The 72089-nt window shown below is 37.5% G+C and overlaps 1 protein-coding gene across 4 annotated transcripts; it reads left to right on the plus strand.

Moving 5' to 3' along the window:
• The first annotated feature begins 1777 nt into the window (after positions 1–1777).
• On the plus strand, positions 1778–36126 carry VRK1 (VRK serine/threonine kinase 1). 4 transcript variants are annotated; one of them, XM_023927605.2, is made up of 13 exons: positions 1778–1940; positions 9048–9206; positions 10676–10731; positions 14928–14997; positions 15395–15482; positions 16903–17011; positions 17153–17245; positions 18274–18406; positions 19602–19722; positions 20603–20661; positions 21545–21723; positions 25632–25719; positions 35835–36126. In XM_023927605.2, exons 1-13 carry the CDS (start codon positions 1823–1825, stop codon positions 35915–35917), a joined length of 1356 nt encoding a protein of 451 aa, XP_023783373.2. In that variant the 5' UTR covers positions 1778–1822; the 3' UTR covers positions 35918–36126. The 4 variants fall into 4 exon arrangements, with proteins under 4 accessions (XP_023783373.2, XP_086749999.1, XP_086749998.1 ...); XM_086893873.1 differs by lacking the exon at positions 1778–1940 and adding an exon at positions 1966–2386; XM_086893872.1 differs by lacking the exon at positions 1778–1940 and adding an exon at positions 2087–2245.
• Positions 36127–72089: the final 35963 nt, after the last annotated feature.

Consider the following 72089-nt stretch of genomic DNA (forward strand, 5'->3'; position numbering starts at 1 on the left):
AACAAGTGGATAATATTATATATATTATATATATTATATATTTATATTATATTATATATTTTTATTTTTATTTTTATTTATATATATATATATGGATAATTATATATATGCATATATAAACAAGTATAATTCCTTGCACACCAGAGTAGGTGCAAAGTGGGTGAGTGGGTGCATGGCAACAAAAGGTACTGAATCAAAAGCTTGCTCCTTGGAAAGTGATTATACCACTGTTCTTTTACAGACTGTTTATGGACTCTAACCACAAGGTTCTTAGCAAAACCTTTTGTGGTCTAACCATTCATGAGGTCTGCAATTTGAACAAATAATGTGATGATTTTTTGGTACAATAACCTTAATCTCCCATCTGTAGTTCTCAACCTCTAGTTAGGACAGCTGATTGTAGTCCATGTGTATTCTTTTATCAAGGATCTGTAGTGGCACAGTGTCTCCATTCATTTTGTAATTGTCTGCTATTTTTTTTTTTATTATTTTTTGTGGTTTTAGTGCACTGTTGGTAGTATGACATGGTGTTTGGGCAATGTATATGCATTTTTCTTCTCATTTTGCAAAGTAGAAAAATAAAGAAGATTGCAGAGAACAGATCCTGGAATTATAAGACATTCTATAATTTTTGGAAGAATGGAAATTTGAAGAACATAATTTACTTTACTACTTTACTACTACATTCTATTAAAATTAAACTGTGATGCATAAGTAGAATTAGAATATTTATTAAGTTTCTCGTTTAATTTTCTCCATCAGCATCTTAAAATGGTTTCATGATCCCAGTAATGCAATACTAAAGAAGATGGTACAGCAAGTGAAATGCTATCATGTCTGGTAGTGTTCTTCACTTAGCTCAAACAAGTTTTTGGTCTTTCTGAACATTCAGAACCGTTCATATTCTTTTACATCTCCAGTAGCACCTAGTATTTAAGAAATACATTTCTATCATTCTTAATGTAGCCCAGATGGTGAAGGAGATCTGTGTAAGTACTGTCATGATGAACATACTACAGAAAGCTAGTTCTTTGTTTGAAACCATTTAGGACCTCTAAAACTGCACCATATGAAGATGGCAACCATGAAATCATAATGCCTGTTAAAATGGTTTGAAACACCCAGTAAATTAACAAAATAAAATAATTGTCCTTTTATTTTCCTGCCTCATCCCCTAAATTCCCTGGTTTTCCATGTCTTTCATCTTCTGCACCTCTCTCTCTCTCTCTTCACAGCTTGGCAGAATCAAGTGCGGATGTGTGGACATTTGCACCTGACAATGAAAGGAGGAGGAATCACTGTCCCTGGAGGTGTTTAAGGAAAAGCTGGACATGGCATTTAATGTCCTGGTCTAGTTCACCTGGTGGTGTTTGGTCACAGCCTGGATTCGATGATCTTTTCTAACCTAATTGATTCTGTGGTATCAGCTCGACAAAGGCCTTCCCAAACTTACTACAGCATAAGAAACCAAGTTTTGTTGGTTTCCCAAACTTTTTCACTGAAAAGAGCTGTGAAGCACTAGAACAGGCTACCTAGGGCAGTGGTAGAGTCACCACCCCTGGCAATGTTCTACAAATGTGTGGATGTGGCACTTGGCCATGATTTTGCGGTGAACGTGGGTCTTAAAAGCCTTCTTCAACCCAACCGATCCTACGACTGTAAAAGACTTCACCTCTTGGCCCATCTCTGGCCGCGGTGCCTGTTGGGACGTGTAGTCCGTGTTGGACTCGCCTGCGGCCATTTTTTGAGGCTACAGACTACAAATCCCAGCAGGCACCACGACCGGAGGGGACGGAGAAGGAGGGCCGCAGTCGGCGGACCAATGGTTGCGGGCGATACTGGGAGGTGGCGCCGGGGCGGGCGGGCCGCCTGGGGCCGCGGGCAGTGCGGGAATTTCGGACCGGGAGGAAGGAGCGGCGCGCGGCCCGCTCGCACAGGAGGTACTTGGAGCCAGCGGCTGCCTCTGGGGTGCAGTCGTTTGTTTTTTTTTGATTTTTTAGGAGGCGAGTTTTGGGGCACTGTTTCTCATCCGCTTCGCCGTGCCGGGCGTCTCCGGCCCTTCTGGCGGATTGCGGGCGGTTTTCCCCGCTTCCCTCGCGGAGGAGGCCGGTGGTACCGCCGGGGCCTGCCCGAGCCTTGTTCCTCCCCAAGAGTAGGGAAGGCGCCTTTCCTTCCCTCTCCCGGCCCAACCTGTGGCGCCGGAGGCATCTCCCTGGGCTGTCAGGGAGGGAGAGAACGGGGGCAGGTGGGCCAGAGCTCCCTCAGCTTCACCCTAGAGGTCTGGGAGCCTACCTTCCTCGCCCTCGCGGCCTGTGGGCTCTAAAGCTGCCTAAGTTGTTTTCGTCCCTGTGTTTTTCCCTTTGGCTATGCTCTCTGCCATTTAGAGGTTCGTCACATTCAGGATTGTCTCGGTGTGGCATCACCTTGGTTTGGAGGCGTTCCTGAGTTTTGCTTTAAAGTAAAGTTTTTGTTTTTAAAATACAGGCCTACAAATCACAAAAATCTGTGATTTTAGGATCATGAAAGGCTGAAAAAATTGGGCTAAGATGCTTTCTGTCATTGGTTGTTACTCTTCACTTCCTATTTCTTGCTATTTGACTTCCTTGTTTAAGAGTTCAGCAGTTGCAGACAGTGTGAACTCTCTTGTTCTCTTTGGTTTTCAATTTGTGCTTAAGCACTCCTTAAGAAGTATAGGCTTTTATTAATTTATTTAAATTTAATTTAATTTATGGGCCCTATTTATGGCTAAGTAAATACAAAAGCTGTTGTGAAGCTTCCTGTAACTATTACTGTGTCAAAGGGCTTTCATTTGTAGGAATAAGCTGTCCACGAAATTCTTGGGGATAATCCCCAAGTGAAGTAGGATTCCTGATGAACTTCAAAACTGATGATTTTTATACAGTGTGCTAAATTATCAGAAAAGCTTTAAGTGTCTCCCTCACATGTATTAGGTATTTGCATTTGGTATAGAGGTGAGGTGATTTGGTTTGATGTGATTTGGTACCTTATAATGCTCACTGTTTCTTATTGAAATAACTGAATGATGATTAAGATTTTCAGGAGAACCTTAAATAACATTAAAAGAAACTTCAAAAAGGTAATATATTCTTGAGAAAGCAATTTAAAATTAGTAACACAGTAATTCCTCTTGTAATGGTTGTTTCCTACCCCTGAACTTTGAAATATTGAGTCATCTTGGTTTGTTTAGCAAAAAAAGGCAAAAAGGCATTTCCTTAGTCCACTGTGGTGCTGTTGTGATTACATATTTCTCAGGAGTTGGGGTCCACCAATAGCATTTGTTCATTTTGTTTAAAAAAGAAATTTGTTTTTTATTTCTTGGGAGAGAACCTTAGGGCCTCTTCTTCCGTAAGTGCTGTTAGCTGTCCGGTATCTTAATCAGGAACTTAGATTGGAGAGGTTTTCACAGACAATGATCAACCAGTCCAATTTATGTCTGATTTATGCAAGAAAGTCTTTGTTCACCACCTAACTCACTTGTGACAAGTCACTGACAATCAGGTTTTTTTTTGTGTGGTCCCTCCCATGAAACAACTCTACAGTTTTCAGAAGCCTTTAAGTGTCATGTTCTTTCTTCCCCATTCCTTCAGCAAAAATTTTGTTTTGTTTTCTCCTTCTCTTAATTTTTTTTTTTTCAGGCAGTTGTGGATTTCTTGCTTTGACTAATGAACAGTTTTAATTATATACAGATTTCAGGTCTTGCTGGAATTACCTGCTCAGCTAGGAGCACAGGTCACCAGCATGTCTTCTCTGGGTTGACAATGGAAATATGTCCTACTAAGATAAACAACTGTAAAAATTACAATTTCCAGAGAATAAAAGAGGAAGATCAGGAAGCAACCAGTTCAGCTTGACACACAGCAGAAATTCCTGAAAAATAAATTTGTTTTGTATTCATTTCAGGGTTTTGTTGATAATGAATGGCAACAAGAATTGAGAAGTGGCTATTCATATTTATTCCAAGAGTTCAAGTATTGCTTAAGTAGCAACGATAGCTGACAACATTTGTAAAGATAACACCACTGATATGCAGACAATTTTGCATCAATAGTGCTATCTCAAGTGCAGTGTATTGTGTTTCTTCCAAGATGTTTTATTAGGTAGAAGCCTTTGTAGTACTAAGAGGCTTCTGGAGAGAGTTTAGACAAATAGACTTCTGTTATTCATACTTCTTGGTAGGAAAATCTTTGTTTTGAGCACATTGTAGTGACATAAAATGCTGCTGTTTACAATCATGCACCTTGAAAATTGTTCTTATCGGGCACCTTAGCTAAGTAGGGTCAGGTCTGACACTTGAATGATAGTACAGTACTTGACATCCATGGGACTGTTTCCAAGGACTTTAGCATGATTGCAGGAACTAATGAATTAAACTTCACAATACCTGTGGATAGAAAATATTTCCTTTTGTTGATGGGAAAAAGTATTGAGAGGAAAGTTTGAGCTTTTTTTTTTTTTTTTGGAGGGATGGTGGTGGTGAATTTTTGAAGGTGATTTTAGGGAGAAGTAGATAGCTTTATTCCAGTTGTGCAATATACAGTAGACAGCTCTATGTCGTATTTGTTGTTGCTTAAGTTTCCTGACAAGCCACTTGTATTTACTGTATTATGAGTTGAAAAGCACATGAATGATAGAATTTGCACTAAATTTTGTCTTTTTAAATTTTTTTATCGTGTTTTTTTTTTCTAGTTCTGTATTTTCATGTAGAAAATTTCTGCTATGTCCAGGTGTCTTTGGTTTTAATCAACAGAATATATTTGAATGGATTTATCCAAATAAATGTGAAAGCATGTGCAGCCATTGCTTAAATATTTCCTTGGGTAACAGCTTTTTTGTAAGAGAGTGAGTGCTCAGTATTGTGCATGCTGCCCATTGCAAGCGATCAGTGTTTGGCACCTATGGCCTACTGATAGTTTGACCAACTTGTAAGTAGGCACAGTGCCATGTTAACAGATGGGTATGAATACAGACAGCCAAGAAACCATGTATGTGTATCTAGTGTATTTGTTAAGGGCAGGGTTCCCAGCTGGGGACGTTCAAACTTATGTCCATTTCGAATTTTTGCTTTTATGGATAAAGGGAAGTTGTCATTAACAATTTTTTTTAAAAAAATAAATACCTTCAGGCATACAATTATTGACCATGTTAAGCAAAATAAGCGGGGGTGTGGAAGAAGAGGGAAACACCAGCTCTTCCTTTGATACTCTTGAGGAGCTATTTTAAGTGAATTTAATTCCTTTTTGAGCAAGGCTGCTATCAAGAGTCTCACTGTGAATGCCAAAGATGTGGAGTATATCAATAGGTTTGTTTCACAGGCTTGCTAGCCTTATTGTAGGAGAGGCTACAAATTTTTCTTTTATAGGCAGCAATCTGTCCAGCACTCAAGCACCTAAATGCGTCTGTCCAGGTCTTTCCCAAATTATTTGTAATAACTCAGAAATCAAGGGGGTGCAGTCCTTCAAGCCCGCTGCATGGTTCTTATATCGGCAATAAGTTGTTTCTTAGCTTGAGGACAAATATGCTCTTTTTGGATACGTTTTGATATCCTTTAGGTGATGGTGTGTGTGATCTTGTCCCGCATCTGAGTCACTGGGCAATGCTGCTGATTTTTGCACTTTCTTGCCTTATCTGAGTCAGCTTTGGGGCTCCAGACTTTGGGTTTATTCCATTAGCACTTCTAATAATTTCAATCTGCCCTTTGTTTTAATCCATTTCCTGACTTAGATGTCCTGTGAAGCTGCTTAAAGGTCTGCAGTGATCTTTCTGGCCTGCTCTTGTAAGTGATATCAACATGTAGCCTTTTTTACCACTCCGTTCCTTCTGACACTTTGACACCATTGCTTTCTCATTGGCATGGTCTTATCTGAGCTGGCTGGAATTGTCTTTGGTGCTTGAAAGTCTCATTTTTCTCCTGCAGAAAATCTGGAGGAACAATCTTTCTCCAAGACAGTAAACTATGTATCACCTTGAAGATTAAAAAAAAAAAGAGAAAGGGATGTAGAGAGGAGTTTCTTGAAGACACTGTGGATAATGATGTGGATAAAGCTAGTCTTAAAATTTATGTGTAAGATGTGTCTTGATAATAGGGAAGAATGTTACTATATGGAAGTGGAAATATGGAAAAGTAATGCAGAGTTAAAACATTGTGTTTTATGATAATGAGGAAGCTTGTGCGGTGTAAGTATTGATAAATACCAGTATCTTCCTGTGATGTGTTTTATAAAAGTGTTTTGTTGAAGTTACTCATTTAGATATAAATAATATATTGAATAGGTATTCAGATGTGGTTCCATGACACAAAGATACTTCTCAAGTTAACAAGGACCCTAAAGGAAAAAGAACTTTGGCCTGGAATGGTACACTTTCTTTTCTGTATTTATGTATATATTGAGTGACTGTGGTGTTAGGAGACTGGTTGCTGCCAGAGTCTATTACTCTCTGATTAAGTTCTTTTAGATGTTCCATGGATAAAGGATGTAATATTTAATATCAAATTTATTTCTTTGAAGATAGCTGATGCTATGTAAGGTTTCTGATTTAGGAAAGTGATATAAAATATGCTGAAAACAATACACATGTAAGTTACACTTGGCAAAATACAGCAATTGCAATGCACAGATCAGTCATGGTACTGATGTGATTCTCATTACTGGTCTCTGTAGTATGTTGACTGTCATGATGCTGGTGTCCCCAGCCACTGAGAAGGAATATCTGGATTGCAACCAGCCCAAGCCCATTGTTCTCTTCAAAGTTATTTTGCTAGTTATTTAGTTTTTGCATGCTTGTGTTTGACTCACTACCTCCAAGCTGGCCTGGCTAATTTGGGGAGACGTTTACATCTCCATTTGATCCAGTTAGCAGTTCTGAGCTCCACTCAACTGTCATTTAGCTGTTTTCCTAAAACAAAGGCTGCCCACTGGCACCATTTGTGTTGAGCTCCTGTGAGTTCCTTTGCGTTATTGCCAGAGCTCCTTGGGCTCATCACCATTCTCCATCTCCACGAGTCTTTTATCCTCTATTGGGCTTTATTCTGTCACATTCCGCTTTGAGGGGTCTGGTCAATCACAGCTATATACTTGAGCATTCATGGACAGAACAACATTTTCAGGCAACTTAACAATTATTCTTGCCTTTAGTAAGTAGACAAGTGGCTTCTCTCTTCGGATGCTGGTTGGGTGACAGGCATCAATTGAGGAAGAAAATTTACTGCAGCTACCCAGTGAGAAAAGTTTTGTAGGAGGGGGAGTGCTTTGGGAACAATTGTCGCAGTTATGCAATTTTCTCTTTGTGAAATTAAAAGAAAACCTAGAGGAACATTAGAAATGAAAGAGGAAAACTGATGCTAAACAACCGAGTTTGGCTTAGGGTTATTGTATTGAGTAGCTAGGAAAAAGTTATTTTGCTATCCAGAAACTTCCCCAGTTGTCTATTAATATTGCTTCCTGCTTCCAGCAAAATAATAAAATCCCACCAGTGAGAATGGTATCTTTTAGAAAATAAATGTGACTTGTTTATATGACATTTATCTTCATGAGGGAGAGGGAAAAATCAGTTTTTTTGTAAAACAGTTTATGAAGGCCTTTCATGTAAAGAGACCTAGTGCACTCTTTGCTGTGTCATGGCTGCATATTCAGTAATTTCTTGTAGTGTAGCAAAGTCTGATTCTACTAAAACCTCAAAAAATTTTCTTGTTCAAAAAGGAGGCCTTCTTCCAAGAGAGACTTGGAAGGTGGAGGAAAAGCTGTACATGAGTCATCAAGCAGCTCAGAAAACCAGTTGTGTCCTGGGTTGCATCCAAAGCGGCGTGGGCAGCAGGGCAAGGGAGGGGATGGTGCCTGTCCGCTCTGCTCTGGTGAGACCCACTTGGAGCACTGCATCCAGCTCTGGGGCTCAGCACAGGAAGGATAGGAACCTGTTGGAGTGAGTACACAGGAGGAACACAGAGATGATTAGAGGGATTGAACACCTCTGTTATGAGAGGCTGAGAGAGTTGGGATTATTCACCCAGAGAAGGGAAGTCTCCATGAAGACGTTTTTGCAGTCTTTCAGTACTTGCAAGGGGGCCTGTAAGAAAGATGGAGACAAACTTTGTAGCAGGGCTTGTTGTGATGGGTCAAGGGGTAATTGTTCTCAGCTGAAAAAGGGTAGGTTTAGAATATACAGAAGTTAGACATTTTTACAATGAGGCTGGTGAAACAGTAGAACAGTTGCCCAGGGAGGTGGTGGATGCGCCATATATGGAAACCGTGTTCAGATTGGAGGAGGCTCTGAGGAACTTGATCTTGATTGAAGGTGCCCCTGCTCATTGCAGGACTAGATGACATTTAAAATATCCTTTGCAATTCACACCATTCTATGATTCTATTCTGCAGAAAGAGGCATATTCCAGTGGGCTGTTATGTTATTTCTGGGAATGTTGCTTATCTAAAACCTGTGGTTGTGAGAAGGCAAGAGTAATACTTTCACACTTGAGATCTCAATGTAGGTAGTTATATACTAGTTTTTTTGATGTCCTACTCAGTGCTGCCCTGCAAACAATAACTAGACTTGTATTTTTTTGCAGGTACATAGTAGAAAAAAGAATTAACTGTTAGACTTTTTTTTTTACAGCTAAGAGAAATTCCTCATATTACGACTGAAAACTTGCAGTTTTTCAATATGCAAGTTTAACTCTAGGAAAACTGATGAGCTTTATTTCATAAATTTACTTTTTTCTAAGTTTAGACCTGTGATTGGTTGTGATTGATCGAATGTGATAGATTCCAAGATTTTTTTAGCATCTATTGTACGAGATCTTGTAATAGGTTTCTCTTCTGAAGATTTTTGCTGTCAAATTTTTTTGTGATATCTGGAAAAATTAGTTGTTTCTCACTTTTAATTCATGCCAATGAAACTGCTCACTGCATTTCTTTTCAAGTATCTTTGTAGTAACAAATTATGACTTAAATGACCCATTCTTTTTTGTGTTTTTAACAATAAATTGGATCAACATGTAACATTATTATTATTTTTTACTTCCCTTTCTCTAGGAAAAATGCCAAATAAGAAAACAGCTGCAAAAAGAGCCCCTGCAAAAAGGAAACTTGCTGAAATGTTTGGTCTGGGGGAGGTTCTAGCAGATACATCAAGAAAAGAATGGAAATTAGGTGGCCCTGTAGGGCAGGGAGGCTTTGGACGCCTATATCTTGGTAAGTGTAGCTATCTTTGATAATTCTTTAAAATGGAGAGTAGATGTTTATCCCCATTCAAAACAAGGAAAAGTTGTCTCCAAGTCAGAAATGTGGAATGTCTTACTGTGATCTTAGCTTAGGTCATGGTGTTGGAAAAAAATGACAGAAATAGACAAATGGTTGTTTTAAGCACTAGTTTTAGGAGTTTCCAGTGGTAGTTCATTCTTTTTAAAAAACAAAAACTTTATTGCTTTATAGCCATGGAAAGGATAGTTTAGTATTTATTTCAATTCAAATTTTGGTCTGGCTGAAAGACTGGATTTTTGTATGAGTGTATTTATTATGATGAATTATGAACTGACGCTATCGATGCATATTATCTGGAGGCTACTGGTCAGCCAGTACTTGGACTGGTTTTAACTTCAGTATTGCTTTTGTTTTTCCATTGCCTTGTGAACCTTTGGCATGCCATATACTTTTTCTGAGGTAACCAATGCTTAAAACAAATCAAAGTGTATGACTTTACAGTTTAAAGCCTCAGTTCAAGTCTTGTTTTGCAATTCTGTTACAAGGAAAACTTCTTAAAGCGAAATAGTGTTCCATACTTAGTATCTCTTTCATTTGGACAGATGAACAGATAAGAGAGGTCTTGAGACTTTTCTGCTTCATTGCCCCTAGTCATTTTTCAAACAATTATGAAAAGATGAAAGTTAATATAATCATTATAATATAGTCTTCCTTATCTTGGGGAAAAGGTTGTGTAGGATTCATACTAAGTTGGAAAAAAGGAAAAAAAGATCTGTCCTGCTTTTGATATGAACAGACTGCAGCATAAGTAGGTTAAGGAGAAAAACAGAAAACCAGTGGGTGGCTTTTTGCCAAAGAAGCTTTCAACTTCTTACTCAGCTTCATTCAATGAGCTACTAAATTTACTGGAGTTCCAACTCACTCAAATTCCTCCTTTGTTCAAGCCAGAGCTTGTTCTCTCCTTCCCCATCATTTGCACAAAGCTGTGACCCTGACCCTGTACTTTGTACTTGCCTAACTTGATGTTCTTCATAACTGTATCTTCTGTCACAAATACCAACAACTTAGTAGCAACAGAAGGTCAATTTTGGATGCATGACATGGCAACATGGAATTAATTTTTTTTCTTTATGTCCACAAATGTGGATGTTTATAATAGTCCTAGAAAGCAAAAGAAACACTATTAAATAAGAAAACGTTACTGGATAAAAAAAAGAAAAAAAAGGCCTACATTTAGTAAACTGCCTGTACTCCTCAAACAGAAGGGAGAATGCAAGAATACAATATCTGTATACAGTAGCCTTCATGTACAGTCTCTTACCAAAGGCTAAGGTACAGGTCTCTGTTCTTGTCAGCACTTAGTTACTTTGTTGTATGCTTGTCCATCCGACATAACAAGTAAGTGTATGTTGTGTTACATTTTCCTCTCCTACTACTAATAAAAGCTTCCTTTTTAACAGCTGATGTTAATTCTTCAAAGTCGGTTGGCAGTGATGCCCCTTATGTTGCAAAAGTGGTAAGAGAGCATTTGAATCTTCACTTCACAACTTGAAAATATTTGTTCTATAATAGAATGTGTAATTTAAAACATTATCTTAAAATAGTGCAATTGCAAAGTGCTGTTTATGAGTGTGGGGATACAGAGTAACGCTGATGAGAATTGGGACCCCTGTATATGAGGAACATCATAATGGAACATCAGTTGAGTTGAAAAAGATCCATGAAATGGATCAGATTCTGTTTCATTTGCTTCCTAAAACAGCACAGCTACCCCCAGATTAATGAAATCTGTCTAGCTTTTGGAGAATTTCTGTGATACAGCAGTGAGTCTCTGAACTGTTGCTCACCACTGGATGTTGATAAATGACAGATGGCTTGTGACTAGAAACAGCAAAACTTTAATTCCTGAGGTCTCCACAAAGTTCTTTAAATGTTTTTTCATAAACTACATATATGTTCTAATTTCTATTGAACTAAAATAACATTGACATAATTTTTAGCCTAATGATGAGAGAGAAGAAAAAACATTGTTGATAGCTCCTTTTTAGCCCATTGTTGCAAATCAGCAAATTCTTTTTATTAATTGAAATTTTCTAATGGTTTTAGTCTTAAAAAAAAATATTTACTTGTAAATGGCTGCTTCTCTTCCTAAGGTATAAATTATTTTTTCTTAAATTTTGCCTGAGTATTTTGTATAGATCTGGTAAGATCTTGTAAAGTCTTTGTAAAAAAACAGGGAATATGGGAATAGTCGTAGTAGATCCAGACCCTTCATTTTCTTGGTGGTGCTTCTGTTCCTGCAATAAAAGTAAATACCAGAAAACTGTACAAGAACTTCACAGTGTAAAAGATTAGTTTTTTCAGCGCAGTTCAGAAATGTATTGTTGTAACATTTTATTTATTAAACTATGATGACACTGAAATACCTTGCTGCAGTAGCCAACCACTTTGTGTATATGTAAGTGCTTTTAACATTTTTTCCTGAAATTAGAGTAAAATACATTTTGGTTAGTATATGCCTTTAATCTTGGTATTTGCATCAGCTGACCAAAGTAAAATTCTAGAATACTGGTTTTGATACTGTTTCAGATACTTGGGGTTTCAGACACCCCAAGGTACAGTTTGTGATGACCCTCCCTCCAAAATGTTGTCCCTTGCTGAAAAAAGCAGTGCTTGCTAAGCAAGTGTCAGACTGCCACACTTTGAACATCAACCTGCTGCTGCTGCCTTAGGTGTTTGTGGGCAGGAATTCCAGACAGACCAGGAACCCAAACTGCCGGTGTGTGGTGGCAACCTATGTAATTATGTTCAGCCTGTCCTCTTGAGGGTGGGGTGTCCATGGTGTATCGGTTTCAGAGACAGATAACAGCAGTGGCTTGCCTGGGAGAGGCAGTGGCTTCTAATTACTTGTTCCTGCTGAGTTTGGACTGATCAGGAAGCAGAGCACCATTTAACTTTCATGGAACAATCTGGTTTGACTTGCTGGGAAAACCATCAGATAGGCCTTACTTTATGCTGTGTGTAATTGCTGTCACCGTCTTTTCCTGAGTTTGAAACACATCCATCCTCTCCGCTTTGGGCTCTTAATTTAAGAGTTGCCCAAACTTTTGAATTGCTCCTATGCTAGATTTGCTTTGTTGCAGCATTTTGGAAATACCTCCATTGCTAATATCCCAGATGACTACTCACTTTTAATTTGACTTTCATGATTTTGTCTTTATGGCAATAAAGAGTAGCCCCAGTCTTTGTGCTAGCCTCACAAATGACCCATAACATATTATGCCTCTACAGTCTGGTATAACACAGCTATGGATAAGAGCCCATTTTCTGATGCCTGGGTGGATTCTAGATTTTCCATCAGCTGAAGCAAAGTGGTTAACAGCCTTGAACAATTATTAGTGTTTAACAAAATATGCACTTCTATAGTAATGTTCTTCAAATTAAGCTATTAAAGCAGGATGGAAATTGGCTTAGTCTTTGACATATCCTCATAGTATTGATGTCTGAGCAGTATGAAATGAATCACAGCTTTTATTAAAAAAAGAAATGCTTTTCAACATGTGGACCTTTCAGGTGTCATTGTTCAGGAGTGGATGCAGGGTTTAATTACACTTCATTACATTGCTGACTGAAAAAGATCAGAATTCTTAAAACACTACTTGAACTTCGTTGGGTTTTGCCATGTACTCTATAATCTTCATTATGTTATCTTTTAGAATAAGACTAATTTCAGTTTTATAGGTCATGTATTTAGAATGACCCTGGGCATAAATCTGTAGAAATTTGTGTTTGCACTCCTTCTGGACTATTATGACAAATATTGGATGCTGTGTAAGCTCTTTTAGCATCATATATGGATTTATTTATCTGTAGGTAGAATTAATGGTATTGTGGGAAAACACCTTCACAGACAACATAAAGATCTGGTTTATGGTTAAATCATTTATCCATCCTTCAAGTATGAAAAGATAGCAGATTTTTGTTTCTGAGCAGAGAAAGGTACATATTTTCAGCACTGAGACATAAATTTTTGTGGAATAATTTATTTATGGATAAATACTGTAAGAATTTTTAACACCTACTTCTTTTTTGTGAATTTTAGTAGGAAAACAACATTGTTCAAATCTATATAGATTAAATGAAAATTATATATGAGATTTCATATTCTAATAAGTTAGTGAATTAATAGAAAATGCTACACAGCATCAAGTGACTAGGTCAAGTAATGTAAGTAATGCATGTTTGAGGTAACTGCAGTAGCAGAATCTATTTAACCCTTCTCATCTGCATATATAATCTTTGTATTGCTAATTTGTTGTCCATTGTGGATGAATAAACTAACTGTGAGAGTAAATGTGCAGGTACCAAAGTTTGTGTGTGTTGATCATTTGGTCTGTCTTTGGTTTTGTTTTTTTTTTTTTCTGGTTCCTACTCACGAGGAGAGGCCAGAAAGCTGTCTTGGCTCCATTGTTTATCAGGGCAGTGCTGCTGGAGAAAGTGAGGTGGAGACGGGCAGTAGCTTTGTAATCAAGTGTGCAGGCCTAGGAGTGGTGCCCAGGCTGGGGGTATCTGCTCCCAGCGTGTCCCGTGTTCCAGCCCAGCCCCCGAGCCCGCACATCAGAGCAAGCAAAGCCGGCGGTCAGGGGCGCTTTCAGCTCTGCTTTGTCCAATGAGGTTGGACAGCAGTGAGTCTTTCTTAGATAGTGTTGCACTCTGGCCTGTGGCAATTTGCTGGATCACTACATCTGCATTTGAAAGTTAAAATTAAACCCATTTAAGATAGATGTGTAGCTGATCTTATGTGATGGTATTATTCTTGAGTTTCTTTGCCAGTAATTGCATATGTTTTGTTATTTAAGTGTAGGATATTCCAAAACAGGTATTTTCACTGAGATAGAATGAATTTGGATATATATGAGTAAGTAGACAAAAATATAGTACTTAAGCTCATCTCAAAATCAATTACTCAAAAATTACAAGAATTGAGGTATTTTTTTTTTTTCTTTACCAAATTCTGGAAATGTAGAATCAAGATACTTGCCCATATGCTGTTCTTGCAGTATTTCAAATCTTTGGTGTTTTCATAGGAATTTATTTCTTGAGCTTTACATGTAATACATGGTTCCCATAGATTTGTCCATTGAAAATGGAACTGAAATGTATTAAATAAAAGGTAGACTCTGAATTTGAAATAGGTGTAGTTCTTAAAATTTAGAGAAATTTTTAAATCCTCTGTTATTCTTACCTTGGTCAAGTAATGTATGAAGGGAACAAAATGCCTTATGTTCAATAAGAATTTAACTTTTGTTAAGATTTTCATTAAATCATTTGAGGTGTTATTTTAAAATCACTAAAAGCTTTACAACTGATGCAATCCAGCTGTAATCTAGAGAATAAGATATTGTTTAATGTTCTCTGCTAAAATTTTGCCAATAATTATTAATGTTTCTATATATTTCAGTTAATTTCTTATTCTTTTTTCTTTTGCTGTGGGACAGTATATTTTGATACCCTTTATGTCAAGCCATATATAATAAAAATAGCTGTTAGAGCTAAATTTCTTTTAAAATAAGAAGATACTCTATTGAGTTTCTCAGCATCAGGTAGAGCCTTTAAGGGAGAATGTTTTTATAGGGTAAATGTTTCAGCTTTTAATAAGTATTATTAGGCATTAACGCAGCAGTTTTTAATGAATTTTAAATTGTCTTAAAGGAACCCAGCCAGAATGGACCTCTTTTTACTGAGTTAAAGTTCTACATGCGAGCTGCTAAGCCAGATGAAAGTAAGCAGTCTATTAAAATGTTTTTAATGAACTACAAGCATTTATGAAAATAAAGCCTGTAGTAGTAAAGTAAGGTTGAACTTTGAGAATCTCTTCAGGTAATTTTCAAAATTATTTTTCAATTACTGAAATTGATTTCAGATATATAGTAAATTAGAGGGTTTTGGTAAGAAGTTCTTTGTAGTTCTGTTAGTAGTATTGTCTAAATTTAAACTTGAGTTGCATCTCTGTCCCTACAATGGATGTGTGATTAACTTTCCTGTGTACTTTGCATACACATTTCCATGAAATAAGCAGCTCACAGTTATGCAGAAACTGTAAGTGATGTGACTGTTCCCTTTTTATATAAGTTTCTACTTATGCAAATTAATGAACTTAACTTTATTTGTATTTTCAGTTCAGAAGTGGACTAAGTCCCATAAACTGAAATATTTGGGTGTACCAAGATATTGGGGTTCTGGCTTGCATGAAAGAAATGGAAACAGGTGAATATATCTTTTGTTCACACATATTGGAATTTGTTTCATCCACAATCATTATCTCTTTCAGGCTAAGTTACTTTATAAGGTGTATTTTCCGCTTATCTTCATGTTGTTCACTTCTGCTACAAATTTTCATGTGCATGGCAAGGGTATGTTTAAGGGCTATATAAATAGATAGATTTTGTCAGTATTGTTTGTTACTCCTATTTGTGTTACAGTCTTCATAACTGAGATTTCATTTGTTGTGAACATTGCTGTATAAAGCCATGATGCTATTTCTGTATATGTGGTTTAGGAGCTTTTTATATTTTAATTAAAAGAAAGTAAATTTCTAATGTACAAGTTCTGGAATAATAGGACTAAAGTTTTTCTCGTTGTGTGCACTGAAAGAGTATTTTCACTCACAAATATTAAGGACTTAATGTTATCTCAAATCTGTTCTATTTTCCCTAGGGTTGGGGCTTTTTCTGGCTTAATATGTGAGCTAGAATAATTGCTAGTCTCAAGTTAAATTTGTTTTAAGTCTAGGGATAGTTTTTAGTATTGTTCTATGCCAGGAAAGGTTTTTGTGACTTGGTCTTTAATGTTAATGCCTGCTTATGTAATAGTCCTTGTTTCCTAGTGACCATTCTCCACACAGATGTGCTGCAAAGGGGTTTTGGTAGTTCTCTGGCAGCTTACAGTAGGTCAGGCTTCTTTGTGTGGCTCACTGCATAGGACAGTTGGTGTGAATGCCTTAGTACATCAGAAATATCAGTGTTTCAGTAGGTCCCCAACTGTAAAACTAACCAAAAAACAACATTCATTTTGAGAGCAAAAGTAAATGCAGCATTTTTTTTATTCTGCAAATAAAAGTGACTTAGCATTTGGTGCTTAGTGCATGAATTTCTTTAATACAGCCACTATGAGCTCTAGTTCTAGAACTAGAACTTATAGTTTGGCTATAGCAATGAGTATTAGAACACCTCTGGCAAACGAGGGGTTTTTGTTGTTAACAATAGGTCAAAAATATTTGCAATAGATTTCAGTAAAGGAGCATTGTAAATGAACATGTTTAATCACTTAGCCATTTATAAAAACTAAGAAATGTATTCTTGTAAGTACATGATGCTTGGTTTTGCCTATAGTGAGTTACAATAGGGATGTTTTCCTCTGTGAGTTACTTTGTTACATAACTAGATTAGAGAGAAGTTTTTCTGATGGGTGAACATTTTGAGTAGCTGATGTAAAAAAGGTAAGAATTGATATACAGTGTTAAAAACCCCCTGTATTTCAAGTATTTCCCACAGTTTCTTTTGAGAGAGACATATTCAGTCACTAGTTAGTACAGTTAACACACAGATAAAATATTTCCCCTCGGTACAATTCAGTAACTTTGCTGGTTTTGTGGCTTTGTTTGTTTTTTTTTTGTCCTTGAATTTAGCTATCGATTTTTGATAATGGACCGATTTGGCAGAGATCTTCAGAAGATGTATGAAGAGAATGCAAAGAAATTTTCCCATAAAACTGTACTACAATTAGGCCTGAGAATAGTAAGTTTTAAAAATACATTTTATTTTCTCGATCCGTCGTCCCTATGTAAATGTCTCAGTTCAGTCCCACTTTTGTGCCGACTCCAGGTCCTCTGGTGGGCAGTTCTGGGTACTGCATTTACATGACTTTTGTTTTGTTAGCTTGATATTCTGGAGTATGTCCATGAGCATGAATATGTGCATGGAGACATCAAGGCCGCAAACCTCCTTCTGAGTTACAAGAACTCTAATCAGGTATTTATAATGCATTTTACTCCTCATGTTTTAAACCTTCTATTTGACAACACTGAAAGTGCTTTGAACCTGTGAAATCTAGCAGAAGCTCATTTTTAAGAATGTATATGGTAACATTATTTCTGCTTGACATTTATATCTAGTTAATATTCTGTGATTTTTAATGCATTTTGCTGGACAGTTATCAATTGACTATTTGGCCTAAATAGTATTCTAGAGAAATTCTTGAGATTAAAAAAAAATTGACTCATAAATAGGTAGTTGCAGGTGGAAGGCTAAAATTATATAGCACGCTGGTAAATTGTTTGCCTGCCTGCATTGTTACCTCTTTGCTTTGTTCAAGAAATCCATCAGATAAGTGTTCTGTTACTTGAAAAAAATGGTCTTTAAAGTGTTGATTGTTCCACTTGATTTATGTAAGTCTTTCATTTTTCTGCATTTTTAACTCTCTACTATTCAAACAATGCATATTAGAGTTTCAAATTATGTATTTGTTCTTGCCCAAATGTTTTAGCTTGTGAAAGAAGTAAAATAATAAGTAATTTCTGTTCTCTTAAAGTAACTGTGTTACTTTGTTAATAAGAAATAATAGTATGTAGTATTGTTCAATTGGGTCAACTGACTTAAAACAGGGTAACACAGTGAGTGTATTTATAACTCTATAGACATTACTTCTTGTTTTGCTTGTTACTTGGGTTTTTGTGGTTTTTTTTAAGACCTAATTTTTCTGGTAATAACTAACTATTTAACAGTTATTTAGCTATAACTGTTCTTGCCTTCTGTAGCAGCAAGAAATGACTTCCGGATCAGACTGCTTTGTGGAAAACAATAAAACCTACCTGACATATTGTTTTCAAATCATATGTGTTAAGATTAATAAAATAATGGGAATAATTCAGAGTTGTTCAGCTTACCATTCTTAATACTTTTAAAGAAGTTATGAGAATGGTTGGGAGTTGCATATATTATTTGTGTATTTTTTGTATTTATAGTTCTTTAACCTTTGACTGCTTTGTGGAAATTATTAGGTGTACTTGGTGGATTATGGACTTGCCTACCGATACTGTCCTGAAGGAGTTCACAAAGTATATAAAGAAGATCCTAAAAGGTGCCATGATGGAACTATTGAATATACCAGTATTGATGCACACAAGGGTGTGGGTAAGGATATAAAACTCAGCCATAGGCATTTGCATATCCTGTTTTATAAATAAAAGACTTTACAAAACTCAGTGCAGCAAATTAACAAGCCAGGTTTCTGATTCTAAAGATGTTTTTCCTTTTTTTTTCTTTATGTGCTATGCTTTATGTGCTTTATGTGCTATTTTTCCTTTTTTTCAATTTACTAACTTTTCGTACTTGTATTTTTAATGTAACTTTCTTAAGAGCTCCTTAATTTATAAAGATCAGAGGTCCAGTATATTGCTTTTTTATTAAACCAAGTAGAAAAGTAATAGTGCTTGTGATCTCAGTAGAAAAATAGGTCCTGGTTTTAGGAGAAAAATAGTTGCTGTTACCAATGTGAAAATATTTTTTATTTTAACTTTAAAAACTTCATTTAATTAATTAATTATGCCTATGGTCACTGAAAATCAGAAAGCAGTAAGCGAGAAAAGGTTGAATATGTAAAGGACAGGTTTATGTCAGATTAATCATTGAGGAATTATAGTGAATACCAGCTTCAATTTTTTAATTCTTAAATTTTGCTTTATTAGCATGAGAGTGTTTTCTGAAAAAATAACAGTTGTTGAAAATGATTATTTACTTGAGGATACTTAAAGTGTAACATAATCAAAGACAACTGGATCTGCTGATTTATTCTTCTAGTGTAGTCTGTGGTCACTGTTCATGTGAATTGTTTTGGTGGGGTTTTTTTGCGAAGGCTTAGGGATCTGATATCATACTATCCTTTGTTCAGTTTTCAGGCCACATAAAATAATTCAGCATTGTAGAATATTTTTTGGGGGAGGTGGGGTTTCAGCACTTCTACCTTTTTATAGATGAAGGGAAGTAAAAACTATTTTGAACAGAAAGTCAATCACTTCACCAACTTGTTCTATTTTTTCCACAACTGGAGTACTTAAAATGCTTCCCAAATTGGGATAACTGCAGCATGTCATGTCTTTGAATAGGAGAGATTGATACAGGACTTGAAAATGAAGTGATCCTTCCAGATGTGGGAACAGTATTTTTTCCTTCCTACCTTTCATGCTAAAATAAAGACATAAGTAACAGATACAGTAGTGTTACATTGTTAGCATTGTCTTAACATATTTATAAATTTTTACTGTTAAACTGTGTGTGCTTTCTAAGCTGATGTTATGGTCAGTTTTTTTATGTGTGCATATATATTTAGCACCATCGAGACGTGGTGATCTGGAGATCCTGGGTTACTGTATGATTCATTGGCTTAGTGGCCATCTACCATGGGAAGATAATTTGAAAGATCCAAATTTTGTCAGAGACTCAAAAATCAGGTGAGAAACTACTTGTTCCCATTCTCTTATGAAAATGAAAATGTCTTTCTGTAGAAATGCTCTGTACTTTCAGTATGTTCCCTTTTGGTGAGTAGCTATTTTTTTGTGTAGCCCCCATTTTCCTTTCATGTCTCATGCATTCTTGACTTGTAATTAAACTTCACTTGTACTGTTCTACTGTTTTCTTTTGCGTATGTGAGATGTTTATTTTTCCACTATGGTATTGGCACTCTAGAATTGCCATGGTGAAGCCAAAAGCACTCTTAGCAGGATGCAGGTAATCATCAGTCATGTTTTACAGGAAGAGAAGTGTGGAGTGTGAGTCCCTTTAACACCATGCTCTGATACATGTGGCAGAAATGAAGGCTAAAGGGGAATCTTAAATGTTTTTGAGCATCATTCCAGCTAGAACACTATTGTTAGGGGATTTTAAAATTATTTTTCATTTTGTCCCTCAGGCTCAATGTCAACATGTTATCATCTTCCCCTCAGCCCAGATCAACCTTCTCTTGTCACATATTTAATACGAAGAGAGTTGTCCCAGCACAGCAGTTTCTGTCTCATTAACAAGTATTTGTTATTTGGCTTCCTTAGCATTAGTATGTGAGGGTTGAGAATGGACCAGTTCTTTTTCTTCAGTCTTCTACTTGCATTTAAGAATCAAAGACTGTTTCAGATGGCCCATCTGACATTCATCAGATTCTCAAATGTGCAGCACACCTACAAATGGCTATACTGAGTCATACCAGAGGTTTATGCAGTAGTTTTCCTTGTATCTGACCCAAACTAGGCCCAAACTAGGTACTTAAATAGTTTATCAGAGCAGGACAAGATTGAAAATTCAAAAGAAACAGTAGTCTTGACTAATTTTGTTTTTCAGATGTAGAGATAATATTTCCATTTTGATGGACAAATGCTTTCCTGGGAAAAATAAACCAGGTAAGAGGAGCTATTTTAAAATACTTGTTTACTGAACTTTTTACATATTTTAATTTTTCCTTTCAATCAGGAACAATAAAGTGGCATGAATTAGATTGTTGCCTAAGAGAAGTCTAGACTGTTTGTTTTGGCTGCAGTTATATACACCACAGACACTGTGTTGCTTCTGGTTAAGCACAGTATTAATTTCAAACATGTGATGTGTAAATTGATTTTTCAATTTAATTATTATTAAATTAATTCAAATTTAATTTAATTCAGATAACGGAATTTTAGATATGGAAATTTAAGAAGTAATGCAAACTTAAAGTATAGGTTGTTCCTGTTTGGCAGATGTGGTTTGCTGAATACATTTTTTTTTTAAACCGACTTTAACAGAAATTGACTTCCTTGGAATGTTAATATTTAGGTATTTCCAGCTATTCCTGGTGGTCAGAAGAGTTTTCTCATTGCAGTGTGACTTGTTTTTTCAGTGGTCTGATGTTTCATGTATTTTTTAGTATACATTTCAGTCTTGAACTAATGTAGTTCTGAGATAACATTGAATTTCCTTTCCCACATTTTTAAATATAGACATAAGAAATACCATGTAAGTAAGCATTCACTGGTGAAGATTGGCCTATTAGGTTTTTTTACGACTGACTGTTCTCTTCATTGCAATAAGCATGTAAAAAACAGTGATGCTGTCACCACTGGGTAACGAACCTTGGTGTAATTTTTTTCTAAAATGTGTAGTAGTAAAGACATAATTATTATGAGTTTATAAATAACCATTTCAAAAATAGCGTAAGTAGTGCATGCATAATTTCTGTCTCTTTTGTAGTAAAAGTGAATGATTAAAACATTTTCAAATAGAAATTAATTGGAGGTGCCATTTCTTTAGATGAATTGGCCAAATATATGGAAAAGGTGAAGCTACTCAGCTATGAAGAGAAACCTGTTTATCAGCATTTCCGAGAAATACTTTTGCAAGGTCTCAAGGGCATTGGACAAAAGGATGATGGCGTGCTTGACTTTGGCTTGGCAGAGAATGGAGACTTTCCAAGAAATCCTGTGCAAAAGGTTTTACTCTAAAAATTCATGTAATTTTTATTGCATTTTGTTGAGCTAAGTAAGAGTTAGTGGTATTGGAAGTAGGTGTCATAACTTAATCTAGTTGCAAATAATTAACTAGTGAAATGTTTAAGTTGTAGTTACACACATTATTTCTCTAATTCAACTTAACTAATTGTTAATAAAACTTAATGTAGAATGATGTTTATAGAGGTACTTTCATAGTAGATAGTACCTTGGATAATAAAATTTGTATACCTGGATATAATGACGTTTGAACAGATGAACATTTGGTTAATTTACTTTCTTTAAATTGGTAAAACTCCAGATGGATCAAAGTACATGTAAGATTAGTCTGGTTTTTGTTTCATATTAGTTTCCTTTCCATGACTAATTCAAAACTTAATTTTAAGCATACATCTTTATGCCAGGTATTTGATTCTGGAATTCACATACTGATTTCAGTGTGATCTGGTATGTTATTTTTGAGTGTTAACTGTATTGGTAGGCTAGGGTCACTTTCCTCCTTGTGTTTAAGAAGGCTTAAACTCTGGACTTGAATTTGAATATGGCATTAAGGACTTTCTTAAGCTTTAGGGAAAGTGTATGTTAAAACAGCTTTTAACCATAAAAAAGTGGTCACATAATAGGACAGGAATTATCATCTACTTCAAACTGCATTTATTTCTTCTTTATTTACATTTGTTAATAGCAGATGGGCAGTTTATTGGTTCCTTTAGCATGAACCGGGGAACTGAGAATTCTAATACAGGATAATAGTACAAGTACGTTGCCTGCTTACTGACATGATCAGCAGTGTGTTAAACATGGGGAAAAAGCAAGAAAAAAACCCCTGTAGGATTCTAGAGTCTTCTGAAGATAAATGTTCAGCTTTTCTTGGATCTTTTTGCCTAGTAAAAAGTATTTTGGCTACAATCATACAGCTGTGGCCTCTATACTAATATTTTCTACTGAACTGAGTGTAATGGTCCCTCCAAAAGGAGAGCTTGATAGCGTAAGTTCCGTTCCCCTGTGGTTTGATATGGCTTGCGACCTGTATTTTGGGGAAAAAATAATCTGTCTTTAATGGTTGGCTGGTTTCTTTGCTGAGTAAGTTGGCCTGCTGCAGAGCCAACATCTGTGACCTTTAATGTCCTTGTCCAGCAGGGATGTCTGGTGCACATTTTCAATGGAACAAAAACTTCAAAAATCTTGGCTTTTTAGCCTGTATCAGTCAAGACCATTCCAAAAGGGTGGGATAATCCTTTTTTGTAGGTTCTTACCTCCTGACATCAAATAGAAGTAAGCCTTTTCATTGGGTTTCTTTTTTTTTTAATATACTTAGAGAACCATATGCATGGTCAGCTTACTCAGTTATCACAAATATGAAGCACTTTAGATAAAACACAGAGTGCTACTGGCCCACTTGAGTAAGTGTTTTCAGCTGTCTGCTTCATATTTCAGTGGACTTGATGCTACTTCATGCCAGCTACTGCTAGAATGTCTGGACAGAATAAGATTGAGTGACATCATAACCTTGCTTTTGACCAAACATCAGGACAGATGACCCTTCTACATTGGGTTTTGTGGGCCTTGTAGCAACTGCAGTATAGGCTAGGTTAGGAGATGACTTAGTGTTTTAAAGATAAGCTCCAAATTCCAAACTTCATTATAAACTACTCTCCATAAAGATGATTTGCCATTGATCAGTAGCATTTTGCCTCTGAAGGCCAGGATCTTCTGTCGCGTGCTGAATTTTGTTTGGCATTCTTAATGCTTAATTTGAAAAAGAAAATGCAGTTTGGTATCCACCCTTGAGAAGATTGTGACCTCTAACACAAAACATGTATGACGTTTTGTCTCTACTGAGCTTTTAATCACAGCAGGTCTTAACACTCCTGTTCTTCATTTCTTTTGGTGCAAACCATAATATTTTCTTAAAACAGTGTTATTTGATATTCTGAAGTTATGCTGTTTCTTAGCTGGGAGGTAATATTTCTACCTTCAATGTAAATACATTCTTTAGAATGTAGGATTCTCCTGTGCTTTCAGCTAATTGAGCCATGGTGGGTATTATATGATACATATAAGCATGGTTGTTCTGGAATCTCAGTCATTCTCCAGTATTGGTATTTGGGTAAAAGTCACAGATGTCTGCTGTATTAAAAGTTAGCATTTTATTTTCTTTACCATGGCTCAAGTTCCCCCAGATGTATAAGTAAATGAAACATAGTCTGCAGCTCTGCTCGAGGCTTTTCCTTTTGGTTTTTTTTTCCTGTAGAGTTTGTGAGTGTGGTATTCTCTGGTAGTTCTAGACAAACAAGAAGCTAGCAGTACCATGTATTGAAGGAAGTATTTCAGGCTCTTGGCTAAATTATTTAGAGCGAGGACCATTTTACTGTTGTTCAGTGCTGAAGAGTGGCTGGGAAATACTGGGAGTAAAGTAGCCTGGAAAAATACAGATCTTAGTGATTTGTGGTTCCTTCTAATGTTCAGGTTCAGATGTGCAAGTGTTGCTTTTGTCAGATGAATGCTGTCTGATTTCTACTGCTATGTAATTCACCTGCATCAAGATTAAGAAACCACTTTTTATTAAATAAGCTTGGAAACAAGATAAATGTATTTTGCCTTTGTGTAATATGTATTGAATATCTGTTTTTCTGATGAGCATTTAAAATGTTTCCTAGTACAATTGGGAGGAATGCATTATCTCTCATATAAAAGCAGTACAGTGCTGAAATAGTCCTCCTTAATTTTGGTCAGAATGAACAAAAGTGTCTGTGTTTATTCCTGCCTAATGCATCACAAATCTGCTGACATGCTAACCTTGGAGTCTTGGCTGGCGGTAATCAGGCCTGTGCACCGGCAGGAAAGATGTACCTAATGCACTCCATCAGTGCAGTTTGCATATGGAAGTTCTCACAGGGGAGCTGCCCTGTGCCAGCTGAGGGTTACCTGCCCACTGCAGTTATTGTATGTAATTATCGAACCAATCTGTTCAGCCCAGCAGGGTTTAGATGGTAATCATGAAGCAACACTTTGGAAAGGAAAGATGTAATGCACTCTCCCCTTCTTCTGTGAGCTGTGTGAAGTTGTAGCCACTTTTAAAGCAGTATTAGTAAAGCTCTAGTCTCATACAATTAAAAAATAAATAAAGAAGGAAAGGTAAAACTCCTTCAGTGTTCAATCCTTTTCATGAATGCCTGATGCAGGTCTGTTCATCTTTTGTAAAAATTGTCTTTAAAACAATAATTTTCCATAACTACTTCAGGAATACTTTGCAATAGTAGGATTAATTGTAATACACAGTTAAGAGTTCTATCCATTTAAAGGTTTTAAGATAATGTACCTTGAAAAGATTTCAGATTTTCCAAATACCTCTCGTTGGAATAGAACCCATGGTTGCTATTTAAAAAAAAAAAAAAAAAAGTACTGGTAGTGAGTATTAGCTGCTTTTAAGCTGTGCAAAGAAAGCCTTAAGAAGCAAAGATACAGAAAAACTTGAATTTAATGTGGTGTAATTTTTTTAGAAAAACCCAATTAATATGAACTTTGGATAAAATGTTTTTATGTGTTAAGTTTTTCAGATTGCTCCTCTTGTAACATTTATCCAGTATAAGTTAAAAAACTCCCCAGGTTATGATCATAACACCTCATGTTTTCCTACATCAAAATTTCACCTACTAAAGTGATCTGCAGATTGGAGAACTGTTGTTTTAAATCGTGTATGGCTTAGTACCAGTATTCTTGTGTTAATATAGGAATAAATTTTCTCTATGACTGGAGACATTTCATAATACATAATATAAAATAAGGCAATACCTTGTGAGGATATTGTCTGCTTTACATGGTCTTTACTGCACTTGAGCTCAATTGCTATTTTTTGTTATTTATGCATTTATTTATTTATTTTTCAGAAAAGAAGAAAGGCTGCAGCTAGTGAGAGCACTGAGGTGGAAATGGGAGACACAGGAAGTCCAAAGAAAAAGAAAATTGCTATTTCTAGTAAGTCAAAAGATTGTTCTAACAGTCACATGTACTGGTGTGGCAGGAGAGCTTGGCTAAAGTGCAGACCCCCACTCAGCCACTTGCACCCCTCCTCAGTGGGACAGAAGGAGAAAATAGGATGAGAAAACCTTACAACAAAGATGAGAAAATCTATTACTGTTTACTGTTTTGGGCAAATCAGACTCAATTTGAGGAAAATAAATGTAATATATTGCAAATTTAAAATAAATTTGGATAGTGGCAAACATTAAAACAACACCTTTCTTTCTCCTTCCCCCATGCTCAACCTAACTACTTCACCCTAAACTCTAGCACCCTTCTTGTTCAGTGCAGGGGTCCTGGAGGGGAAGTCTCCTGTGGTCTCTGCTGCTTCTTCATCCTTACATTTTCCCCCTGCTCCTGGGCTCTCTTCTGGGTTGCAGTGTTTCTGGGGAAAAAAAAAAAAAAAAAAAAAAAAGGTGGCCCAGTTTTTTCAGGAAATACCCATTTTCTCCAGGTTGGGCTCTCACATGAGTTGCAGGTGATATCTCCTCCATTCTGGGTCCTTCTTGAGCTACAGGGAATATGTGCTCTGGTGCAATGGAGTACCATTTCCACCTCTGATTTTGGTGTTCTCTCTGCTGTTTCCCACTCTTCTCCTGCACTGCTACTGCCTTTCTACCTGTCCAGCAAATTGTTTTGTCCTTTCTTAAATCTTTCCACCGAGGTGCCACAAACAAATATGGCTCAGCCTACAATGGGTTTCTTCTGAAGCTTTGGCCTTACAATGGGTTTGTACTGGAGCCAGCTGGAAAGGGCTGTGTCAGCCACAGGAGAGCATCTGGCCTCTCCCCACAGAGGCTAGCTCTGAAGCTGACCTCAGCTTACCAAAACCCAGCCACATGGCCATAAAATACCCAATAGAACCTTTAGCAGTTCAAGTGCTTTTGATCTTTTGCAATTTCTTCTTATATTAACTTTATTTAATAAAGTTAAAATATTTCAACTTTCTGTGTAAGAAAGGATTATGCTCCAATTAAGTAGTGCCCAAAGCTGCTTGAATTGCTGGATGATAAAAATTGATGGCTGAACCCTGTTATTTTGCCATTGTTCATTCTCTGATCATTCTTATTTTTGTCCTCCTGTCTTGTCCAGTTCACTATTAAAACATGCTGACTCCTCAGGATTCCTCTTCACAGAGTATTAAAGCCAAGGGCTAACAGCAACAGCTTCCAAAAGCAAGCGTGTTTAAAGTTAAGGAAAGGATTAGCTATAAGATTAGAAAATGCTGAAGCTATTATTTCAACATAATTTGGCATAGTTTCAGTGCAGTATGGAAAAAGTTATGGACAGATAAAGTAGGATTATTGAAAATCCCACATGAGAAATCTTCAGTAGATCTGTATAGGGTAAGCTGATGGTGAGTGTCCAGTCAAACTGCTTTATGCATCTGAACTTGTAATGCCTTTATGTAAATGTGAACTGAATTCAAGTAATAGCAAAGATACTTTTCCTAAAGAATTTTCAGTTTATAATTTTAAGTAAAATACCATATGTTGTCTGTAGACAAATAGTCTAAAAATAATAAATCACTAGGACTGAAGACTACCCCCCAGAAAATCTCCTTGTTTAAAAATGGTTTGATGAAGGAGTATTGCAGGATCCGAAACTGTAACCTTTTAAAGACAGTAATAATATTGGTGAGTTCTGGATTTACTCTGGTCTGCTTACTCAAACTGTATGGCACAAAGTACAAGGAATGAAACTAATGTTATTCCAGGAGGTGACTCTGCTTTGATCATTTTCAGCTGTTCATATAGCATTTTAATCATTGAGACCAATGGTTATTTCTCATTTTTGAATGCCTATTTACTTATTGACTTCAATTTGTTATAAATTCTGTAGTCTGTCAGTGGCTGAAAAAGTGTTAATTGGATTATATCTCCTTTCAAAGCAATAGAATTACTTTATATGACACTGACACAGTTTTAGTATTTTAGATACAATTTAAGACTTTTTAACAAAATACTTAATACAGTTGACTATTCTCTGGTTGTGATTTGATGCACATATGCAGAACATACTTTCTTATGTTAGACTACTTTTTTCTGGGATTGTAGATTCTTTTAGAAAGAAGAAATTGTTTTAGAAAGAGATGGAAAAGAACTCGAAGAATTGCAATCCGGGTGGTAACATCAGCATTATGTAAACAATGTTTTTTTCAGACTAAGTAAAGGTATTTGGGAGGCTGTATAGATTTCCAAGATAAGCTTAGATGAGAAAAACTTCCTCTTGCTAGTTCAGTAGAGTTACAGATGAAATGGCTCTAATGTCACCTTTTTACACTACTCAATTTAATGAATACCAAGTAGAGGGAGTATATAAAATGCTTTCAGGTGAAATGTGATACATGTACTTACTCATTTGGTTCTTTCCAAATTTGGAGTTAAAAACTTTACCAACTATTACATGATTCATAAATCTGTGTTGAAGGAAAGGGCGACTGTTTCATAATCTTTTGATTCTGATGCTTTTATAGTTTGAAAAGGGCTGATTATTATAGAAATACTTAAAACTGTGTTTCCAAATCTGACTAGTTTTGTGTTATCATGGACTTGTTTCTCCATTATTTTTCCTGTGACTAAAAAAAAAAAAAATAAAAAAATCCTGAAGTTCTGTAAAATGGATATTTTCTTGATACCTCTTAGTTATACAACTTGAACTTGAGTCATACAGGAATGCTTTAAAAGTTGTTAAAATTCTGTTTTATTGGTTTCGAAGAGGCATAAATATGGTTGAATGGTAGATGCTCTTCAGGTATTCAGACATCTCAGAAGTGTTTGAACAGAAAGCAATGGCAAGAAGAGCTCTGCAGCCTCTTGCTGTTCAGCTCATCAGCATTAACCACATCTGACTATGCAATTTGTCTTGTCCAGTCCAAAAGATTGGTTGTCTCCAAAAGATACTGATCAGCTGTGTGACATTTTGAGTACTCTAAGGTACTCAGTGGCTCCAGGAAGTCTGTGAGTATTGAAATCTGTTGAGGCTGGGGAGCCCCAGACTTGGAGGAGGAAGAGGAAGACAGTATGGCATTGAAAAGGGACAGCAGTCAGTGGAAATTCTTGCTTCTGCTGTCAGCTGCCCTTGGTTGTTCTCAGTGTAAAAGTGGCCATATCAGATGAGGTTGTTAAAGGCCTTCTCTTCCAATCCTGTCAGCCATCAGTGTTTCTGGAGCAGCCAGGTGACTGTTTGGCAACAGAATTTCAGAAAACCCTTGAGAAACAAGCTGTGTTGGACTTTCAAAATAAGTTGCATGAAATTTAGTGAAATTCTTAAATTGCTTTTTGTTTATATTTGCATATAGGCAGCTTTTTGTTTTTTTTTTCCTGACATAATGTACCCATAGGCTTCCCTGAAAAGAGGAATTTTGCAAAGTATCCTTTATAAAGTAGTATGGATGATGTTGAATTATTATATTAGCCAATCTATCTCCACCATTAAAAGTGCTATCAGAAGAAATTATTTTTATTTAAATGAGAAGCTTTTCCCCCCTCTGTTGCAGCTCCATTTTCAGTGTTAGCTGCCTTCCATTACAGTAGAAAAATATAGATGCTTATAAATGATGATGCTGTTAAAACAGAATAACAAACTTTGGCATACTCTGTACATATCCACCAACACTCACACAGGGGTGTAGTGCATAATATGATAGGACTGATACACTTATTTTTGATCAGTTTGGTGGAACAGGCAGATAGTACAGGCATCCTCAGTGAAAAATCTCATAAATGCTGGAAAAACAAGTGTTCATTAGAATTTGTGAATAATCCTAGGTTCAAATCTACAAGAGAAATATAATAACTACCCCAGCAGGTATTTTTAAATTTAGGGGATGATGAAGATTGGATTAGAGCAATACAGAATTTTTTTGGAACAGCCTTTTTTATTTTCTGTTCTGCATTTTTTAAAGACAGTTTTGGGGTTTATTAATTAGGACATGTAAAGAAAAATACTAAAGTAGCTATGATAATGAAAGTACTATATTTTTAATATACTTTTAAAATAGTCACTATTACTAGGGATATTACTAGGACTTTTGCTGCATTGCATCTGCATTGCTGGATAGCATCTACTGTATTAAGGCCTTAAATGGGGTCTTTGGTTACTGTTGCAATATAATTGAAAAACTATGAATAATAAAGAGCTTCAATATGAAAACAATCATACTGATGGATTGGTTAAAAGAACATTCAAAAATTGTGGTTTAAAATTATTTCTCAATTAATAGGTACTTAGCTTTATGTTTATTTACCTTGCATGGATTTGCATAAATCAGTATCTGGGTTAGTCTTAAATCTTTTTTTCTTTATTCAAGTAAGATTTATTACTTAATGTCCAGTTAGGTGCATTTTTGCGGTTAGAGAATTTTTGGCCTTGTCACAAAGCTTTAGGAGAAAGTAAATCATACGTTTTTTGAGCTTGTTTATGGTGCAACTTGCTACTTGTCTTTCTACTCTGTACCAATGCCCACATTACAGGTAGATTTTTTTTTTTTCCCCCTTAATCCTGTACTCTAAAAGGCTTATTTTCTGTGGGACTCGTACTGGACAGTAGGTCTAATTGTGTTATGCGTCTCTTCTTTCTTGTGGAGGATTAGGTATTGCCTACTATCTGTTACAGACTCCAGGAGAAAGCAGATACAAATTCTAAAACTATCCATCTCTGTGGTTAGTGACTGAAAGATCTGTCCCTTTCTGTGCTATTTTTGCCTTCCCATACCTTTCTCAGGTATGTTGCAAGTTATATGTTCTAGTACAAGAGTTATATGAGCTGGGTTTAGAAGTTAAAAGCATGTGGTGCAATATTGTATCTAAAAATTACCATAAAGATCTGGGTTTTAAGCAGAGAAATACTGTTTTCAATCGCTTGAAATATTGACAAACTGAATTCTATATTTTGCATTAAGTATATTCAAACACAATATGAAGTGATCTGTCTTTTTATGCCTTCCCTGGGATTGAGGATCTTCAAATCCTGTTTAAATTTGAAAAGGTGTGGTAGGAGGTGCTTTGAATTTTAAAGACTTTTAAATATTGTGGATGGGAAATAGATTTGGTTTACATTTAAAATAGATTTGGTTTACATGTATCTCTGTAGTTCTTCACATATAGTGGTGTTTTTTGGACAATTTGCAAGTGACAAATTCAGTGAGAATTACTTTGAACATGTGCCACTAATCATAATAAAAGGGAAAAATTAGTGTCCAACATGTAAAGTATGGGAGTGTTACTGTGCACTTCTGTGTGTGCTTGGAACAGTTCTTCATTTAATCTACCTTTATATTTTAGGCTTATTTCTGTACAATGGCTTCAGAACATTTCTAGCATTTAAACACATTTAAAATATAAGTAATTTAGGTTCCCTTTTTACATTTCATGGGACTTTGTTGTGTTTGCTGCTAATAAAAAGTATTAAATTAAAGCACCTCGTAATGAAAATTTGCCATGTGTAAGGTTTTGTATTATAACTTTACATGTAGAACTAAGTAATTTAAGAAAAAAAAGTCTGCTTTTTTTCTTGTTTTTCTGTGACCTGAAGATGAATTGTAGTATGTTGAACAAGTATTGTAATTCAAACTCAGATATAAAATTTGCAAGTGAAATTTTTCTACAGGAAAGAAAAATTGTACTGCAGTGACTCAGATTTTTGCAGGGAACTAACCTTTTGCAAGATTGCAAGTAATGTTTTGGATTAAACTGCCTTCTTCCTGCAAATTGCTGTGTGGTGAAGAGGAAGGTTAATTTCAGACACATGCTGCATGGGATGAATTATTTCTGTTTATGTCCAATTGTGTTTTGAAATATCATCAGTGAAGCAATTTTTGCAAATAGAAGTAAAACAGTTTCAGTTTCATCTGGAATAATTTTATATTAAAATTTTTAAAAGAACACTCATATATTTGATGTTATCAGTAAGAAGTATACAGGCATAAAGTCATAAATAATAGATTCTTGTGTTCTGATGTTTTTCCTTATGAGAATTTGAAAAGTATTTGCTTTATTTGTTGCAGGAAAGGGAGTACTTGGCAGAACAGAGTAGTTAAAGCTAAGCCCCATCCCACAAGTTCACTAACTTTTCTTTCTTATCCCCACTCACAGTCATGTATACTGGAATTCAAGTCCATATTTGCGTTCTTCTGATCTCTCCTTTTTTTTCTGAGTCGTATTTCTGAATTCTTATAGAAAAAGAGCTGCTGTCAAAACAAATATGGCCAACTAACCACAACTACTATTCATTGCCTTTGCAATTTCTTCAGCAGCTTCAGAGTAGTGAAAAATGCTTGTCTGAGAAGTGTTATTCACCAGGTTTTTTCAGTTATACAGGAGTTCCCTGGCTGAGCTGGGAAAGAGCTTGTCAGAGGACACTTCCTTAAAAGAAGGAAAATCTTCTTAGAAGAAGATTTCATCTTTTATCTTCTTTAAAAGAAGAGTATCTCTTCATTGGTGCCATATTCAAACAGCCCAAAGTGATTGGAGAATATTGGTGTTTAACTCATTAAATGCTGCAGCCTGGCCTAAGTTCCCATTTGATGTTTGCATCTGGTTGCTGAATGTAGTCTTCGGCTTCCAACACTATTTTCTTATTCCTTCCATATGTAAATATCACATGTATGGGTTCCAGTTTCTTGTTTCCTTTTTCAATCTGATGGTTGTAGAACCCTTTAAAGGGGCAATTGAAGGAAAAGGTCTCCTAGAGAGCCATCTAGCAAAATGATTGGTTATTTGATACCAACAAAGACAGCTGAAATATACCTGAAGCACATTTTACAAGAGAAAAGGGATACTGTGATCAGGAAGAACTTTGAAGAACTGGCAGTTCTAAGCTCAGCTGCTTTGGAAACCACAAGTATATATTTATTACTTGAATTAGTAACAAAATTATTCTTGGCAATAATTGATTGCACTGCAATCTGTAGTAGTGGCATATGTAAGATCATAGATTAGGGACAGTCTCATTCCTACCTTATCACTTCTCAGGTTAACTGTGGCAATTTCACATATTTATGTGTAGAATAATTTAATACAGGCATGTAGTTGCCTGTATTAAAGCAACATCAGTCCTAACACTGTCCTACAGTGGCACATAGGGGTGTCTACACAGAAATGATAATTAAGCTTCATCTCTGTGGATACCAGTGGAGAATGTCTCTTCCAGAGAACTCCACCACATCATCCACCACTCCAGATTTACTGACCTTTGTTTCTTAAACATGTAAATGTAGAGCAAAATGTGTGTGTAAAATTGTGCACACATATGCACGGACATGAGGTGTGGGGTTCTTTTTGAGAAAGGAAACCTTGTAATGTCTGATCAATATACTTCTCTTCTTTTGATGTTAGGTGTTTTATTCAATGATGATGACTACAAATTTGGCTTAAGAGCTATAGTTGCTGAAACTCTTCAGCCCATTAGCTGTAGACTGGCATGTACTTAGCCTGTGTCAAGTCTAGATTCAACATATGGAAGGTGATGCAGCTGGCTTACTTCTAGCATGTCTGCTATTAGATATTTTTCACTTACCTGATGTTTGCTGACAGTCTAAAATCTGTATGTGGCTCTGTTTTCAGATATTCTAACCTATGGTGTAACTTAGAAGTCACCTAAATCCTACCTGATTTTATCTGCTCAGTTGCTGCGTTTTCATGTGTTCAGATCTCTCACTGTCCTCCTTTTCATCAAAGAAGGCAATTTAAGCAGGGAAATTGTGACTGTTTTTACCCAAGGAACTTCTGTAATTTTATAGAAACTTAGAATTTTTTGACTTGAGCACAGTTTTATTTCTTAGTCATAAGACTTGTGTGGTTCTAAACAGTGTACATAGAATTGGAAGATGAGAAGGGACATCAAGAAGATGTCTGCTCTGTACATCAGTCCAATCAATATATGTTGGTATTAATCTTGATACATGCTAATATTTTATCTTAAAACCTCTATGATTATTCTAAATCTTCCCCGGTCAACACCACTTGTAATACTTAACTATCCTTACTATTACAAAGGATTTAATAAGGGGGAGTATTTGAATATTTTTCTTACCTAACGTGAATCTCTCTTAAGCTTACTAGTTGTCCTAGCTGCTGTGGACATGAAAATCACAGTCATTTTATGCAGCAACCTTTTGCAGACCATGTCTCCTATTTTTCTTTTTTTTTACTCTCTTCAGATAAACTAGTTTAATTCAATGTTTTCATGTTGTTGTTTTTGTTGAAGAGCTAGAAACCACTTTTTCTCCGCATTTTTCTCAGATCTTTTTTGTAGGATGAGCCCAGAACTATACACAGTACTGCTGGCTTTCTTTTATTTAAACAAAGCTTCTTTTATAAAGCTTTGTTTTCCATTGTTCTCTGCCTCCTTGATTCACCCAAGTTTACTCATTGAGCTTGAATGATTAGTGACTCCCACTGCTCAAAGGCTGTTGTCTTAAGCAAGCAGCTTCTTTCTTAGGATGTTCATGAAATTCAGTTTTACTTTTTCTTTATCTGTACACTTGACATGGATTGAGGAATTATATATAGTTTTACAAGCAGGAACTGAAGTAATTAAGCATGCTATCTTCAAGGAGGAATTTAGGATTAAGAAGAGAAAAAAAAAAAGACATGATTAGGAGATGAAAAACATTTCATTGTTACTGTATATGGAAAAAGTAGACATTTTTTGTGTGTAATATTTTTTTGTCAAAGTGACTGCGGTTGAATGCGATTCACAGAAATGAGCAGTGGTGTTTTGTTTTCTTCCATTTCCCTGGTAGTAGGCAGACAAGAATCAAAGTGCAGGGGGAGGTTTTATTATTGCTTTTAGGTATGGTCTCTTTGAACAACCTGCCTGCCAGGTTTACTAGGAATCTTATTTAGATGGGATTATTCCTACCTTTGTTAATAAAATATTGTCAGTTGATAGATTGAATCTCTAGGCACAGTTGCACTGATAGCTGAGCTGGTTTAACAGCTGACATTGCCAAATGGAAATCTTTCTGTTTCACCTGTATGCCTTCTACCTCCCCCTGTATAAACTCCTTTCAGAATGCTCTAAGATGACACATTTCACTAAACTCTGAGAATACCAGACCAAAATTTCTTTGCAAAGTCCTATTTTCAGCTGGGATAGAGTTAATACTCTTCCTAGTAGCTGGTGCAGAGCTGTGTTTTGGATTTAGTATGAGAATAATGTGGATAACACAGATGTTTTGGCTGTTGCTGAGCAGTGCTTACCCTAAGTCAAGGACTTCCAGTTTCCTGTGCCCTGCCAGTGAGGAGATGCACAAGAAGCCAGGAGGGAGCTCAGCCAGGCCAGCTGATCCAAACTGGCCAAAGAGATATTCCATCCCGTGGAATATGATACCCAGTATATAAAATGGGGGAGTTGGGTGGGAAGGGCCAGTTACTGCTGGGGGGCGGGCTGGGCATCAGTCAGTGAGTGATGAGTGAGTGTATATATATCTACTGAGTGAGTACTGTGCATCACTTGTGGGTTGGGGCTTTTTTTACATTTGTGGTAGTTCATCTCTGGTTTTTTACTTTTGTTATTATTTACTTTATTGTAATTATTTGGCTGTTTCTATTTCAATCTGTGGGATTTTTTTTCCCCTTTTTCCAATTCTCCTCTACTTCCCAGTCAGAGGGGAGGAGGAGTGAGGGAATGATTTCTGCATGGTAGGTAGTTACTCTCTGGGTTAAACTGTGATCCCACAGCTGGATGAGCTTAGCACAAAATTCAAAAAATGGCTTAGTACTGGAAAATATTATAAACCTAAAAGTTGGCACATGGGGAGGAAGGAGAGGTGTTGATTTTGTAGAGGATCTTAATTCTTCTGGTGAAGATGAGCTAAAAAAAATGACTCAGCTCCATGTGATGATACTCTTGGAGAAGTCGAACTGTACAACATGTTTTTTAAGAGAAGGTGAGTGCCCAGAAATACTTGTAGATTTTCCTCTGTCCATGGCATATTCCCCGTCCCCACGTAACGCTCAATGAATGATTTGAGTTGAGCTATCCTTTTAAAAACTGAAAGTATTTTCTTGTGATCTGTTTTTGTTATTTTATTTAACACAAAGTCTGTTCTGTTTGAATTGCAGATGCAGTTGCTGCCAGAACTCAGAAGATGACCTCACCAAAACCCAAGAAAAGCACAGCAACCAGAAAGAGAGTCCAGAAGTAAATAATATATGGAGCAACAAATTAAGTTGCTCTGTGGCTCATTTCTGGTTTGGTTGTGGTTTTTTTGTTGGTTTTTTGGGGGTTTGTTTTTTTCTTTTTCTGTGGGTTTTTTTTGTAGCACTGGAATCTTTTTTTTTCTAAATGATGAATCCTATAAAAACATGGACTGCTGTTTGTACCTGTTTTTGAAGAATAAATGTTTTATTGAAACATTTGCATAATTTATGTATACTTAAATACTAATGCAAAATTTTGCCAACTTCTGAAGTGGGGATGCATTTTTATTCTTTATATACATGAATTCACGTCTTAAAGGCAAACTAAAAGAGAGTGCTTTTTTCCTGCTTCATAATATAGAGATAAAGCCTGAATTAATAGTTTCATTATGAATACTGTATAAGAAACAGCAGTGTTGCATCTGATTTCTCACAGTTTTGAGTAAAGTCATATTGGTGGTCACTTAAATACACACTGAGATGAAGTCTGAAAAAGCTATATCTACTGCAACATACACATAGTAAGGCATAAACATCATTCTTATCAGCGTAGTCAAAAGTTTGGTGAACCAAAAGGAATCCATATGAGCCAGTGAGAGTGTATTTGTGTGGATGTCCAGCTTGCTTGAGTGTATAATGTCTGAGTAGCAACTCATGAGATTAAATAAATATGTTGTAGCACTGTTGAATGTATGAATGATGAGGTTATGTTTTGTAACAAGGGAATCCGTTGTTTTGAAATAAAACTGGAGTACCATGTTTTTAAGAGGTGCTTTCTCATTTCTGTTGACTGTTAGGCTTGTTTTCCTGAGTATTAGCAACGTGTGGCTGACATTAGCATTCTCTTAATTTCAGATGTAAAAATAGGATTGCTAAAGCCTCTCTCAAGTTTAAAACTCCTCATATCAAACTATTATTTTAATGATCTCGTTTAATCATTTTGTTCAGGAAGTATGTTATGCTGTTCTGAATAGCTATTGTCAGTAAGGCATACTGTATTCTCTTCCTTGTCACATACTCAAAGTTAATGTAATTCTTTTGTACTTCAGTTGTTTGACATTTTATTTTTTTTAGTAACTTATTTATCACTAAACTTCCTTTGATAACTTTCCAAGTTCTCAAGCAGTGTGTTTTCTTTTGACACCACCAAAGCTAAATGGAACAAACATTTATTTCCATAGATTTGAAAAGAATGTTTTGAGGTGCGAATTTCATAAGCCACCCCTACTTCCTCCCACCCCAAAAATGTCCGGGAAAAAAATGTCCTGGCAGGTGTTCTGTGAAGGGAAAGGGTGCTTTTCATTCAAGGTGAATGTTGTTTCAGGGCTTGTCTCTGCTCACAAGGCACTGCAAAACCCCAGGCAGCAGCTCGCTGTAACTGCAGTAGTGTTTAAAGCGTGGGACGGCCAGGAGGAGCGGAGGGGAAGGCTGTGATCATACCCGCAGCGCTACCGTATGGATCACATACAGTGCGTGCTTGCACACACGTGTTCTCTCTGCTTTGCCAAGCGCTGATGGGGAAATACAGCACTTCATGAGAAGCGGAGGGTGCAGTTGCATTTTGTTGACATCCCCATTTGAAAGTAAAGCCCTAACACAAAAGAAGCAAGCTGCCTTTAGACTGCATTTACTGCTCTTGATGACTCCAGTTGTGTGTAAATATTAGAAAACAGCAGGGTCCTGCATTCCAAGAATCACTTGAGCAGTGCCATGAAGACAAGTGTCCTTACTAGTATTGTAGTCATACTCCCAAGCTCTCCTGCTGTTTCTAATCTGTGCGTGCAGCCGTGAAAAAACTGGACTGACATTTACAGGCACAGCAGGGAAACACTTGAGTAGGGAATGTTAAAGACTCCGCTACCTATGTTTCAAAGTGGCCACCATACATGATAAATCTTCACAGAAGAACTAGTCAGCACTTCAGCTGATGGTGTAATGAGGATATTGATAATGAAGCACAGAATGCTTCTTTTAATGCTTGAACATTTTGCAGACAGATTGTTTATATTTTCCCCTGATCTAAAATATCTGGAGAGACAGTCAGATTCAGGATGGATATAACATATTTTTTAGATGGTGCTGGTTTGATAATTGTTACGGGATTATTTTCCAATAAATTAATATAAAATAATAATTCCCAATATTTGCTGCAGCTAGGAGTAAGAAGGGGGTCAGTTGCTTTCCTGAGTAGTTTGACAGACTTTTCTCACTGTTTTGTCCCAGTGAGCTGCCAGATTTGGGATGCCATAATACCAGTAATGCAATTAGGTTTTCTGCACGTTGTCTGGTTGACTTCTCAGTTAAGAGTTTCTTTCCCTTTGGGAATAAGACTAGACAGACTGTCATTTGCTATTACTAATTCTGCTTAGCATTATCACTGGAGCTTTTTTGTAATTAGCTATCTTAGTTGGCTCTTAAATTTTAATAGCCAATTGAAGCTACATTTTAGCCAAGTTCCATATCTAAATTGCATTCAGTCCATTAACAAAGTTGGTTAAAAGGCTATTAAAACAAAAGCCAATACATGGTGGTTAGCACTTACATCTTTGCAGCAGTAGCAGTACCAGTCTCCAATGAATATTCTCGAGAAATGGCACTTCCTTCTAGAAAGGAAGTGCATGAAGAATGACCAAAGTTTGTTTGGGGAACAAAGACTGAATACTCATAGAAAAAGTAAATAATTGAAGTGTGTCTTTTCTGGAAAAAGGTGGGAAAGAGGGGCGGGGGGAGATATAGAAAGAGGCAATTAATTGTTCTGCTCAGATTTGACAGGTTCTGGAAAAGCCAAATAAATAAAGTGATGTTTTTCTCCATTTCAGCTGATCAAAATTATTAGCAAAACCATCTGAAGCACCTTCTGGTGGAATTGTCATCTTGCTGAGTTTAGTTTGTAAAACATCCTGCCAGACATTAAAAAAACTGTAAGCATGCCAGCACATAGGCTCAGAACACCACTTCTCTAATTGATAGACCCTATAATTTTCTTTTTTACTGAAGACCATGGCTGGATACCTCAGCCTCCCATGTAATTTAATGTAGCATTAGTCTGAATATTTTATCCCTAGTAGCATTTGTTTAAATTAGATTTTTGTACTCTTTTCTTTCTGAAGGTGTAGACAGGAGATTAACTGCCTTTGGTTCATCCTGTGACTAATAATGCCTTTCTCAGATTTTTCTGCTTAAAAAAGAAAAATCTTTACTTTTGGGAAGACATCAGATATTAATGCTGCTATGGCTTTAATAGAGAGTCTACCAGTTACTGATGAGCTGTTTCAAGGATGGTTTGCAGTGCCCAGTAGAGGTGATGATAGGTGAATAACAGTAGCTTCATTGTAGGAGGTGTGAGGCAGACTCCAGATTGTGTCTTAATAACCAATACATATCTGCTTTTACTAGCACACATAGTGGACATCTAAATTAGTGTTTCCAGTGTACCAGTTCCATTGTAAAAAATCCACAGAGCTGGTGCTTTTTGAACAAGAGTCAGATCCTGTTGCGTATAGTGGCGCTGCAACATCAAACTGACTGGAAAAGCTCTGTGGGACTAAATACCAATTCCTTTACCTCCCATGTTGTTTGGGGGTGCTGGGCTCTTTGCAATGATAAGGTACTCAAAGGGAGAAGGAATGGGTTCTTTGTGAGAAGTGATTTTCATTATGTCCTTTCTCAAAGGCAGGGAGAAAGCAGATGTGGTGGGATCAACTTTTCAAAAAAGGTCTAGAGTCCTAGTTAGGATCTCAGATAGCTTTATGCAACTGCATGCTAATTCATCATCATTTCAGTTTTCTTCACTGATATTATCAAGATTCAGCAGCTGAAGATTTAGAAAGTTGATTCCATGAATTTGATGCTTCATTTAAGTCCTTTATCTCCATGAATGGTACCTCTATAGCACCAATTTGGGGTTTAGAAAAATGCAACAGCTCTAACTGGCTGCTAAAATTTGACTTCATTTCTCTACATGGTTGTGCCATGTTTTTGAATATGAAATCACAAACAGTATAGCACTTGTACTTTCTGGAGTCCGTGTTTCATCTTATCCTCCAAAACCTGTCTTTTTCCAGACTGGTGCATATCTTGCCCATGCCAGATTTTAATGCCCTCACATTTAGCTCTGCATACAAATACCCAGAATTGTCAAATGGCCCTCAAATTTCACAGCTGCCTAAGCTCCTATAAGTGAAGCTTTTTCTTCCCCATTGAGAATGCTGCAACAAGTCAAAATTGAGGTTTTGCATTTTTCAGGATTACCCCGAAGAGTAAAAGAGTTGTGGAGGAACTGTCACTTGATAGGAGGAAGATTGGCTCCCATATTTCTACCCCTTGTCTTGGAAGGTCAGCTTTCCAACCCTGCAGACCTTAGCTGCTCTGATGGGCTTTCATATGTATACTCAAAAGAAAAATGATGAGAACACAGTGAGACAGCTGTGAAGTATAATAAAAGTGAAAAGAATATACATTTTTATGAACTTTCCTGAACTAATTCCTTTTGCCAGACCACTCCAGACAGGAAGAGGCTGACACAGTGGTGATCTGCATCTGCAGCTTCTGAGAGGAAAAAAAAATCTTCCTTGGCAAGTGGAGCTAGAAACCCAGAAAATGAAGGATTAATACGTTCATTTATACAGGAGCAGTGAGAACACAATAACATGAAATACAACCAAGGAGGATGCATTTAAAAGACAAAAGAGCCCTGGAAGGGACGGTACTTAGCTTTGTTCAGAATGCGAACTCTAACATGCAGTTCTGGGAATTGGTGAATTGCACAGCTTAATGTTAAAAGAAATTACTTCATACCACAAGAAATACACGATCTGTGCCTTGAAAACCTGAAGGTACTTTCCTTTCTCTTTCTGCCAGGAGAGGAGTGGAACACTGGATCTACTTGAAAGTAAGTAACCCTCCAGCTAATTTTGTCTATCTGCTGCTAAACCTGAACAAAAATAGTGTAAGTAATAAATTGAATTCCTTTCTGAAAAGAGATATATCTATAAAAGAATAATAATGCCTTTATTCTTACATTCTTACTAATCTCTCATTGTGGAGCTGTTTCCTTTGGATTGGTGAGAGTGGATCTGCAGAAGCAAATATGCAGTCCCTGACTCACATCTAACAACACATGGTGATGGCCACAGCAAAGTATGCAGCAAAGAGCACCACATTTGGAAGACAGTGTAGTGCTGAAAATATCTGGGTGTGGTGTAACAGATATCTGGGTGTGGTGTAAATCTGGGTTTCCTCGTCACTGCGAGAGCTGATCATCAGTAATTTGTAGGCTTTGGGCTTTTTTAATCAGTGTGGTCAAATGTGGAAGGAGGCAGAATTTGAAATTCATCTCTTATCCGGACCAGATATCACCTGATAAATCTCTTTGGAGACTGACAACAGTTTTTGCCTTTATTATTCTCATATGTGAGATGGTTTATGTGTAGCAGTGAGTTGTGTCACTGACTGCTTGTTTCTCTTCCTCATGGCAAAGCCCTCTTAAAAACAATTTTGAAATTTGTCATCCATTTCTAGTGAAACCACTGCCCAAGATTTTCCCTAAAGCTGACCAGAATAGTTTTCTTTCCGTGCATGGAAACTATTCTGTTTTGGGGGTGAATTCCAGTTTTTTATATTGAAAACCTGACCTTTCAGAGCTAGTAGTGCCCAAAATAGTATTTGAAGCCAGTAAGGGCTGCAGGTAACCACTATCTCTGAAAATCAAATATATGTTCCTCTAAAAGTGTATCTTTTGCCTGCTATGAAGATAACGTTATTTTTTTCTCTCAAGCACACTGCTGAATTATCTTTTAAGATTAGGGGTAGGAGCAAAATTGCAAGAGTCCCTAACAAGGAATGAGTAATTCGAAAGTGAAATTGCATGCTGCAAACCAGTAACTTGATCTGAACCACAGAACTTGTGCTTGAACTTGACATTCCTTGATTAACTAAGGGTACTGTGTCCAAGGTAATGAGGAACTGGAGGAGTGAGAAAAAAAACGTATTTAAATGTGTATGTGGTTTTGCTGCATTCTTCAGAGTTTTTTTTCATAATGTCTGTTATAAGCTCTTTCAGGATGTGGTTGTCTTCTTACCTCTCTGCATAATACCCGCTGTACTAGATTGCAAGAAGTTGAGTGCTTTCCTTTTATTAGTTATTTTGTTTATTTCACAGCAATATGTTTCTTCTGCCTTTCAAGGGAGTATTTTGATTATTCAACAAGTATTTTAGCTATATTAGACTAATTATTTAGCCCCATTAGATTAATTTTTAGCCTTAATGGAATTCATGTTGCCCTGAAGAGCACAGAAAATGAGGGGAGGCATGGGAGACCCGGGGCACTATCAGGCATTGTAGTAGGCCAGGGCACAACACTGTGCTTATAGCTGAGGAAATGGGATGGCTGTTCTGGACAGGCTGTCTTGCCCAAGGCTGATGATTCAAGGTGTGGGCCTTTCTTACAGGCATGGCTGCCTTGTTGCTTCCTCTTCATCACATCTACCTGGTAAAAGCAAGACAGAGCCATCTGCCTTGGGTCTTTCCTTCATATGTCTCTTTAAATCTTATGCATCTGATTTCTTCCCCATTTCAGCACAAACAATGCCATTTGCTGTGCTGTTCTAATCAATCACTCTTGCAGTGTACAGAGCCCTGGGACCAGAAGTCTGACTCCTGCCCAGGTACTAGAGGAACCACTAGATCACTGTGGGTCACCTGAGTTTTGCAGCTTGGCAGGGGCTGTAATATTACATGGAGCTTTTAAAGAGACACAAATAGTACATGAGAGTTTCCTCTCTGTTCTCCTCTAAACTAATTTTATTTCTTTTTTTCCACTGTAGCATCTCCTCAGATATTGATAGATTCTAGAGATGTTGTTCTCTCCCTTCCAACCATTTTCACTCTACTTCTCTCCTACAGAAACATCTGACGACTCATCAAAGAAGCCTGTGCTTACTGTGTTTCCACATCATCATTTTGCCTTTGACAATCCTATTAGTTTTTCTGAAAGACCATCAAACAGGGGATGGAATATACCAAGGAAGCAATTTCTTCTAGAAAAGTTTTATCCAATTATATGTTGCTCAACCACCAGAGTATTCCTTTATTTCACAGGCATGATAGTTTTCTGTGTATATGTCTCATCTAAGTTGGCTTTTCAGGAGTGCTTGAGTTTCTTAATGTGTTGATAGTCTCCAAAGGAGAGCTTTTATCTCTCATCTCTTGTACTTACTTCTTGAAGTCTCAAGCATCTAGATTGAAAGACGGACAAAAAATTTTCTAAGTCATATCACATTCCACTGGGAGTTCTTTTTCCTTGACAAAGCCTTCCTGAAGGGTTGGATAATCCATATAGGTCAGCAGCAAGTAATGGAGTGTCCAACTAAAAATTGCAAGTTATGTTTCTAACTGCAAGACTTCTTCAGACAACTTCAGGGGATATTATGTACCCAGCTGATCATTCTAGTGGGACACCAGTCAGACAGGGATCCAAACCTCTGGTGGCAAAGGGAATGGCATCACTTTCTGTCTTAGGAATGACTGCCTGTTCAAGAAGTGGAGCTTTAACAGGAACAGCATTCATTAAATAAATGTCCATAATTAAAAAAAAAAAAAAAGAAAGAATGTCTACTAAGAGATTTCCATTCTTTTGTTTCCTTTGTTGCAACCTGAAGATGATATCTTTGTCTGAACTGGTAAATTTCAGACCTTGCCCCAGTAGGTGCATTCCAGTAATGGGCAAGAACACACCTGTTCTTGTATCACAGGCAGTGACACGTTTCTAGTGTATGCTCTGCTGGCAAGTTATTTAAGCCATCAGCCCACAAAAGACTTATCAAACTTGCATAACTACACACCTTATAACAGAATTTGTGAGCATTGCCAGTTAACTTTGTTTGTACAAGCTATGGTGCAGGAGTGGTCTGTTCTTCCCCTTCTGGTGATATCCCAATGTCACCAGGAGACATTTGTCGAGAGAAAGGGTAGGGAACATCCGATGGGAAAGAGGAATTTTAGGAAAGCTGCTCCAGAGACATTTGTCTCCAGGAAGCCATAAGTCCCAGTTCCATGTATACTTGATAATCATCACTTCTGCTTTTGATACTAATATTGTATTACCCAATTTGCTGTCATTTATTGTCACAGGATGCTCTAGAAAGCTTTTCCATTCTGTCGTAAGTTCTTCATAAGGTCTTGTTCCAGGATCTGGATTTCTTGTTTTGTGTTCAAGCAAGGAATCAATCAAACATACATTATGACTGCTGATTGTCTGCATTAAATTTTAATGGTAGATTAATTCCTGATAATTAATGACACACTATCAAATGCAGTAAGGGAGACTTTTATAAGTCTGATGAGAAGGTTTGAAAAGTTAAAAAAGAAGGTTGGAAGGAATTTATGTCTATCTGAATGGAGCACTTCCTTCCTTTTTGAAAGCCTTGGGTATTTTTTTGTCTTTATAGAGTATCAGTCCAGTCTAAACACTGAAACAAGGTGGGTGAATAAAACTTCAACAGATCTTTGATCATTCAGACTCTGCAGAAATTCAGGGCAAGTCATTGCTGCCTAGTTCTGTTTTCAGAACAAAGGTTTTTAGAGCAGTCAAGTTCAGCAATTACTATTTTTGAAATTTTAACGGATCACTAAGATACATTAATCTTTTTTTCTTCCTCCTCATCAAAGTATTTGATTACCATTTGATGGTTAGAGGACATCACAGTCAGAAACCCTTTGGCTCTCACTGCTGCATCCTTTGCAAAGCAGCAGCTGAGTTCAAGACCTGCCCCAGAATTCTTGCCTGGTTTCTACCTCCTTTAGAGAGGCTGAGTGGTGTTAAGAGTTGTACATATCTTACAGAGGGCATACACATAAGGGATACCAAATGGAATTGAACTATTTCTGAAATGTTGAGGGGTACCTCTGATGCAGAGCACAGTTCTTTTGAGAATTAGGGCATGCTATTCCTTTACACTTTTTTGCTGTGCTGAAAAAGGACTAGTCAGTGGATTATATAAAACTTGTATTAAGTTTTTCTTCATTCTAATGATGAGGATAGCATGTGCAGAAATTTATTTTTTCTTTCAGGATTTCTCACAGCTGGTCTGTTTTACCAAGGTTAGGATTCAGTCCATTCTCCGTTAGACTTTTTTGTCCTTACCAACAATCCTAACATTATATTGATGAGATAAAAATATGAAAAGGAAAAATCTACAAGCTCAAATTCTAAGAGCTTTTTTTCCCCCAAAGCTATTTTGTCCTTCCTACCCTGCAAAACATAAGCAAGCACTAGAAGAGAAAAATTAATCACCAGCAAACTAAATTATATAAAGAGAGACCAGGAGAAAACCAGTTATTTTTCACCTATCATTTTAGAAGGGTAATTGAAAGAGACAGAAGTCAACTAAATTTAGTACACTAAAACAATTTACAGTACTGTGAGTACTTCAACCTAATAGATCAAATATAGTTCTTTAAATTCTTCCCATTGCAAATCCAAGGAGAGAGAATTAAAAGAGGCTTTATTTTCAGAGTTGATAGTCAGTTAACTGTAAAATAATTTCCAGAGATAAAAAGACATCCTTAATGCTTTATACTGTGTGGATTCAGGTTGGAGTATTTTTGTTCTGAAAAGTTTCCATCACCAGAATCTCTTTCCTTCCTTGTTCAGGCATTTAAAAATCCCCATTCTGACCTGTCAAGTCTTATACTCAGAGAATGAGACTCATTTGATTCATTCCTGTCTTTCATGTTTCTATAGATGGGCTTGATATCAAGAGATAGAGAATAGATGCACATTTCAACTAAGCCCATCCAGTGGGTACCTGGGGTCAGTAGCACAGTCCCATCTTCTTTTGCTGCTCCCTGGTTATGTGTTCCTTCCCCCTTTGCAGTGCTAGTACTGTTGCACATTGCAGTGAACTACCTAAACCTGCTGGGTGTACAGCTCTTTGTTAAAATAGGGCTTGGGACTTTTCTTCATTTGTTTTCTGAAGTAAAGTTTAAAGCTTCTTTTTAACTAAGAAATAATTCTATTTCCCTGGCTCATAATACTTTAATATCATCCATTACTGGGCTGGATGTAAATCATTCAGGTACTGGCCAAATTTAATTGTTGAACAGCTCTAAATACCTGTATTATCCCAAGAGTTCCAGATGCCTTTCTGAGAAATTCTCTTCTACCTTTGAACAGTGAAGAATTAGCCAAGTATCTGATCAAGCTGCATCATTATGCCTCATCACTGATATTTTCTTATTGAGAATAAGATTTTTATATATATATATATTTATTGAATACATATATCATGCATTAAGTCACATTAAGTCACATGTGAAAGTCAATTATGAAAAAAAACTCTTGGAGGCCAGAAGAAGAAATGAAAAACCTCCAGTTCCCGACATTACTTCTAGTAGTGGAGCCTCAGGCAACACCAGGCATTGTCACTCAGCCTGGTAACTGCGTCACATCTTGCTGTCTCCTTGTCACCAATCTAGCAGGTCACAGGCTTAATTCTAGAATGTCCATTTCAAGCTATTAACTTTGTAATCAGAATAAGTGTTGGTTTGGAATGTGATGAAGTGGTTTAGAGTAATTTCCAGGGCTGTCAAAATGCACATGCTAGCCCTGTGACTGCAAGAGACACGCAGTGGAATCTGAATGATTGGCAGGGACAAGTTGGAACCAGTTGCTGCTAGGCTATCCTGTATGAGTTGCTGAATTATCATAAAGCCATGCATATACAATAGGTGTATTTGATTTTTTACAAAATGGATTACCAGTAAGTTCACTGTAAGATTGAGTGGAAGCAAAACACATATCCTTTCTTGCAAAAGCAGTGGCCCCAGAAAGTCTCTTTGTGTTAGAAGGACAATGAGAGCCTTCAAAATTTTAGGCACTCACCTGAATTGTGCATATCTGAAGCTTTGTGTGGTGTAATTATAAAGAGAAGGCATTCTTCCCCGTAGTATATTACCTGTTTGAGAGAAAGAGAAATTACAAAGAACATGGAGTGTAAAATAATTCTTGATGTTTTAAATAGTATTGACTAGGGCCTCTAAAGAATTCCGTGGGCTGCTTGATAAAGCAGAAAGAGACAATAGAGAATTTTCTACATGCTGGCTTTGCAGAAACGTGTTCTATATTTGATTGTTTCATTGAGTGTAGCAATAGGCTATGCAAAACATTGGTGATCAATGTTTTTGTGTATCTTTTTTCCAAAGATGCTAAGTTTTTCTACAAGAACTGAGCATCAGAAGAAGCTCATATCTAGGAATTAGGTACCCTCTTCCCTTAAGGGAAAACAAGGGACCAGAAACACATTTCAGCTTGCTTAGCATCACGTGCTAAGTCAGTTACTAGATTGCATATAAAATTCCCAGACAGCACATGTCACTTCATCTCCTGGTCCTTCATACAAGCCCTGAAAAGTGTTTGTCACTTGTCAATTATCAAGCTAAATTGTTTAGGTCCAATGTTAATGTCCTATGGAGGCCTTGTGAAATAAACTAGCCTCAGTCTATTCAGTGAAATTCAAGGAGATACCTATCTGTAGTGAAAACTATACAGTTTCTTCTTTTAACTACTTTATAAGTCATAGATGAAGATTAGTGTATGTTCTGGATTATTTCTCTTGTCCATTTGCTTTTAAATATGAAGGGTAGCACTGAACTAATCATCTGGCCAGTCCTGGGCTGGGAATTACATTAATCACCTTAAGATGGCAAATGTATGTGCTACACCAACCAAGCATTCGTGTGGCTGCCAATTTCCCAAAGCCCTTTAGCAGTTAAAATATAATTACCTGTGTGGACATGAGATGGTTGAATGAATAGGTTATGTCATCAACATAATTATAATGCTAGTACTCTGTAGGTGTTATGGAGGGCAAAAGTTAGCACATTTCTGCCTTTTTATCTGAGGGAAACTTCCTAATGCTTCCAGTGGGGAAGTCAACATGCTACTGGGTTTGGTGCCTGTCTCTGTTGCTGAGACTGGATTTGCTTTTGAGCCTTTCTCAGGTCTCTTTAAGAAATGTTAAAAATCATAGTCTGCTTCTGAGAAGTTCTCTGCATTTTATAAACAAAGAATCCTATTTCTGATTGCTTAATTATTTGCAACATCTTGTGTGAACTCTCCCACTGCTTTTCCTGAAACCTTCCCCTTCATACACGTGGGCACACTAAATAGGCATAACAGCATTTTGAGGATCTGATTTTTTCAAAATTGTAGATACTATTTTTATAAGAAGCTTCTAGTACATCGTTAGTAAAAGAATAGGTATATTTACCTTTTGAAATAATTATTTACAATTTCTCATTTTTCTAGTAATCCCATGATTGCAATTAGGTCATCAGTTTGTTGGAAGAATTCTAAATATATGTGTTCATAGAGGGCATTCTCTCAGACAGGGAAATAACAATGCACAGCCTAGTGTACTAGAGCACTAAAAGGCTTCCGCTGTTTTTACAAGTTTGGGTTAAATATAAGGTGTTTTGTAATGCTAGTAAAAATAGCTATGCTTCACTTTCTGAAGATAATGAGGGGAGACAAAAGTGGTGCCTCCATCTTCTGAAATTTTGAGGGGAAAATTGGTTTGTCAGGAGATGGTTTGAAACGGATGCTCAGGTAATGTAGAGAATGCACATGACAGACCCCAGAATTCCTAGATCCATTATTGTTGAACACAGCCTCTCCACGAGAACATTCCATACTTTTTTGTATTGAGTATAATTAGGTCATTACAGAGATGTGTTCTGTCTTCCTCAGTGCTTGCTACAGCAGCCCAGAAGGAAGTTGACACTTCACACTACCTTGTGTTCCAATAGCTTTATATGCAAAATCTCCACTGCTTGTTGGGTTGCCCGCTGGAAGCCAGCTGTGGCCTACCATCAAAAGCTATGTACCAGGTTTCAAGGGCATGTAATAGTGGGGTGGTAAAACCAGTAGAGCCACATGTAACTGTCTGTGGTAGCCCATAGAAAGGGGCAATCATGCAAAGTGAGAATAATTTTTTTCGGAAATAGACTTCTAAGATCCAGCTGCTAGGTACTCACAGACTGGGATGTATTACTGCCTATGGTTTTGCTCAAGGACAGAGCAAAGCTGGGAGCAGGACAGCTCATGAGGAGAAGCCCAGGGAAGTTTAGAGCTGGGATGTGGGATGAAAGACTGAAATGAAGGATAAATTCTTCATCCAAAGGTAGTAGTAAACTTTCTGATATTCTCCAGCTCCTCAGGGGTTTTGCCACAATTCATGCACAGCAAGGCTGAAGTTAAATCATGCAGAGGACCCTTCTGCCTGGCAGAGAAAGACCATGGCCATGGCACACAAGGCATACTGGAAATTGGAGGGTGGGCTAAGCCTGCATCTGGGGTTTGTCATCATGTGCAAGGCAGTGTGGGCTGCAAGAAGGTCAGGGGATGTGAGACCTGGGGTGGCACTGAAGAACGACAGCCTGTGTGTCCAGTCTGGCAGCTGTGGGGCTCTGCAAGTCCCCAGGGGGAGTGCACTTCCTGGGATCTGGTGATTTGAATGATTACAGTGAAGCCCAGTCAGGAATTCGTGGTTGCAGGAAAATTTTGTTTTTGATACACAGAAGAAATCCTCTTCATGTGGGATACAGCTTCTACTTACCTCCACCTGCAAGTCCATAAAGACACTTGAAACTTCCCAGCTCCTGCTCCATAAACACACACTAGACCTACACCACAGCTCTGGCTGACAGACTGCCAAAGCTTTTAAAATTTTATAAAGTTATAAACATATATGAACTATATATGTACACTGGAAACAATCCAGATTCAAGAATCATCTGAAAAGGCACACGGTAAACACAAAGTCGGTAACTTTTATATAATGTGGAAGCTACTGGTTTGCTTCAAAACTGCAGAGCTCTCACCACAGTGGATTTGGAAAGCTGGCTGGTATGGCTTAAAGCCACATTATTTTTGTGCTGGAGAAGTGATTTCCCAGGAATTTGAGGGAGAAGCAGTATTCCCTTTTAGCTAAAAGTGTCTCTATGCCTCTGACTGCCTTATGGAGCCAACTACAGTAAGTGCACCAAATATGCAGTTGTCATCCAGGGTACAACTGGATCTGAGCACAGTCAATGGATTGTCATTTTCTCCTGCCATGCTAAATCTCTTCAATTTACAATTTCTTTTTCCTTATACTTTCATGTTTTGCAGCTGCTTGTAAACCTGTGAGCTGTACCCAGTTCAAGCTGCCTTCTCCACAAAGAGCAGTCACAAAAATGTAGCTGTGGGCTTTTGTCCACATAAACACATTTCAGCCATGGGTGCCTCTGTTGTTACTGAATTACTTGTTGGCCTTTGAGCCTTCTGTCCCCATTTCAGACAAGTGGTGTTTTTATTAAAAAAAGTCTTCGCACATATTCAGGTTTTACAGCCAGGGTTTGCAGCCACTTACAACCACAGCCTTTTTCAGCCGCACCGTGGCAACAAAGAAGTAAGTAGGTAAAGAAGGAACTAGAAACTGTTTTCAAAAGAAAAACATCCTTCAAGGAAGGGAGGTCTCACTTTCCATAAAAAGAAAGAAGGCTCACTGCTGGGATTGCCCAAGGCCTGGGGTTGGGCTGCAGTCCCCCTGGATGTCACCACAGGAGCCTCTCACAGCCCTGTACTTGTCATTATTTGAAGGGGTTTTATTTAAAGAATATTTATGCTCTCAGACTTCTCAGCTTCTTGCTTCTCTGTTGCATTACCTCTGAAAGAGTTAACACCAGAATGAGCTACAAACCCAGGAGACTGATGAGAAAAAGGGTCCTGAAGGCTGGGAAGGGCTATGGTCCCCTATGAGGGGCTGGGCAGGGTATGGGCACTGCCAGCTGGATCAGCCATGTGGGATTCCAGTTTCAGAGCCTGAAGAGTAACCGCTGGCTCATCACCCCCACCCTGCTGTTGTTCTTTCGATGGGGTCGGGGCCGCTGAAGTGGGTTCAGCAGTGAGCGGGCTGAGCAAGTGCCATGGGAGGGCAGCATTGCTCAGACACACAGCCCGGTGCCTTTCAGCCTTGTCCTGCAGACATTCATGGAAGGGCTTCTCCTCTGAGACCCCCTGCACACTCCTGGTCTCATGGGACCTGCTGCCCTGGCCATCAGCCCGGGACACTGCAGGAGAGCCAGGCTCTTGGGGGAACCGCTGAGCCCTTGGTGAGCCTCAGCTGCTCACCCGTCCCTCGGCAAACTCTGCTGTTCTTGAGCTAGTTTGGTGAGTTTTTTTCCTTTTGTCTCCGAGTGTCTTCAAAAGATAATTACATGGAGCTGGGGCCATTTGCTCAAGTTACTTTTAATTCCCATGGTGGTTGTAATGAAGTGTGTACTGCACATCCATTTTACTAAAGTAGTGTATAAGGACACACTTGACTTGCTTTTCCTCTGCAGTTGAGAAAGGACAGATCGTTAAGAAAACAGGACCGCTACATTATTGGAACCTTCAAACAGATCCCCCTGCCTGCCTCCTTTGGAAGAGATGCAGACTGAGCCTGAGACATATGGAGGCTTTGGTAAAGGGCTTTAAAATGCTTCCTCACCCCCAGGTTGGTACTGTTCCCAGCATCATTGCCGGTTTCATCTCAAAGCAGATAGGCTTGCTAGTGAATGGGAGAAGTTAGAGGAAACAAGAGAGAAACACCCTGCACCAGTGAACAAAACTATTTCTGAAGATTTCCGCTTTGTAGGAATGTTGGCAGGTGCTCTTCCCGCATGGTTCAGATGGGGGTTGGAGATTTGTGTGTTTAGGTGCTGGCTGGTCTGCCTCATGCTGAGTGCCCAAGGTGCTGTCAGAGGATAGATATTTCCACATTCAAATCCTCCCTTCCCAGTTCTTGACTTCACAGAAGCTGCAGCACGTACAAAGATGCATGTTCATTTATTATTTCCTGAAATATTTTCTCCTTGGGGCTGCTCTGCATAGAAGTGCTATCCTGTAGTCTCTCACACAGGAACTGATGACAGGGATTTAAATCAAGCCCTTCCTGTATGTCAAAAGAGTACATAACTTCCCAGCCAGAGTGCATTTTGAAGCTGAGATTATATTGGAGCTTTCAAGCTAGATATATTTTATAAAAAGTAATTGCACATTCTTGTGTTTAAGATATGCACTCAAGTTTCCGTCTTTGATCTGAGAAATGCTTATTTCCCAAAGTGGAACAGTGTCAATAGGAAATATTCATACTTCAAATATTGCTTCAGGCCTGGGGTGCTGTCCTGGGAGACTGAAAATAGGGTGTTCTGTTCTAAGTGATTTCTCTAAACATTGAAATTTGTCAATAAAAGTCAGAGGTGAAAAAAGGGAAAGTTGACATCAGAAGCTTTGAAACAATTTAGACTTGCATTTTCTCTTAAAAAAAATAGAAGCTGAACAAATAATTATCTTCAATCCAAACAAAATACAAGGGTTTTATCTTTGTCACAGAAAACACAAAAATATTTTTTGGCTGGATCAGTTTTATTTTCTTCTTTTATTTTAGTGAATAATATTCTTAAATGTGCTTGTAGGGGTCTATGCAGAGATTCATTGAGCAGAAATCTGTTCATACTTTTATAGTGCTTTGATCACTGGACTTGGCATTGTCTGTCAAAGCATTGATTAACATGACAAGATTGTGATGAATTTTTGTCCATACTGAATAACCAACCATCCTTTTCTACTACAAAAGGGGCTCATATTGTTTTTTTCATATCTACAGATGGATACAGACACCAGGAAAGGATAGAGTAAATTTCCTAATACTTGTTAATAATTTGCCTTAGTATTATCCTGCTATTCTTCATGTCTTCCACCAAGTTTCCTAATGTCAGGACATACTGGAATGAAAGTATTAGTTTAGAGGTTACTGGGACTGAAGCTCTTGCTTCTAGGATCAGGGACATCACTTTAACATTATGGTGTGCCACCATTGATAAGGTTTTTTCCGCTTTTTTCAATTCAAGGTAACTTTGGGGTCCACCTGTGTAAAGGACCAATGTAAACCCTGGATGATCACTGAAAATGAACCCATTTGCTATTTATTCTTTTACAGCTGAGTATTGGTAGCTACTTCAGAGTTGTGAAAAGAGAAGATATCCTTAGCTGTCTGTGCAGAACATTTTCAGATTAAGAAGTCAGCAAGCACTGGTAGGATATTTATAATCATGCAGAGCTCTGCTACATTTTCATACTAAGGAAAATATATTCTCCTGTAGGAATTACTGTGTTCAGTCCTTTGCCCTATGTTAAGAAGACAGTACCTCAGATTTTAGGGGCCCTTCATCTGTTAAAGAATACTAGCTAAATCTACCACTGAGTTAAAAAAATGTCATTATTGTATTAAAGCATTGGTGTGTTTCACAAAAAAACCCCAAACAACACCTTTTGAACTTTAGATTATAATGAAGAAATCATATAGAAAGGAAAAAAACAGCTAATTTTGCAGTGAGAGTAAAACATATTCTTTAACTCCCCAAGTCAGGTTTTCCTGTGGTGAGGCCTCAGGAGGAATAGTGAGATGCAGAAAATGATTCCTGTGATTTTTAGGCTTGTGGTTTGCTGCTTTGCAGTGTGACACATAAATTAGTTGACAAAAATGTTTATTTTCTCTTACGTGTTGCTAATGAAGCATCCATACTTCTTTGAGAACTTAAAATGAACTCCAGTGCTGCATTGTTATGTTCAGGAATCAGTGCTGATTTCTTCTCTGCATTCCTCTATGGCAGCCTTAAGTACCTTTATTTTGCCATGTCGCAAGATTGGTATCAGCCTATTTTCTTTCCTTTCTCACTCTATCTCAACTTGAATTGAGCTTTTGGTGGGCTCACCCCATGCTTCCCTTAGTATCACATTTAAGGCGTCCAGATGGGGTGACAGAATGGAATAAGACACCAGCCCTCCATCTGTTAAAAAAAAAAAAAAGAAGAAAGAAAAAAAAAAAAGAAGAAATTAAATACAAGGTTTTATTGTTCTTTAAGTAAGAACAGATACAGTCTGTATGTCAAGGCCAAACTATATGCTATTAAATCTATCCTTTGAAGTCTTCCATTGGGCTGACCAAGGACAGATGGTAAACCGTTATCAGTTGATATGGGATTAGGTCAAGTCGAAGTTCAAGACTGAGGGTAACAGTGAGAGTCTCAGTTCAGTTGTGAAGTGTATTAATTTATTTAATGAATACCACATAGTCAGCGTCTTTGCTACTGTTCTGCTAGTTTAAAAATTGGGAGATTTATTTACCAAAGGATCTCCACACGCTCTAGAAGTTTAATATGGCAAATGTAACTGTTGTAACTTAGATGAATAGCAATAAAATCTTTATTCTTTTGGAGGAGAAAATAGTTCAGATTTAAGATGTACCAGCCTAAAATATACTGCAATATTTTTTTTATTTTTTTATTTTAATTTTTACCTGGCTCATATATTTGCATCATTTGCCTTTGTGTTTCTATTTTCTTTGCATGTGTACCAACCCCAAAATATTCTCATTGGAGAAACTGATCACTAGTATCAGATGTAGGGAAGCCTGTAGCAGCATTTCATTACTTACACTTTGTTTTCACACCCAAATAATGAATGAAGACTATTGACCGTGAAGCTGAAATGCTGCATACATGTCAGGCTGTCTATTCTTCAAATTTGGCAGAGGAAATGAACTTGCCTTAAAAACAATCTAACCAAACATGTTTAGAAACAGCTTTTTCAGAACTGGCTGATGTTTGCCATATGACACATGCAATGGACATTAGGCATAATTTGGAAGCAAACAAAGTAGTTAAGTGTATGCCAGTGAACAAGCTGAGACAAAATGAACTTTCAAGATCTGGTCATAATCTTACACAATTATTCTGTGTCAGCCTCATGGTTTAATAATGTGCATGGTTTATATAAGTTAAGGACTGATGGGATGAGCCTTTGCTAGCAAAGCTAGAGCTAAAAATGCTTAAAATAACTTCCTAATGAACAGCTTTTCTTTATAACTCTATTTTTTTTTCTTCCCCATAACTCCTTTAGAAATTCACTGAAAGGGAAACTTCTCTGTAAGGTGTGTTCAGGCTCAAAAGAGGAGCAACAGTCATGAGCCTTGATAGTGCAAAGTTCTCTACAGTCACAGGATGAAAGGCTGCTATTGCAGGATTGGAATTATTTTTTCAGGTATATAAATCATGAAATTAAAATAATCTAAGGTTTTCCTAATACTGCTCAGTATATTTTGGGTACACATTGACTTCTCCATATGACATTTGTTCTTTTATGTACTTATTACATATGTTAATGTGTCATGTGAATAAGTAAATATTGCCAGAAAAACAGGACTTTTGAAGTTGTGACACTTTGTGCTTCATCACTTGACATTCAACAGCTCTTCTTAATTTTTACAGTTGGGATGATGTGTAGCTGACTGTAGCGTTATTCCGTGTTAGTAACACATCCAAACTAAAAAAAGAGACAACCCTAGAACTGTTTCTGGTTCACTCTCAGCTCAAAGAGGTTTCTGTCTGAAGGCTCAGGACTCAATTCCCATTTAAACAAAATTTTAAGCTTGGCTGGAGGTGCTGGGAAAATCACTTCGTGCCATATTTCCTGTTCCCCGGACTTGGCCTGGCTGAAACTGCTGTTGTAACAAGGCTTCAGGCTTCCTTCAGTCTGTCACAAGGAATGCTGTAGATCCCTGAGTACTGCTGAACTTCAGGGCTGAAATGTGGCACTGTCTGGTCTGCAGAATCCTTTGCTACGCTCCTTTCTTCCCTTGCTGCCTGCTTTTCCGTGCCAAGCTAGCAACCCCTGGGCAGTGATGGGCAAGTTCTGGCAGCAGCAGATGGACAAGGCACAGCGCAGCCCTACAGGCCTCCTTCGTTACACATCCACTATGAATGTTCTGCACTCTAGTAGTACATACATCTTTTAGCTTCAAACTTCAGCTACAAGACTGGTAAATCTGGAAAAATCATCTGTGCAGAATGGACTTTTCCTTACCTACTCTCCCAGGTAGCTGTATCTAATTCAGGGAATGGGGATGGAGTGAGTGCAGAAAATGGCCATTAGAAACTTGTTGAGCATTTCCGTGAGCCTTTTCTCACCTCAGTGTAAGCTTCACACAATTACCATAGACTACAAAAGTGGAAAATTATAACACCAGGTGGAAAGAGTCTAGGTTCTACTTTCCAGAGATGTTTTAAAGTCACTCAGGAGAAGCAAGACATTTTCATTTCAGAATGTTGGTCTTTTCCACTTTCTTTTTGATTAGCTATTTATAGTGCTTACCGTAACTAAGACCCATGTCTGTACTCGCTACTTGAACAGGAAAAAGCTTTCATTATACTTGGCAACATAAAGGAATGTAAATAATCAAACCCAAGCTTCATTTGCTCAGTATATTTTGGTATCTAAATGTGTTCAAAATATGATAGTCTATACATGGTTTGAGGTGCTATACACCAGGTTCCTGCTGTAATTTCATTTTCCCTTCTTCCCCATGCTTTCCTCTCTGATCATTCTTTTGAGAAAGGATTCACACCTTCCTTGGTTTCAAAATTCCCTGGCTCTACTGCAGCTTCATTTATTTGAGTCCAGTTAACCCCCTGAGGCTTTGGTTAGTATTAGTTTTTTTAAGGTAAAAATAAATAAAAATAAATAGTGAGCAGATTGGACCTCTGTAAACACTTGGCCTCCCACAGCTAGTGTTAATGTAGGATCTACCAGGTCCTACGCTCCTGAAGCTGGAAAGTTCTTGGGAGATCTTTCCCTTCACTTCTGAACCCAAGCTGACCAGCTCCCAGATCTGCATATTCAGGCATGTTTCCTATATCCACTCTGCCTACGACATTTCTCTTGGACATTAATGTGTCTTTTCAAGGGACCTGGACAATTCCTACTGCCTGATATGCTTCATGTGATGCAGAGGAAGTTATTGTCCCTGTAGGGAGAGAGGTGTGCAGGTCAGAAATGTGTAACACCCTAACAATTGTGAGTGTCTTTGGGACACGTACCCATACTCACTTGTACTCAAACATGGATTGCTCCTTGTGTGTTTGCTCTGGGATGGGGTTTGTGCAAACAACAGTGTCAAGATATTAAAACTGATTAGAGTTCATGGGTGCAAATTGAAAATTAGGCTCATTTTTGTAATTTTTCTCCATAAATAGCAGCAGCAATTGCATTATTTTGTAAAAGGCTAGGATATAATAAGTATAAATGGTGCAGTCTGAAATATAAAAAAATCTGTTCTGCAATATCCAGGGGCCATGGCTGTCAAGGGCCAACACAGCCATCAAGAAAGTCTAAAATTAAAACAGACAAGTTGCCAATGCATAAAACTGCCATCATCATGTTCACTTCCCAGTTTGTTTCAATGACCATCCCATCTGTGAAACATATTTCTGTGGGACAGTTAAGGGTTGCAAGCATAAACCAACCCATTTCATTGAATGCTACAACCCAGGTGTCGCTCTTGTTTGAAAAATGCCTGGGTGGCCCCACTGCCAAGGATATAACCACAGATAATACAATCCAGAAATCCCTTTCCAAAGCAGTGAGTAATTGAAATTTATGTACTTGCATAACGCATTTATTGTTGTGAGAGCAATCCAAGGTTGTCAGCTCCAGCCATAGGGGTTGCTCCCCGGTCCAAGAGGCCTGTGACTTTATTGCTTGAATGGGAGAGCTGAGGCTGGTGACTGGCACTGCTCTTTAGAGGCTGGAATGTATGGTTAGGGACATGCTGGATGAGAGGTAAGGGCACAAACTGCTCTCCTTGGCAGGAAGAAAAATACCTCAGCAGGAGTGATTTAAGTGGGTAGGGGTTTGAATCCAAGGCCTGAGGCCAATCTAATAGGCTCTGCTTTCTCAAATGGAAAGGCTCTGATTTGCCTCATTCCTAGCAATGTGGTAGCACCCACAGATTCTTTTTTCTTTCAAATCCAAACTTAAAGGCTTTCAAGGTCAGTTCTGATTTTGCACATTATTGTAACTGAGATTTGGGAAGCAATCTGGGAAGCAAGTTTGGGATAACCAGAAGAATGTTATGCTGGAAAAATTCCTTACATCTGGGAGATCTGTTTTCCCTCTTGCTGTTGTCATGGATTGAGCTGGGTTCATGACTACCCTTCTGGAGAGGCATATCTGGTAGCAAAATAGAGTTTTTCTGTGAAGGGTCTGTGAAGCTCTTAAGTGACCGATGCTATAGAAATACTAAGTATTACTGTGACTAATCAAATGATTTGACACAAAGATTTGTTTTAACAAGCCTGTGCTCCTGTGTGAGGCATCCAAGCAGGGACACAATCTCAGAGCCTGGACTCTGGGGCTGACTTTATTTTCTGTCTTCCAAAGCAGTCACCTTTTCTTCCATTTTACCATCTGTCATGCTAGTTTTTCCTTTCTTCAAGAGAGATGAAGGAGTTTGGTTTAGAATAAGATGCTCCTAATGTTGCATAGATTGGACAAAAGGTACAACATACTATCACCAACTTGCTTACTTCAGTGGTAAAATCTGAGAGTAACACTTGAGTTTTGTAAATATTGAGACATCTGACATGTATCCACAAAGTTGCTGGTGTCTTTTCATTTTTGGAAACAAAATGATACAGCATAGATTTATTAGGGAAGAATGGGATGAGACTTTGGTTTTCATGTTTAGACAAAAATTAGATTTTTTATTTCCTTCTGAGTGGGAGAAAATCACTGACTGCTATTGCTTATGGTGACAAACTTCTCATACATTGACATTAATACCTAGAGGTTTTGAAATGTGAATTGGGGCTTTTCTTAGTCCCAAAAGCTCAGTGTGCTCTATAGATGGTGGAGAAATTAAATTTCATGGCAGCCTTTTTTAATCAAGGAAAATGGGTCAGTCAACCTGCTCGTGACAATGGGGGAACCATAAGTACCACAAATTTCTTGTTAACTGACTTAATTTTTTTTTTTTCCTGAACAAACAACTGTCCTACTGAATCCTGGCCCTGAATCCTGGGTCAAACAGATCTATAGTGTGAGGATTGCAATAAACCCCATAACAACATCTTGTCTTCCTTCTCTGGTGGTGAGAGACACTGACCGAGCTGAATATATGACTTCCTATGTCCTTTTAACCACAGGCCTGACCTTCTTCATAAAAGTTTCTGTGTTATGATAGTCTTGCCAGGATTTACTGGTTGTGCTTATTATTAATTAAGAGGTACTAAGTTTAAAAAGTCATTAGAAATCAAATCACAAAGGATAAGTTAAAAACCTTTCTGTGAACTTTGACATGCCCCTGTATTACATCTAAACCCACACCAACAAAAAGAGACATTAATAAAATCATTATATATTTGAAGAGCAACACCTAGCCCATGTAAAGTTTATGGCTACAAATGAATACGTGTCAGGGAGCACCATCAAGTCCATTAGGCCAAAGATTTCACTGTTGCTATTCATTTAGAGGGGATGGTACTTGTATGTTGCCATGATGGACAGTAACATAAAAAATTTAAAAGAGGGATAAAATACCCTTTCTCCTATTATGCCTTGTAAAACATATACACTTCTAGGGAAGGATGAATAAAAATAAAAGTTGCTGACATGATTTACTCATTCATAATTTTTTTTTTCTTTTAATCACTGGAAACCTATTCCAGTGCATGTAAAGTCTTAATGAGACCTAGCAACATTATGAGTGCTGGGAGCAATCGCCCTTCAGCCTCATGCCTGCAAACGCTCTCAAGGCATGCATATATCTCATTATGGCCGAACGCCCTGTCATGTGTTATTCCTTACTTAGTGACAATTTGTCATTGTCACCCTTGACATGTCACTCTGCTGCAGAAGGATTTGACTTCAGCGTAAAATGTGACAATCAGATGAGAGGATTTTGTAATCTAAACTGAAATATGGGGCTGTGAGAGACTAATTTTATTCAAAAACAGTCCTAATATAACATAAATGGGAAGAAATGTTTGCATTTAAGGATTTTTGTTAAGGTTTCCTTCCTTTGCCTTTTCCCAGCCCATGCTCTCCCACTTCAATTATTCCTTAGAATAATGCTTTTATTTTTGAAGGATGGAGCCTTATGCTTTAATACCATGCATTTTCAATTAAGTGCACTAAGATCTGTGGATATAACTATTACTTATAGTTTAAGTAATGGTTACATGTAAAAATTAGGGAAACATATTGTGCTTTAGATAAATTACATTCAGATTACTTCTTATTATAAATGGGGTAGAAAATGGATTTTTAGCTCTGGCTGGCCAAAGAGCCAGCATTTGTATCTACTTCATTTGTTTAAATATATTTCAAGCCAGATTGAAATCCATATTGCCTGACATTAATTGAGTACTGAAGCATCAGTGTACTCTAGTTTCATAAACCACTGATGAGTGAGTTTCTACAGGCTTGATTTAAAAATACTCTGTCCCTTTTATATGAAAATTATATTCCATTTATAGTGTAATTCTTAAAGCTCAACATTAAGCGGTATAAATCTTAATAAGATGAATGTAAATATGACATTTGTGCTGTTGAGTTGACATCTTGTTTGCTAAGAAAATTGTATTCTGTACTCAGTATTTATTAACATCTTCTTCTGTATTATATTGTAGGCAAACTGGTTTTCTTTTGAAAAGCAGAATGGAGATAAGAGTGGGGTGGGCTATGAGATGGGCTGTTCCTGAAGGTCACTTACCAGGTTTTGCTTAGGCACCTCATCCTGAATATTCCATTCCTGGGCATCTTTTGACAATCAATCCTATCAGGTTGCCCAGTAATTTATTGGCTTTGTGGCACTGACAAATAGTCAGTCATTCCAGTAGTAGCCTATAGGAAGTAAGGTTTGAGTTCATGTTTCCAGAGTTGAAAGTCTAGGGCAATTTAACCCATTTTTCACACTTGTAATTTTCAGAGAAGCAGACATTATTTGAACAAGATTCTGGATTCTGAATTTCACAAAGAAGGTGCAAGGCTATGATTTTTTCTTCAAGTTTCATCAAATTTTTCTGCATAAGATGAATGAATGAATAAGTTACTAACTAACTAACTGAAGACGCCCTCATCAAGCAGCTTTTACTGGCTGAACCAAGTGTCCTATGGCCTTCATCAAGCTGCGCTCTCTCTGAGGTAGGGAATGACTGCTTTTAAGTGAATGCATTATGAAGTGCCATCTGCAATGTGCTGTCCTCCTGGATATTTTTATCAGGACTAACATAGCTGTCAGGATGTCATGGAATGAATGTCGGATAATTTGTACACTTGATTTTTTGGGTTTTTTTTCATAGAGCTCTTCTATACTACTATTATAATGATAAAGACAGCTTTCTGCCTGAAGTGCATTTGCTGCTTTCTCAATGCGCTTAACTGAAGTTTTTTTCTTTAAAATCTTTAACATTACAAATTTTGTTTAATAATACAAACATTTTGAAGGAACACAGTATGCATTGAATAATCAAGGCTTCTGTGAGGAGTGTGGTGAGTGTAGATTTTTGATTTAAGTTCTATCAATTATCTCCTTCGTTTATTGCCTTCAGAACCAGGAGCAACTTGTCCTTATTTGTTAACCATGTAAGAACATGGTAGATCTTTAGTTCACATTCCAGGAAGATCTGTATTTTTTATTTGAGTACTCTTTTTTTTAATTTTTTTTTTAAATTATTTTATTATTTTTATTATTTACCATCTGCAAGACAAGGGAAATCTTGGCTACCTCACAGAAAAGTTAATGAAAATGCACTGAGGTGGCTGCAGGCATTCAGATAAGAGGTGGGTGAGCATGAAAGCACCAGGTGAATCTCTAAACCATGACCAGCAACTTTTGCTTTTTTTTTGTAGCCTCTTTTTTTCATGATGAGCTGTGTACACTGGTCCTCTCCCATGGACTAGCTTGACAATTATTCCATATTTTGTTGTGCTAAGTCATCTCTTTATGCTAGGTAAAACTGTTTTCTTCTCATGGTTTTCCCCCTGTTGATTCATCAATTTATTTAGTGGGACCTCCTTCTTTTGATGATGTTGATATATAGCCACCAAAACGTTCACTGAAATTACCTTGGTGTAATTTCAGTTTTCTGTGTCACAAGGCATATTTTCAGGACAATCTGAGCCAATCTATTAGATCAAGGAATGGAGTTTAACTCTCCTGTACTCTAACTCCTAGTCCAGCCCAGAACTGCACATATGTTGCTTAGTTTGGGATGGGTTTGGCTCAGGTGTTTGGGTTTTTGAGTTAGTCAATTTAGCTCACTCAAATATAGAAACTAGGCCAGAATTAAAACAACAACAACATCAAAAAAGTAGGTATTTCCCTGCTGAGTTGGTGCTCCTCTGGATTCAGTCCAGGGTCCACCTTTTTGTTATACTGGGGCTCCAGAGATGGATGCAGTACTGCAGATGGGGCTTCAAAAGAGGAGTAGAGGGGGAGAATCACCTGCCTCAACCTGCTGGTCACGCTTACACTGCTGCAGCCCAGGATACAATTAGCTTTCTGAGCTCCAAGCCCACATTGCTGGGTCGTGTCCAGCCTCACTCATCAGCACCCTCAAGTCCTTCTCTTCAGGCCTGCTCTCAATTCACTGCTGCCCTGTATTTGCGCTTGAGATTGTCCTGACCCAGGTTCAAGACCTTGCACTTGGTCTTGTTGAACTTCATGAGGTTTGCACAGCTCTCAAGCCTGTCCAGGTCCCTCTGGATGGAGTCTTTTCTCTCCACTGTAGCAATGGCACCACACAGCTCGGTGTCATTGGCAAACTTAATAAATGTGCATTTGATCCCACTGACCATGTCATCAACAAAGATGTTAAACAGCCTATCAACAACCCTGCTGGGTTCATAAATTAAATCAGCAAGCTGTAAACATAGAAAAATGTTAGATGACTTGCAGTAGAAGGAGTGGCAAAAGAGAAAAAGAAAGAGGGCAGTGCTTGTGGTGGTTTTGGGCTGTTGTTCGGTTGGGCTTACTTTAAGCAGCACGCAAACACCATGGTTAGGAACCAGAAGAAAAGTATTAAGAACCAGAACAATGTATTCTTATGATCTTGGAGATGTTGATAATCTTTATTCCCTTTCTCATTAGGAGGCATTTTCCAGCCATCAGTGATGAGTAACATTCCATTCTGTATGGTCAGCTTAGGTCTTTCCTTTTCTACAACGAAGTGTACCTCTGTGCTCAGCTGGACCTTATTTATGGAGAAGGACCTCAAATTAGCCTTACCATTTGTTATAGTTTTGGGATGATGAATCAGAAGCTGAAAGCTATTGGCTGGAGGGAATTACTTAGTGGAATGAATTTCAGACTTAATCTATCGATAGAAATGTACCAAATGACAGCCCAGAACTAATGAAATTTCTGTTCCCTCTCACCCCTTCCAATATCTGCTTCCCTTAGCATACCCCTTTAAATTCATACTTTAGTAGCAAGAACTAAATTTAGATATCTAGGGAAATCAAAGTCTTTGATCCTCATGTTCTTCTAGTAGATGGTGTTTTTGACATTGGGCTCACACAACAAAACCTGTTGCTCTGTACTGGTATCTCCAGAGATTTAATACAGTGCCAAGGCCACTATGCCTGTCTCTCTCTTGGCAGAGTACTTGATAGTTGTTTTCCTTTTGCTAAAAGCTTTTTCCCTGGAAAAAAATTGCATTCTCACAGAATGATTTTCACAGATTTTTTAGGTTCTGTTTGTTTGGTTTTTTATTTAAACTTTTAATTTTTAAAATTTTACTTTGATTTTTTGAAAGCTTGGGAGAAGATTTTCAGCAGCAGGTAGAGAGAAATCTCAGGTGCTGCTGAATGATTGGGTTGTGGGTGAAGAATAGACACACTGTTTGCTTTCATGTCTTTGTTTGTGTCTTAGTGGTTTTTTTCCCTCCCATAACTTTTCAAACATTGCTCTGTTCTGTTTTTTACAGGTAACCAGATTTTTCATCCCATTGATGTGTTTTCCAATTGAAACAGAGAATCAGTCAGCAAGGAAGGCATCCTAGAACCTTTCTAGGACCATGCTAGGAGCCTAAATCTCAAAAATTCAGGTAAGCAACAAGGGAAAGCTTTTAATTTCCTGTACTAGACGTGTGCAAATATATATCTGTTGCTGAGCCATTTACTTTGAGTCTGTGCAGACTTTATGTATTTTATCTCTACTTGCTTCAGTAAATTCAGAGGATCAGCAGCTAAATACAATTCTTTGTGGCTATGTCATCAGACCTTTTTGAAACTGAAGTTAGAGCAAGTGTACTAGAAAGCTCGGAAATACATTTTTTGAGCTTGTAAAAATAATAACAGGTTGCATAAGTTTCCTTACTTAAAACCTACTTTTACCTCGGGAAGCTGACTTTTTAACATAGTTGTCTGTGTATTTTTGTGGTTAAATAGTTGGTCTTTTGTAAGATTTGGCTTTTCACAGGTGTTTCAGAAAGCAGAATTCACTTTCCTGAGAAAGGAATCATTTCAGGTCTGTCTTTTCACACTGCTGCTGAAATTAGTGAATTTATCAACTTCTTTTTAAAATCCACCCTGACAATCTCTCAGAAAGAGCTGTTACACAATTCCTGCAGTGGCAAACTTCATAGGAACTTGTGGTTACTCCTTAAACCTGCAGCTACTTCGAGCTCTGAGATACAATCTAGGTTAATTTCAGTGTCGTAATGTCTTGAAACTGATACTCATGGATATAGAAATTGGTTCTCCTGGTCACAACAGAGCACAAAGTCAGCTATTAGTGTCATATGCAAGCTGGTCTTTGCATGTGGACAGAATTGCATTAGGGGAAAATTAAATGCTATCAGTTTAGACCAGGGGCTTTGCAAAGCAGATAGCCTTTAGAGCTATTGTGGTTTTTAAACGTCAGGTTAATTGAGAACTGCTGTATATTTAATAGGGGGGCCTTTGGGATATGACTACAAGGAGTCTTTGTTGTTCAGCAGTACATTAGGCAGAAACTGCACTTCTGAAATGGTCATAAAAATCCCAGGAGGCATAACCATTAATGGGACACTAAGCTCCAATTAAGGGCATGGCCCAAAAGACCAAGGTGAAAAACACGGTCCTTAGCATCTGTCTCAGAGGATCTCTGATCCAGCTGCTTGATTTCAGCTGCAGAAACATAATTGCAAAGAACAAAATATTTACTCTGAAAAAAAACCCCATACTTCTTGTTGTCTGGAATGTAAATAGGAAGAAAAAGAGAAAAACCAAAGGGTCTTTCAAATTAAATTCTCCAAATTCCCTAAAACAAAAATAGAATTGCATATCACAGCTAGCAGTTCTGATCCCTTTTATCTTCATAGGATTTCATAACAGTTGCAGTCTAGCCCTCCAAACTTCTTTTTACACATTTTTAATATTAATTTGAGCACCTCACAAGTTTATATTCAGAAACTGCAAAGGACTTTCCTCTGTGATCCTGTTTAAGTTTTGTTTCTGTTTTGGGGTTTTTTATTTTGTTTGTATGTTTGTTTTTAATTCTCTGAGTTCCATGAGACACAGCTACCCAGTTTAGTCAGTGTGCTGGTAAGTTTATAAATGGATTACTGGGTCTTATGGCCTTCTTCTGGCCAAAGACTTGTGATTCTGCCTCAGATAGACAAGGATTTTTTGGAATGTAAAAAATATACATTTTCAGAAAATACTGAGTCCTTAGAGTCCAGCTGAAAATGACTGTCATCTTTGGGAAATTTTAACCTTGATTACCTCAATTATCTTGGCAATTACATTAGTAAGTAAATAATTTGTGTCTCCATGTGAATATCTTCCACTATTTTATTCTGCTTATAATACAAACTTTTCACTGAAGTTGCCCAGAGATAACCTAGTCATTCTCCATCTAGACAGACCATCTGAGTAGGATGTTAATTAATATGACACTATGGAATTCAGTTTAGTGAAGTACTGCAAAAAAGGAAATTAATTTCAATCATTGACAAACTTGTCAGTTTAGTTGTATTGATTTTTTGATACCTCTACAGCACATGGCAAAGTTCATACATTGTAAAATACATCATTATTATTGGCTTACTCTGCTGGATATAAGTGGACTGTTATATATATTTTTTTCAATAAATTGACACTCTTGAAGTGTATAAAAATGCAAAATTATGTAAGGGCTTTTTTTACTATTTTAAATATAATATCAATTTACTATCTTTAATGGTCAACTGTCAGTCAGAGAGTTATTTACCAGTGCATAAAAGATATTTGGTCTCAAAGCAACCTGAAAACAACAGTTTCCTGCATTGACAAAGTTTAGCAGAAAAATAATCTAATGAATCTGGTCATTCGTAGCTGTTGGCTGTGAGCTTCCTGGAGGGAGCTGGTATTCTTCAGAGGCTGTGGATCCTCCTGAGGTTGGAGTAACTGTGGGCCCCTGGGATGGAAGATGTTGCTAAACCAGAGAGTGTGGATCCCTCTCCAGTTGTCTCTCCCAGGGCTGTGGTGTCAAAGCCCTCTCTAAAAGAGCAAAGGTCAATTGCAGAATGCTCATCCTCCACTGTGTTTTAGAAGTCAGTGTCCAACATTCTATTTTGCTTTTGTCAGACTTCTTTCATGGAAAATCAAGAAAGCAATTGTTGTTCTGCTGACTCCAGCTCTAGCAAAAATACACTGAAGGTGTTCTGATTAAGTTTATTATTTTGGTCTGTCTCTTCAGAGCGTATAGAACTGCACAAAACCTATATTTGGCTTGTGCCTGTAAGTTTCCTGGTTTTTAAATGTAATACTCTCATATTCCCACCTGAGGTCATTAGCCACAAGGTAGGTTAAAAAAGAGTTTGAAGGATGGATGTAGCTGCATGCAAACCCAGGCAGTCTGCACTCATATTTATGCTGATGCTTCTGAAATTTATTGTGTTACTCTGTTAAAACTCAGGTGTACAGACTGTAGCGCTTGTCTAAATTTTCAAATAGAATTTTTATACTGAGGAGTGCCTGTAATAGAGGAGGGAAAGCATGTATTTCTGATGGAATGCAATTGCTTTGCATTTCAGCCTATGAGACAGATAGTAATATCTGAGGTTTGGTTTTGTTTTGGTGGGTGATTTTTTTTATTCCTTAGTGTCCCTAAACATTGTTTCAAAGTTAGTAAAAGATACATGAACTCCTGAGACAACAATAATATGTGGGGAAAGAAGGGGAAATAATTAAAAAAGCTAAATCTTAAACACTTGAGGCTGAAAAAATTTTTTCCAGCATTAAAAGCATAGTAATGGAACCAATCTTCCCTATAGGAGAATGCATTTTTTGTCAAGAACTATTTGGTGAATTTTAATCCTTCAGGCAATTGCAGTCTTTTTCCACACAACACAATGATTTAAAAAAAAATCAAAATACACATTTCTGTGGATTTCAATTTCAGAACCTTCTTATTTGGTCAAAATTTAAATTTGTCGACATTTGCCACAGAAATAGAGTTTTTCCATTCATAAACTAGATATTTTTAGCTAAAAATATCAGCAAAGAAATAAACTGTGACAGAATCCCTAAATTAAAATCTGCTTATCTGAGCTGAAATTATTTAGACTGGTTTTCACTGTAGTAAGTCTGAAGCATGATAGTGGAGTTCCCTTTTCCCCCCAAGCATTTACTGACTTCAAGGCTGGAATTTCCAAGCTGCTCTGCATAACCACTCAATGTTCAGTCCACCAGCTTAGGATGGGGTTGAACATTTAGTTGCTCATTTAAGTCCTATTTTAACAACTCCTTCAATAAAGAGAGAAACTGAGGCAGAAATTGGCAGTGATTCGTTCCATCTTCTTGCACATAACAAAAGTAATATATTACCCATTTTCAGTCTTGGGCTTAAGGTGTTTTTCCAAGATAATGTGCAATGCTATATTTTGTCCTTAATGAGGAAGAATATTTGCCGTCTCATTCCTTAGTAGGGGTGTTCAGACTTAGCTGTGACAGGAGTAGCAGCCCTTTCTTTAGTTGGCACAGTTAAATTTGACAGGGATCATGAATCAGAGCCCTGGGGTGACGTAATTTTCCAAGAGGGAAGGACTGCTGGGTGAACACTTCTTTGCTACTGTGTGAATCACTGCTTTTGTGTTAATACAATTAGGTGCCTACAATTAGCCAGTCTAAGGACATAATCAATCTATTGACCCAGATAGCAGATTGGGCTGCAGGTCGTCTGATGTTACTTCATTACAAGGCTCTAATTACCTCCCTAAGTTTTCCCTTCAGGACAATACAGGTAGAGATACCTGCCAGGAATGTTGTGAGGAGCTTGCAAGGAGCCTCGAAGTCTTTGAGTGCCTGACTCCCTGTGAAACAGCTGCTGAGCACATGTACGTCTCTGGGACTCTCAGCATTAGTATTAGTCACCAGCTAAGGATGGAAAACGAGAATTGGTTCAGCCTGGTCCCATGGGTGCCTTATATCAGACCTTCAGTATGATGCAGCTTTCTGGAGAGGCTAGAAGACTTAGGCTTTTTTCCTTTTCTTCATGAAGTGGAGAGGAGAGGGAGAGGGAGAGGGAGGCAGTTGATTTCTCTTCTGTGGTTGCTGATGTGAGACCAGGGCAGAGTTTGGCCTGGCGGATTTTGACACTACTTTTAAAATCTGCCCAGCAGTTTCATTAACTCGTTCTGAGGCCACTGTGCTGCAGTGGATTCAAGCCTGAGAAGGCACCCTGGCAAGCTTTCCAGCTGAAGTCCTCACTACTGCATCAGGGACTCATGCAGAGCCAGGGTGAAGTTTGTTGTCAGGATCAGGGCCGAGACATTATTGAAAAGAACAGGAAAAAAGTGTGTGTGTAAAGGTACAATCAGCTGTTCATGACTGAGATGTGTTTCATGATATGAAGCTGTGCTCAGTACTAAGGCATATTTAAAGTGAATGCCAGGTACTGCATTTGGCCTTCCAGCTATTAAACATCACCAAAAACCAGTCAGCAGAGCAATGTCATCTAGATCACTTTGACACAATTGCAATCCACAATTAACAGGCAATGAAGGACTTCCTAAGAGCACATGTTTGACACCCTGCTTTGTCATGGGTTTTTGTACTGTTGTAGGGATTTAAAAAAATTAAATTAACTTTGTGCCAGTGCATATCATATTTGGACAAGGGACTAGATGAAATGATTAGAATAATAGCCTTAGAAAAGATCACATTTCCCTACTGTGCCAATGTATTTGACTGCATACAGCAACCCTTTTAGGCCACTGTTCACAGTGAATTGTAACAACTTCCTGCAAAGATCTAAGTTCTGCATCTTTTGAATGGCAAATTATTAGAACTAGGTCAGGTCTAAGAAGAAATAACCATCTTTATTAACCAGAAATAACCAGCTTTATTAATATGAACTTCACTTTTAGGGTAGTTCACATGAATAAAACTCCACTAATAAAAAGTATCAAATCACCTGATTTTAATTACTATCCCTCAACAAAAAAAGAATGCATCCTGTATCATTGCTAAACAGTACAGGTAAACTGTCACTTGGCTTAAGGAAATCTCTGGGGCATTCTCTGTGAGGTCCATCATTAGTTCTCTACTTTTAAATCAACTGAGCAATAGAAAGTAGAAAATCTTGAACAAAAGAACATTTACTAGTATTTACATATCAATTTTCCTAAAAAAGTATTTTGTAGAATGAGAAATATCTTTATGAGATTCTGAAAACCTGAAGCAGCCAGTAGTATATAAAATGTGTAGCTACATTTGCTAACAAACATCTTTCTTGTTTGATTAAAGTATGCCTCCTTGTATCACTCCGATGTTTTATGTAATATTAATATTTGCTGTATTTTGGGTCAGAGCTGTTTCATAGGGCAGGAGCTCTATGTAACATTCACATAAGACCATGGAGGCCTATGGTCATCTCGTCCTTATTCCCTTTATTACCTCCCTTGCCCCAGCAAATCTTTTCTTTATCTTCCTTTTCATTTGAGCTCCCTGTATGTCTTTGTATGTCTTTGTTGAGGCTATTGTGTTATTTTACCTCTGCTGTACAATGTTTCTGACTGCCTTGATTTGGTAAAACAGAGTGAGTTTTTCAAAGAAACATGAGAAAAATTATACATTTAGTTGCAGTTTTGTAGGATTGGACTTTCCTTAGACTTCTTTGAAAATTTAGCCCATATAAGAACTAAATTTAGATGATTGGTATGTTCTCTCCTGAACTCAGATGACTGTGACAGGCCACCCATCACAGACTGACTCCTAATTAGAACAATATTTTCTGGAACTCCTGCTCCCTGTTAATTACTTATGTGGTGCATTAGAAGCTCACAGCAGCTTCCCTCAGAAATTTAAGGTAAAACACAGGGTACTCACATGGGGTTCTTTGGGAAGGCAGTATGCTGTCATATTCTAAGACCGATTCTGTTAAGGCTGCCCATTTCTCCAAGCTGTATGTTCAAAGCATTTCATCAAAGTATCTGTATAGATAATCTTGGAGATATTTTCCAACCTTAATGATTCTATGATTTTTTAAAAAGAAATTAATTTACGCTAAATATCAACTGAAACCAGCAGAATGGTTAGAAAATACTGTTATATTTATATAGTATTTCCAGCTGAGAACTGTGAGATTGTTCTTGGGTCCAGTAAATGCACACACACTCACAGGCACACACAACAAAAAAGATTTTTGTTTCAAAATAATCTTCATTACATGAGGATTATCATAATTGTCATTTCAATTGACTGATTTTAGTCTTTAAAAGAGGGTATAATAGCATTCACTGTCTGAGACTGAATTGCTGTCATTATGTTAAAGGTGCACTTTATCACTTAGCTTTTCTTCATTATAAATGCTCACAGACACACTCCACTTTCTGCTACTGCAAAATCTTCAAAACATAATATGACAAAGTTTTGTATCCAGACACTTTGTTACTAAAACTTCAGAACAAAGGGTTACCAAAGGCAATCTGCTGTTGTTAATACAACCACAGTACCAAAAGACAGACAGGATATTTTAGCAATAGCAAGTTTCTGAATTCCTACACAATAATGCAAACTGTTCATTGAGATAAAAGGGCATTTTATGTATCTTTTGCCAGGAGGGAAGATGCAGAGTTGCTCTTCTGCTTAGAGCAAACTTATTAAGGTAAAAGCAGATCAAGCAAATATCAGCCCAAATGAGAGAAATAGCCATGCCATACTATCCCAGACTTGTCAAACTTTTCTCGGTGATGTTTAGATGAAAATCCAGACATTGCCATGATATTAACCTGCCAGTGTATAAATGACATTTATCATTTCTGCAATCTCTTTTGATCTGATATCTTAAGATTCTTCATATGTAGAAGTTTTCAACACATTGCCCTGTCATCTTAATACATATGGGACATCTTTTGCTTGTGCAGGCACAGAAGAACCAAGTCTGGATATGTCACTACGGCACGACACTTGGGCAGAGCTCTGTTGAAGTAAATGTCACTATGCCTGGAGTAAGAGGCTATAGAGAGGCATGAAGGTATTAACATCAGATCTAGAGAGATCAAGGGGAAGAATTTGCCTGAGGAGCAAAGCCTTTTCTTTAGGGGAAGAAGGTGGCCTCAATTCTGAGATGCTCAAAAAGGGACAGTCAGACAATCTGATTTTCAGAGGCTGTGGTCAATATAACATGGCCTAATTATACAATGCTGCTTGAACAATTAAGTTCCCAAAAATATTTTTAAAAGCTTGTGCTAAGTGCCAGAGCACTAAAGAATCTTGTAAATTTTCTTGTAAGTGGCAGCGCTTCAAGATTTCCTCTGACCTGCCCTGGATGTACAACACAGTGCTCTGTTTACTTTATTCAGGCACCCAAGCTTTGGGGGGTCTTGAAAATTAGAATATTGGGGGAGGTTTGAAACTTGCCACTCTAATCACTTCTGAACATTTCATCCCACATTCCCCCACCCCTTTATGGGATTTTTTCCTGTTGTAATGTTTTCTTCCTCCTTCAAAGTGATTATTAACAGATTTTTCTAAAATGCCCAGAGCAGCATACTTAGGTCAGAAAACAGAAGCTAGCGTGTTTTTGTCTGCCAGCTTCCTCCCTTACTTATCTTATAACATTTCCCTTATGTATCCCCGGGTCATGCTCAGGTCTGGTTCCAACATTGCTTTGTGAGGCAATGATTAGGTTCTTGCCTAGAAACAGATTTACAGTACAAAGGTTTGAGAGATAGATATTCCCTTATTTATTGTTTTGTTGCTGGTTTATTTTTTTAAATCAAAAGACCTTATATAGAAAAAAATCATGGGCATTTAGAAATATCTATGTCATAAGAAAAGTTTG

Source organism: Cyanistes caeruleus, chromosome 6, assembly GCF_971803275.1.
Source record: "Cyanistes caeruleus chromosome 6, bCyaCae1.hap1.1, whole genome shotgun sequence".
In the NCBI taxonomy this organism is placed as follows: Eukaryota; Metazoa; Chordata; class Aves; order Passeriformes; family Paridae; genus Cyanistes; species Cyanistes caeruleus.

Excerpts from the sequence above, each read along its gene's own strand:
- VRK1 (XM_023927605.2), top strand. The coding sequence starts at position 1,823 with ATGGTTGCGGGCGATACTGGGAGGTGGCGCCGGGGCGGGCGGGCCGCC. Across the intron at positions 1,941-9,047 it reads GCGGCCCGCTCGCACAGGAG|GAAAAATGCCAAATAAGAAA; the intron begins GTACTTGGAGCC and ends CCCTTTCTCTAG. Across the intron at positions 15,483-16,902 it reads CATGAAAGAAATGGAAACAG|CTATCGATTTTTGATAATGG; the intron begins GTGAATATATCT and ends CCTTGAATTTAG.